Source organism: Saccostrea cucullata, unplaced genomic scaffold (genome assembly GCF_032062105.1).
Source record: "Saccostrea cucullata isolate Sc308-1 unplaced genomic scaffold, CSIRO_AGI_Scuc_v1 ctg257, whole genome shotgun sequence".
Taxonomy (NCBI): Eukaryota; Metazoa; Mollusca; class Bivalvia; order Ostreida; family Ostreidae; genus Saccostrea; species Saccostrea cuccullata.
In genome coordinates, this window is record NW_026933663.1 from 330807 (window position 1) to 402895 (window position 72089).

The 72089-nt window shown below is 33.1% G+C and overlaps 3 protein-coding genes, 2 long non-coding RNA genes and 1 pseudogene across 5 annotated transcripts in view; 5 read left to right on the plus strand and 1 right to left on the minus strand.

Annotated features, from left to right (window-relative positions):
* Positions 1 to 989, plus strand: part of LOC134238840 (uncharacterized) — a 3056-nt gene extending 2067 nt beyond the window's left edge. The window contains exon 6 of the mRNA XM_062720953.1: positions 56 to 989. Within this exon, the coding sequence (XP_062576937.1) occupies positions 56 to 967 (912 nt within the window). The 3' untranslated portion in view covers positions 968 to 989. The remainder of the gene's footprint in view (positions 1 to 55) is intronic.
* Positions 990 to 1233: 244 nt separating this feature from the next.
* LOC134238819 (uncharacterized) lies at positions 1234 to 3288 on the minus strand. Its single transcript, XM_062720929.1, has 3 exons — positions 2842 to 3288; positions 2455 to 2698; positions 1234 to 2053 (listed from the first exon to the last, which is right to left on the minus strand). The coding sequence occupies exons 1-3, from the start codon at positions 3155 to 3157 to the stop codon at positions 1234 to 1236; spliced, it is 1380 nt and encodes a 459-aa protein (XP_062576913.1). The 5' UTR covers positions 3158 to 3288.
* An 11329-nt stretch (positions 3289 to 14617) lies between these two features.
* LOC134238820 (E3 ubiquitin-protein ligase MIB2-like) lies at positions 14618 to 43851 on the plus strand. The gene is made up of 6 exons (XM_062720930.1): positions 14618 to 14621; positions 14728 to 14940; positions 15659 to 15839; positions 19461 to 19558; positions 40147 to 40327; positions 43734 to 43851. The coding sequence occupies exons 1-6, from the start codon at positions 14618 to 14620 to the stop codon at positions 43849 to 43851; spliced, it is 795 nt and encodes a 264-aa protein (XP_062576914.1).
* Positions 43852 to 48235: 4384 nt separating this feature from the next.
* On the plus strand, positions 48236 to 55982 carry LOC134238841 (uncharacterized). The gene is made up of 6 exons (XR_009986101.1): positions 48236 to 48352; positions 48916 to 48986; positions 52728 to 52830; positions 52960 to 53206; positions 55600 to 55706; positions 55933 to 55982. It is a non-coding gene; the product is annotated as an uncharacterized LOC134238841 (long non-coding RNA).
* LOC134238821 (uncharacterized) lies at positions 49638 to 52278 on the plus strand (annotated as a pseudogene).
* Positions 55983 to 56716: 734 nt separating the features above from the next.
* Positions 56717 to 59849, plus strand: LOC134238842 (uncharacterized). Its single transcript, XR_009986102.1, has 4 exons — positions 56717 to 57026; positions 58487 to 58589; positions 59180 to 59256; positions 59751 to 59849. It is a non-coding gene; the product is annotated as an uncharacterized LOC134238842 (long non-coding RNA).
* The last annotated feature ends 12240 nt before the right edge of the window (positions 59850 to 72089 follow it).

Here is a 72089-nt window from a genome sequence, read left to right on the forward strand (position 1 = left end):
GTCATGGTGTCATTTTCACATCAATGAATCTTGATCCTTTTCATTTTTTTTACAGCCACAATTTCCATTAACAGTGGATATATTGGGAGCCTGTGTCAATGTGAACAGCACAATAAATGAAAAAGGCTTATTAAATTTCCAACTAGAAATTAACAATACCAAATACATATTTCGACTAACACCAGAGCAAGTTAAAAGAGGAGAGACAATAACTCTTTCGGTGTCAAATAATGAAATTCCAGTCACAATTTCACAAGCAGAACCCAAAGATGAAGACGCCGATGGTTTACAAAATTATGTCATGCAATTTCTCCAGTGGTATTTCATAATTTTAACATTAAAAGATGCCATCAAAGAGGGAGATTCTTGTAGAACAAACATAACTCTGAAATTCTGTATACCAATATTTTTCAGTCATTCAGTGTACTCCAAGTATTTGGAGGAGTGTATTGATTATATTCTAAAAACAGAGATAATGTTGTCAGAAAAGATGGCAATGAAAGTTAGATATGGTTCATTTGTAAATCTTAGTGGACGTGGAGGTGAAAACAAAGCAGCAGATTTGCAGAAAGAGAACGAAGTTATGGTATTAAAAGAGTTAATACGGGGGCTAGGCTCCAATAAAACTGAAAAAGCCATCGTTACAATTACAAAGGCAGCACCAGTCATACAAGATGTTGTATGTAATTTTGATAGAATGCTTGGTCTTCGCGATAAAAAGACACATCACAAGAAGCGTTCATTTCAGGATGATGTAAAATGTATTCTCAAAGAACTTCTTACTTTGAAAATTTGGGAAAAAACAAATGGAAGACAATTAGAGAACTTTCCAAAAATAGCAATGTCCCCTTTTGCTGTGGATACAATCCATTTCAAGGATGTAGTAATGAAAAAAGTACAAAGACTAAAACGAGGAATAGTTATCCCTTCACCAGCAACAAGTGATGATGAAAGTGACACAGAATGATAATCAATATAATGATATCAGATATAGTTATTTCATTGTTTTCTGTTTTTTTATTTTCATTTTCTCAATTTTCAAAGAGTATTAGCCAGTTCAAAAGTCCAAAAGAAATTAATTTAATGTAAATGTTTCATAACACGTAATTAACACTCTGTCAGGCATCTTTTTGAAAGAATTCAGGGGTTCAAATTCTACCAGTAATGTCCATCATGTAGATTAAGACAGATCGAGCCAATGAATTAACATGCAAATATGAAAATTCAAAGTTTTTAAATCTTTTGAACAAGTGTTTTACAATTTGAGCAGCAATTAAGCTTATCTCCTGAATACACTGGACTCTCAAATCCAAAGTAATTTACAAGCATGAGTCTTAAACAACCTTGATTTGTACAGTATTTTCGCATATCTTCTGTCATTCCTTTTCTATTTTTTGCAATGTCACTTTGGTTGTAAAACATTGTAGCTGTGGCTGCTTGTCCTAGTCGTCCAGCTCTTCCAATTTCCTGGAGGTATTTTTCCATTGTTGTGGGGGGTCTACTGTGGATGATCCGCTCAACACTAGGTGCATTAACACCCATTCCAAGAGCAACTGTTGCAAAAACCAAACGCAGTTTAGGGTTTAGTTTAGTAAGCTCTTGAATTATAATTTTTATCATGGATTCTGGATAGTCCTTATGATATTGCGCAAATATTCTATTTTGAGGAATTTTTTCCCCTTCGTAGCCTAAGTCCTGAAGTTTGTAGACAGTATATTGGAAAAAATACCCGAGAGCTTCAAGATTATCTACATACATAATTGTTACAGGAAAAGAAAGTCTTTTTTCTCCTAATTCAGTGACAAGAGGTTCGATCAAGTCATCAAACTTTTCATATTTTTTTGTGTTTGGAAGCCTGGTTCTTGTCTCCAAAAAGATATTTGGACGGTCTACATTTTCAGAAATTACAACAGGATTTTTAAAGTTCATTTGTTTTGTAAGGGTTTTAACAGATCCTGGTGTTGCTGTTGCAGTCAGTAGTAAATGCAGAGCATTTTCAAAAACACATATCAAGTCCCCAAGCTTCATAAAGGCAGGACGAAACCCTTCTCCCCTACAAAAAAATAATAATATTAAATGAAGATAATGGATCCATGCAGGATTTTTATTAAATAGTGCTTAGTAACTTATAAAGAGTTCTATCTTGGTTCAGTTTCGACTATGTGGGGCCACTAGGCAATCTGCCCACTTTGCACCAGCCTAGATTTATTCAAATGCCTAGGGAGGGAATCGAACCCTCATACATATTCGAACAACAAGAGATAAGTATACTACTTAAGAGTTTAGATAGACAATACTATGCAGAAAATATGTTATGAGTCTTTAACATCTCAATTCTTACATTTGTTTAAAGTTATTCATATGTACCACACATGTAACAAGAAAATTTAAATAAAACAAATCTTGTATGGAACAATATTTTTACAATTTACTGTGAACAATCCAAAAATTTACCATTCAGAAATCATGTGGACCTCGTCAATCACTACTGCACATACTGTATCCTGATAAACCTTTGATCTTAAAACTTTTGCGAATCTAGTTTTCATCAGGGCTTCTGGATGGGAATAAATTAGATTAAACTCCCCTGCCTGTAATTGTTGGAATGGTACATCACATTCAATAGTGCATTGTTGACTAGTACCTTCATCGCCTGAATTTTCATCATTTGTTTCCTCAAATGTAATGCCATGTGTACCTAATATGTATAAAGTTGAGGTGTTATTTATATAAGTTCATGTGAAAAATTAAATCAATAATTCATTTCTTTATCTGATCAGCTTGTACTGGGCAATAGATGCATTAAATTTTTCAATATTTATACTTGACTTAAAAACACACCTGTGATGCTCACACTACATGCATTTATTCCTGACTTTCTCAGAGCGAGCACTTGATCCTGCATTAGAGATGTCAATGGACAAACAACAATCACGGTCATTGGCTTGTCTTTCTGGCGCATGCACTGGGCAAACCACGGTAAAATCTGAAAAATTACACTCTTTCCGTAACCTGTTGGCAGAACGGATATGCAGTCTTTTACTTCATACAAAGCTTTCAGCGTCTGCAGTTGTTTTTCTTTCAATTCGAAACTCTTCTCGCGTAATATGGGGCAATTGTGTATTGCAAATTGTAAACATTCGTCAAAGGACGCCATTTTAAAACAACTTTATTTTGTAGCGTCAGTTTTTCCTAATGAGTAAACCAGCGACCGCATTACAAAAGCCCGGCGTAGCGGGATATCAAATTAGATCATACAGCCGAGGTTTGATGTAGGGTACCGTAGTCAGCCGAGGTGAGCCGAATGACGTCAAAGAAGCAATGTTGTTCAAAATGTCAAGCTTCATCTATTGGAGTCGTCAAAATACGTCCGTCGTCGTCACTTCTGGCCAAACAGGAAGTGGTCGGAAAACGCGTTTTTGCCGTTTTTGACAAGTTTTTTGGTAACATATGTCTCTGGGAGCATAAAAAGTAGTTTTTCCGTCCGTCGTCGTCACTTCCGGTCAAACCGGAAGTAGCAAAAAATGGCTTATTTTGAAGGTTTTGATTCAAAATTGAAATTATAAAGTCACTGGAGACTACTAAGCTTATTGCTTTCTTTTGTTCCGTCACTTCCGGCATTTCCGGTCAAAACCGGACGGAAGACCTACTCGTTGCTTTGCAATGAGCTTTGCTCTAGTTAAGGTCTTCCGTCTTCAGCGGAAGACCTTACTGTTATTCTTAGGTTTCTTTTACACTATTTTTATTATTATTAAGGTCTTCCGTCTTCAGCGGAAGACCTTACTGTTATTCCACTATTTTTATTAGGGTCTTCCGTCTTCAGCGGAAGACCCTTCTATTATTCTATTGTTTCTTTTTCACTTTTATTATTATTCTTGCCTTTTCTTCTTACAATTTTTGTGCAGAAGATTTCTCAGAGATGGCTCGACCGATTTACTTGAAATTTTCAGAGAAGATGTATCTTTATCTAAACCTTATACTTTTTTTTCATTTTTTTGAAATTCACTTCCGGTCGGAAGTTAACGCCCTTTGATCGAAATTTATAGCACCTCCTTGTCTGTGATGGAACTCAAAAACAACTCAAGCTAGAAAGCTGAAATTTTCAGGGATGATAGAGGACATGTTGCCATGTTGCACCTGGGTCAGGATATTTTCCGCAAGTGCCTAGTATGGAAGCTGGGTTGGGGTCAAAATTTAGGACACGATTCATGACTGATTTTTTGCGACATTTTGCATCATATCTTTTAAAGTGTAATTATTTTGTTAAAACATATTGCGCAATATTTGTGTAGAATGACAAGATCTTTAAAATGAAATCAAGAAAAAGTGCTGACTCATCACATTAGGGGCCAAAAGGGGCTAAAAGTTTTTTTTTTCGATAACTCTTTAACATTCAATATTTTGTTATACATTACTGAAACAAAAATGTTTGTCTCAACATTTTACAACTATATATTATGATTTTAATGTCGTATAATAATGATTAGGGGCCAAAAGGGGCCAGAATGCTAAATCTTTGACGCTTTATATCTCGAAAGTGAGAAATATTTTGACAAGTAATATTGAACAAAAGATGTTCAAAATCATGTTCTGAACAATATGCAACCTTTCATTTTTCGCTAAAAGTCCCCAGTAGGGAGTTGAAGGGTTGGCCCCTAAATATTTCTTTTGCAAATAACTCGAAAACAAAAAAGAATCTCTGAATAGTTATTGAACAAAAAGTTTTCAAAATCCTAAGAGCTTCAAGATGAAATCAAGAAAAAGGGGCTGGGCACTCAAATTAGGGGCCAAAAGGGGCTTAAAGTCTTTTTTGATAACTCTTTAACAGTCAATATTTTGTTATACATTACTGAAGCAGAAATGTTTATCTCAACAATCTACCACTGTATATTATGATTTTAATGTCGTATAATACATGCTTAGGGGCCACAAGGGGCCAGAATGCTAAATCTTTGACGCTTTATATCTCGAAAGTGAGAAATATTTTGACAAGTAATATTGAACAAAAGATGTTCAAAATCATGTTCTGAACAATATGCAACCTTTCATTTTTCGCTTAAAGTCCCCATTAGGGAGTTGAAAGGATGGCCCCTAAATATTTCTTTTGCAAATAACTCGAAAACGAAAAAGAATCTCTGAATAGTTATTGAACCAAAAGTGTTCAAAATCCTAGGAACTTCAAGATGAAATCAAGAAAAAGGGGCTGGGCACTCAAATTAGGGGCCAAAAGGGGCTTAATGTCTTTTTTGATAACTCTTTAACAGTCAATATTTTGTTATACATTACTGAAGCAAAAATGTGTATCTCAACAATCTTCCACTGTATATTATGATTTTAATGTCGTATAATACATGATTAGGGGCCAAAAGGGGCCAGAATGCTAAATCTTTGACGCTTTATATCTCGAAAGTGAGAAATATTTTGAAAAGTAATATTGAACAAAAGATGTTCAAAATCATGTTCTGAACAATATGCAATCTTTTATTTTTCGCTAAACGTCCCTATTAAGGAGTTGAAGGGCTGGCCCCTAACTATTTCTTATGTGAATAACCAAAAAAACGAAAAAAAATCTCTGAATAGTTGTTGAACAAAAAGTCATCAAAATCATGAGAGCTTTCAGATGATATGAAGGAAAAAGGGCTGATCCCTATTGTTGGGGCTTTGAGGGGCCAAAAGTTGATTTTTTGAAAGTCTTTAATGTTCAATGTCTTTTTACAGATTATGGAAAATGATTATTTTAGAATGAAAATCTCAATCAAAATCTTATCTCATCTTATCAAGAATCGGACGGAAGACCCACTCGTTGCTCGCAACGAGATCGTATCTAGTTATTATTATTATTATTATTATTGTTTTTTTTCTTACCGATTTTGTGCACGCGAGTTCTCGAAAACGGCTCTCTCGATTTTCATGAAACTTTCAGGACTGATAGAGCATGAAAAAATCTAGATATATTTTTTTTTGTTTTGATGACGTCACTTCCGGTTTTGAGATTTCCGCGTTTTAGTGATTTTCAGAGGGTCATTTTGTCCGGCAGATTTTTGAAAAACCACTCAACACAGAAGCATGAAATTTTCAGTGATACTAGAGCAACCTTTGGAGAAGTGAATTTCGTATATCACAACCACCGGGAGTACGAAGTGCCGACGCTCGCTATGGCCCGAAAATAGTCCTATCAAGAATTTCAAAATTTTTAACACCTTTTCTACGATAACTTTTTACCTAGATATATTTTGTTAAAACATAAAGAACAAAAAAAAGTATAGAATTCCAAGATCTTTCAAATGATACCTCGAAAAAAGGGCTGGCCCCTTCAATTAGGGGCCGAGAGGGGCCGAAAGTTTTTCCTTTATATCTCAAAAAGTATTTAGAATTTGTAATACGTCAAAGAAGCAAAGTTGTTCAAAATGTCAAGCTTAATCTATTAGAGTCGTCAAAATACGTCCGGTGTCGTCACTTCTGGCCAAACCGGAAGTGGTCGGAAAACGCGTTTTTTTGCCGTTCTTGACAAGTTTTTGAGTTACATATGTGTTTGGGAGTATAAAAAGTACTTTTTCCGTCCGTCGTCGTCACTTCCGGTCAAACCGGAAGTAGCAAAAATGGCTTATTTTGAAGGTTTTGATGCAAGATTGAAATTATAAAGTCACTGGAGACAACTAAGCTCATTGCTTTCTTTTGTTCCGTCACTTCCGGCACTTCTGGTCAAAACCGGACGGAAGACCTACTCGTTGCTTTGCAACGAGCTTTGCTCTAGTTATTATTATTATTATTGTTTTTTTTCTTACCGATTTTGTGCACGCGAGTTCTCGAAAACAGCTCGCTCGATTTTCATGAAACTTTCAGGACTGATAGAGCATGAAAAAATCTAGACATATATTTTTTTGTTTTGATGACGTCATTTCCGGTTTTGAGATTTTCGCGTTTTAGTGATTTTCAGAGGGTCACTTTGTCCGGCAGTTTTTTGAAAAACCACTCAACACAGAAGCATAAAATTTTCAGTGATGCTAGAGCAACCTTTGGAGAAGTGAATTTCGTATATCACAACCACGGGAAGTACGAAGTGCCGACGCTCGCTATGGCCCGAAAATAGTCCTATCAAGAATTTCAAAATTTTTAACACCTTATCAACGATAACTTTTTACCTAGAAATATTTTGTTAAAACATGTAGAACAAAAAAAGTATAGAATTCCAAGGTCTTTCAAACGAGACATCGAAAAAAGGGCTGGCCCTTAAAATTAGGGGCCGAGAGGGGCCGAATGTTTTTCCTATATATCTAAAAAAGTATATAGAATATGTAATACGTCAAAGAAGCAAAGTTGTTCAAAATGTCAAGCTTAATCTAATGAAGTCGTCAAAATACGTCCGTCGTCGTCACTTCCGGCCAAACCGGAAGTGGTCGGAAAACGCGATTTTTTGCCATTATTGACAAGTTTTTGGGTTACATATGTCTCTGGGAGCATAAAAAGTAGTATTTCCGTCCGTCGTCGTCACTTCCAGTCAAACCGGAAGTAGCAAAAAATGGCTTATTTTGAAGGTTTTGATGCTAAATTGAAATTATAAAGTCACTGGAGACTACTTAGCTCAATGCCTTCTTTTGTTCCGTCACTTCCGGCACTTCTGGTCAAAACCGGACGGAAGACCTACTCGTTGCTTTGCAACGAGCTTTGCTCTAGTCTTATTATTATTATTCTTACCGATTGTGTGCAGGCGATTTCTCGTTAATGCGTCGATGGATTTTCATGAAACTTTCAGCATTGATGACAAATGATATGAACTTAAGGCGTTTTTTTTTAATTTGATGACGTCACTTCCGGTTCGGAGTTTTTTGCGAGTTTTAGAGGGTCATTTTGTCCAGCAGTTTTCTCAAAAAGCACTAAACTCAGAAGCATGAAATTTTCAGTGCTGATAGAGCAACCTTTGGAGATGTGTATTTGGTATATCTCAACCACTGGAAGTACGAAACGAAGACTCTCGCTATGGCCCGAAAATAGTCCTATCAAGTATTTCCAAATTTTTAATACCTTTTCTACAATAACTTTTTACCTAGAAATATTTTGTTAAAGCATGTTGAACAAAAGAAGTGTAGAATTTAAAGATCTTTCAAATGATATCTCGAAAAAAGGACTGGCCCCTAAAATTAAGGGCCTAGAGGGGCCAAAAGTTTTTCCTATATATCTCAATATGTGTTGAAAATTTGTAATACGTCAAAGAATCAAAGTTGTTCAAAATGTCAAGCTTAATCTATCGGTGTCGTCAAAATACGTCCGGCGTCGTCACTTCCGGCCAAACCGGAAGTAGTCAAAGACGCGTATTTTTGCCGTTCTTGTTAAGTTTTTGGGTAATATATGTCTATGGGAGCATAAAAATAAATTTTCCGTACGTCGTCGTCACTTCCGGTTAAACTGGAAGTAGCAAAAATTTGTTTATTTTCGCATTAATAAACATAGCTTTAGAGGATTCAAACCATTTTTAGGCGTTATTTCTCATTTTTGTTAAAAAAGAAAGTTACTTCTGGTCAAACAGGACGGAAGACCTACTCGTTGCTTTGCAACGAGCTTTGCTCTAGTTATTTTTCATCTTCTTCTTCTTCTTCCTGGGTACTTTTTTGTCCAGGAGTGATCTTGTAAACTAAACATCCGACTAAGGTAAAACCTTTTTAGGGTCAGTAGACATGTGATGTAGATTTCCGGAATCAAGGTCATTTTGCGCGCACATGCTTGCAAGAGCGTGCACGTGCAACACGTTAAATGGCCAATATAATGTATATTAAGTTATCTTTTCTATTTTTTGATGAAATGCTTTGAAACTCATTATGAAAGGATATATTAGAAGGGTAGAAATGACGACATGGTCAAATTAGCAAGATCTTACGCGCATGCACGTGCGCTTCGCTCTGATTGGCTGAAACTAAAGTCTCAATATATTTCTTGTTTTTTGATAAAATCCTTTGAAATTTTGAACATAGTCATACATTATGAAGATTTACAGCATGATATATAAGAATTATCATAAAAGCATGTGCATGCACGTGTGCTGCAATCTGATTGGCTGAAACTTTAAATGCCGATAACTTTCTTGGTTCTCAACAAAACGGGATGAAATTTAGAATATGGATAGGTATAATAGATTACTACATTATGCTACTATCAAAATTGAATGCAAGGACACATGCATGCACGTGCACGCGCACAACATATGCAAAATGACCAATATATTTGAAAAACGGTAACATATTTTTTATGATTTGTCTTATTGATTCTCACGACACAAAGAAATGTTAATGGTTAAGACAACATGCCACAATCATCTTGTATGTGCTTGCACGTGCGTGCGCGTGCGTGCCCGTGCAATGAGTTAAATAACATATAGTTGCTATCATTGTAGCTTTAATAATTCTTATATGAAATCCTTTGATACTGAGCATATTCTAAAAATGTCCTACAGGAAAATGGCACAAAAAGGGATTTGGTGAGCGTTTGGGGAACATCTGTAACGGTCCCCGTTACAATTAAAACTAGTTATTACAAGTGGCATTTCTTCTTAAAATTTTAAAACCTGTGGACAAAGGTTCAATGGTTCCGATGTTTCTTGGGAGCAGTGGGCGATATTACTGATACAGTGGAAATTTGTTAATTTTTGAAAATCTTCAGCTAAATGAATAGTTATGCTGATATCTTTTACAAATATACTGGTTAAAAATTTTGGTGTGAAGATTGGATTGTGTTTGTAGTGAAAATGCATAATTTCTTTTAAAAAGGAGACATAATTTCACATTTAGATTTTCTTATTTCCTCAATTTCGAACATCAGATGAAATAAGAAGTTGAATTTATAGGGGCTAAAGGTAATCATATATCATATTCAGATATGTCAGTATCATCAAAGGGATTGAACAAAGTTTTTCCTAAAAAGAGAGGTTTGATATCATGTTGCATGCATTTAAATAATATTTTCCTTGCATGATTGTTAATATATTTTATCTTTTAAAGCTAGAAGATATCTATGAAACTGAAGGAGAAACTGAGAGTGGCTTAGTATGTATTTTTTGCAATTTTAAAAGAATTGATTAAAAGAGTAAAATAAACACAAACTGCATGTCATGACATCTTAAGATTTGAAAAGTTAGTATGTTTAAATATAGTTTTCAAAAGAAAAGATTTTCATTCACAAGACAACGTAAAGTACATATCTTTTATTTTTATACACCCGACTGAAAAGTAAGAGGGTATATAGTAATCGGTATTTCCGTCCGTCCGTCTGTCCGTTCGTTTGTTACGCTTTGGGGTACCCATCTCTTATCCGCAACTCCTCTTATACTACTGAGTGAAATTTAATGAAACTTTCACAGAATCTTTATTACATATTGCCATTGTGCACCTCTTATTTTATTTTTTTATTCGACACGTATTTTAGGTGTCCCATAGCAAAACATGGACGTTGCCATTATATGCTTACCTAAGACGTCACATAAAGAAGCTTCTGGATAACATTTGATATGACGAGTTATTCCTCTTTACACATTACCGTAAAATAATATAAAGCAAAACATGGACATTATGGGAGGCGGGGGGTATCATTTAGTGAGCTCATTGCTCACAGTACCTCTAGTTCTATATACTGATAATGTAAAATATGAAATATTGAATGATGTACTGTTATAATTGTTCTTGTGGTGGGGGGGGGGGATAAAAATGAGGAAAATAAAATATTCATTTATTCCCAATGAAAAAAAATGCTGATAAATAAAACTTACCAGTCCTGTCCCATTAACCAGGGTAAAATATGCATATTTTCATTTTTTAGGAAAAATGGTTCGAGAAACATGACAATTTCTTTGGCTCAGAATTGGACATTCATGACGAGGTAATTCGTGAGAAATCACTCTTTAGTGTGTTGGATATGCCAAGGCTACAGCAATAATTGGAAACGTTACTTAATTTGCGATAATTTGGTCCAGCCTGTTGTGCATAGATGATCTCACGTTTCCAACTGTCGTTGATGACCCTGACATAACCAACAAACTAGAAATAATTCCTTATAATTATGTTTTATTGTGAAATCAAATTGTAAATGATAAAAAATGGCGATAAGGTGTAGTATTCAATATCAAAGTTCATAAAACAATACAAAATACATACAAAAGGAACAAAGCAAACACGCAAACCAAACACGGACCTCCAAAAGATTGGAGGTGGGATCATGTACCATGGATGAGTGAGTATCCCCTGCCGACCGGTCACGTCTGCTGTGTGCTCCTTGTCATGATCAGGAAATTATCTGTCGTCAATTCAGTGTATAAATAATGGAAAGATGATATAATAATGAAAAATTGTATTTGCTGACAAGGTCATTGTGTCGACCAAAGAACTTGCATAATGATAACTTTAAACGAGACTGCTGATACTGTTGTTTCTTCAACTTGTTTGTCAATAATTCACCTCGTTTTAGAAATTGTTCATAAGGAGAGCATGCTCTTGCATATCGAATAAACTGAGATGGATAAATTCCGTATGCAGATGATGATGGTATATTGTTGGATACGTAAGGGAAGTTGACAATAGAAAAGTAAAAGTCATCATGTTAGTCATAGAGCTTGGTTGTTAGCTTAACATGAATGTCCGCGAAGAAAAAATCTGAAATGTATATGAAAGCGTTCCTGGGTTGTGTTTGCTCAGCTGCTGTATTGTGTTGTTTTATGGACTTTTGATCTTGAATACGCTTCCTTATCTCCATACGTTTCATGGAAGCATCTTGGAGTAGTTATGATTCTGAATTGTTAAAAACATGACCCCCCTGGGGGTAGGGTTTTTGGCCCCATTTGGTATTACGTTAGGGAGAATCTGAATAGATAAAGTTACACAGGTAAGTGTTAAGGTCGATCGGCCTCTTAGTTTGTTTTAGGTATTTTTTCTTCATTTTAATAACTTATTTATTTATTTTTTTGCTTGTCAACGGAATTTTGAGACTTCACTTCTTTTAGAATTTATTTGACCCCACCCCTACTAAAAATACGTGAGATTTGTGTGCTTAACTATCCCCTATATTTTTAAAAAATATATTTTACTAATAAAACTTATCAAACCTACTATGGCTAGATAATCTCTGTCCCTGTACAAATCTAAACGGAGGAATTGAAATAGATTTCTCGGTTATATTGGTTATGTCGGTAACCATGGGAACATGAATCCATCGTGATTAATGAAATAATCACCAGTTTCAGTCTGCAGACGCATATGAGCATGACTTGTCACGAAAATGTGAGATGACATCTACTGCAAAACTATTTTATGTCTATCTTGAATGTTTTTCTCAAAATCATTTTTCGTTCTTCTTGATCAAAAATCGGGTTTTAAAATGGAAAAAAGTATGCTTTAAAAAGTTTCTTTTTCTAGAGTTTTGATATATCAAAAGGCTCATTACGAGGGGCATTTCAAAAGTTCTGACAACTGTTAAATTACAAATTAACCTTTTCACTGAAATTCTTGAATGTAATATCTTTGGAAAGCTCAGAAAAATATACACATATTGTAATGTCACTTTATAATTTTTGTGACCTAGTAACTCCGAAAATGACATTTTAATATAGATTGTTAAGCATACAGAAAAGTCCCGTTTTTATCCCCGAGATGATCGTAAAAGTGCTGCAAAAGACGTATTTGAAAAAAAAGTATTCTAAATAAAATTTTAATTTGCAAAAAGGTAAAAATATTAAAAATATTATGTAAAAATTGCAAGTACCCATAAACAGCCATGTGACAAAACAAAATGCTGTCCTATAACACATAATAAAATTCTCCTAGCATATTGGTTGTACCTCTAAAACCGAACAAACTAAAATCAAAACCGAATTCGAAATTACATATAATGTATCTAATGCATGAGACATATTAAGCTTTTAGAAGCCTTAACCTTCTTGCAGGGTTTTAACTCATCGGCAAAGGATAGTCAGTCCTTCATAACGCTCGATCCCACATCAGGTGTTTGCTCTTTTCTTGAATTCTATGGACTGAATTGACTTTTTAGTTTGAATTTGATCGTAATCTTAATACATGTATCTCATCTTATTGTTCATCATGCACATGTATTGAAATTATGTATGTTTTTTATAGATTCGTGAAAGTTCCCAACATGTTCCTTCACATATTTACCCCGATGAGACGTTTTTCGGAGTACCAATCCAAAGCATTTACGAAGGGGGTATTAAACATATTTCCTCTTAGATAATTTTCATTAAAGGATATATCTATACACTCGGGATAGATATTGATAAAAAAAATATCTTAAATCTTGACTTTTATATAATTAAAGCCAAATTATATAACTCAGAAAATAACTCAAAACATTCTGTCTTCTTAAACAACGAAAATGCAATGCTCAATTTTGAAGAAAAAAAAACAGCCCTCACCTTAACAAAAAATACAATAGTTAACTATAGTTTACTAATGTTAACTAAAGTTATAATTTTGACACTTTGAAAACTTTGTTTTACTATAGTGATAACATTGACACCTTGAAAAACTTTGACGAAAACTTTGACACTTTGAAAAATTTTGACGAAAACTTTGACACTTTGAAAAACTTTGGCGAAAACTTTGACAAACTTTGGCAAAAAAAATGACACTTTGAAAAACTTTGACGAAAACTATGACACTTTGAAAAACTTTGGCGAAAATTTTGACACTTTGAAAAAAAAATGACGAAAACTTTGGCGAAAACTTTGACACTTTGAAAAAACTTTAGCGAAAACTTTGACACTCTGAAAAACTTTGATGAAAACTTTGACACTTTGAAAAAACTTTGGCGAAAACTTTGACACTCTAAAAAATTTTGATTTCCTATAGTTAACTATAGTAAATCACAATTAACTATAGTAAACTATAGTAAGTTATAGTGTTAACTATAGTTAAATATAATAAAAAATTGTAAAGTATAGTTAACTATGCTTTTGTTGTTAGGACAGACATATTTCCATCCACTTCTTTGACGAAATAAATATATCATCAACGGATCATTTTATACAGTGATCTCTATACTACAAAAGAAACAAAGATTAGATTATACTTCAAATTCTTCGTAAACAGTTCTGAAATCTAAAAGAGATGGAAATATATTCCAAAAATTATATAAAATATTAAATAAGAGCACACAAGTTTAATGCTGGAAAAAAGTTCTTCAGATTCAGTATTGTGTCTGAAAGAGTTTTGATCTTTTTTTTCTTTTTCTACTTTTTAATCAGTACTCTACAAAAATAAAATGCATGATATTTTTTGCCATAATAAATTGGATTTATTAAGCATTTATTACTAAAACCCCCTACTTTAGCAATTAGCTGATACACAAACATTACAAACATGCAAACCGTATATGCATTTTGACATATTAAGCAATGTCCTTGGCCTTTCAACCGTGAAAAAAATACATTGTAATCTATACAAGAAGGACTCTAGATCTGTAAGATAAAATTCTTTAATCTTGTCGTTATATAAGCTGAAAAAAATATATTGTTCTTCATAGGTACAGATAATTGCAAAAACTGTACAAAAGTTACCTATATTTAAATATTTATTACTTGAAACATAGGTTGTGTCTTCATAAAACTTTTTTTTACCTTAAAAGCATGTGTATGTTCTCTTTTTTGGTATTATATATCAGAGGAGTAAAATTAGAGCTGAAATACTAGTCTTTCAGAATGTATTATGATAAATCTAATATGAAATCTACTTTAAGATAAAGTCAAGGTTGGACAGCGAGTTGTACGAGGAAAGGATTGGCCTAAAAATAATGAAGATGACGGTGGCATTGGGAATGTTGGTACTGTGTGCAGTATTAAGAATGACGAGGAAGTTCAGGTACAATGGGACAGTCAAGATGAAGTACACCAATACAAAACTGGGAAAGATGGCATATACGAGCTTCGCCTGTTCGATAATGCACAATCAGGTAACGTATTTCTAATTGATTTATAACAGAAAAATTATTTAAATAAGAATTCAAACATAAAAAGAGACTTTGATGTGTTATTACCAGGCCCCTAGAAGTAAGAAAATATAGAAAATTTATAATCCTATTACAATATTTATAAATTATTGCAATGAGTACCTTAGTCGACAGTTATCAAACATTTGTGATCATTTAAATGCTCCGATAAGATGATAAAAACTAAATGTTCGCCCTTTTGTGAGTCGGATTTTCAAGGGGTGCATATTCCTCCGTACTTCTGTTCAATCATCAAGTTTTTCAGCGTTCTCTGTTTCAAATTTTTTGGTCTTAATAACGAAAAAGACACAAGTGAGATGAGAAAAAAATGCAAAATTATATCCAGTTGTTAAACATTTATTTCCATGAACTCATCCGATAACATACATGTGTTCATGATAAAAAGAAATTGATAGGGGATGCCTACTTCTCACTAGCATCTCACCAAACTCCGAATTCTTTTATGTCGATTTCAGGATTGATTACTCTTCGTCATCTTAACATTTTATGGATAAAATTTTTCTTGTTCTGAAAATTCTTACTGGACACAACAAAGGAACACTTATTTAAAGGGTACAGTTTTTTTCCCATATCCTATACATAACGTATTATTTACGGCAAAGGTTTTTCAAAAATGTATATTTTTGGAAATTTCAATATACTTTTATTTTTTTTTTATAAGGTGCAATTCATAGATATTATACCTGCAAATCATGTGATACGTTTCCCATACAAGGAATAAAGTGGAGATGCCTAGAATGTAATGACATCGATTTATGTACATTATGTTACATGTCTAAAAAAGGAAACAAAGAATGTAAAAATCATTCTTTTCAAAGACTATTGGACGATGATTCGTTGGGGTAAATATTCATTTCTTTTCTAATGTTTGTAGGAATTAGAGTAGTTATAGTCCTTATAATTGATAAATTATTCTCTTTATCATATTTTTTTTATCAAAGTGAACTTGTACTAAAACACAGGGATTACAACATCTCTTTCATATGGGATAGTTATCTGAATATTTACTATAAAGGATGACTAACAACATATAAATGTTTGTTTGTTTGATGTTTTGCATCCATCTTAAGAATATTTAACTCTAAAGAAAACGCCGATATTTGTTATGGAGGTCTGTAAATTTTTACCCGTATCCAGCACTAGCTGTTCTATCGTCATTGTACTTCATATTTGAAGTTATTTTTCAATAACACTATTATCACCTGCTTATGGTTTTTTTTGTCTCTCAATTTATTCTTTAATCAAGAGCTTGTTCGAATAATTTTTAAAATGAAGCATACTACTTACTGATAATTTGATATTTTAGGGAATTGATGAACCTGGTTTAGACTATTGTTAATTTTTTTCAACCTTTCGCCAGTCCAGAAAATTTAGATGAAATTAAGCATATTGATATATTTGCCTGCAAAGAGTTTCAGGTCAGTTGTCTCCTAAAAAAAATTATTGGTCTATGATGCTGCAATATGCTTGGATTTAACGGCATGTGATCTCCACTCTTTCCACATACCTACATATTGCGTTTTCGACAAACATAAAAAAATTGGAATAGAAATTATAGTTGTGTGCAAAATGTTAACAAGAACGTATCAAGTAATGTTTATTATTTATATAGGGTACAAAACAACATCAATAATATAGATTTCTGAGCACATTGTTTTACATCTTAAGATTGAATGACACTGTAGTACATCGTAATATTTAGAATGGAATATTACCTAATGGGTCTTTGTGTTTTTCATTCTAAAGACCAGACCAAAGACTCAAAATGTTTCTCAAAGAAGACTAGGATAAGGCTGCCCTTAAAATATCCAACTTTTCAAACTGTAGTAGCTTCTAACTTCCCAGATATGACGTCCATACACTGCATACTTGATGTGACATGACGGGAAAAGTGTCATAATATTTTACATGGCATGTAGATTTCTTTTGGGGCGATATTGTTTTTATCAAATGGTAGGAATTTTTATAAGCTCGTATCTGCTGTTATTATGTTGAACATTTGAAATTTAAATATCCCTAATTCCCTCGCTTGCATGATATGCACATAATCCAACAATAGCAAAAAAAAAATGTTTGAATTGAACGAGCGGTCTATTGGCTGACCGTAGACAGAATTAGAATGTATAATACGTGTTTATATTGGACTGATACCAGAGATAAACAAAGACAAGTTAAAGATATTTTGTTTGAATCTAAAATGGAAGTATGTAGTTTAACTTAATTTTGCTGGGAGTTTGTGTTTATTTTAGTCATTTTTGTATAAAACACGATAAAGAAAAGAAAATAACACTTTCATGTTGGTAAGTAGAACTTCCCGTTTTTGCTTCCCATTATGTACATTGTATGAAATTTCAACATTACTTAAGAGTGATTAAAACTTTGAAGATTTTTTTTTAAAACCTGACCCCCCCCCCCTCCAAAAGAAAAATATAAAAGACATTAATTTAAATGTAAAAGTTGTCTCTTATGCCGATAATTAAGCAATATTTTTAAACATCTATTTAATTTTAATTTCATGCAGATGAATCGTGAGTATTACTAATTGGAGAAAAAATTGATATACTATAAAATAAAATTTGTGTCATTTAGAATCAAAATATTTGCTTCAACTACTTAAGTCAACATGTTTTTCCCTAATGTTAAATGTATGTAAGACATTTTAATTAATTACTTTGTATATTCAAATTGAGGAGACAAAAAAACCCAGTCCCATCTAAATGTACCCAAGATCAACTACCTTAAAAGAATTAAGTAATCAAAGTGCTGAAAAAAAAAATTAGTGTACACAGTTCATAAGTTGTTAATTTTTTTTTTTTAAATAAAAACTTTGATCCACTATGGTGAAAACATTGGAACTTTGATTTAATATGGTGTAGACTTTGGAATTTTGATTTACTAGAGTAAAACTTTTGAAATTTGATTTACTTTAGTAAAATATAGCTATATAACTATATATTACTATGGTATTTTGTTTTGTTAAGGGTGATTTGTAATATCCAAAATCGCAGATCAGAGCCTATATTCTGTTATCAAGGAATCAAAAAGGATTTTCAAGCAAAGATAACATTGACAGCTTCTTTTTTAAAATAAAAATAAAAATAAATTTACTTATCTTACCATTGGTCATTTGCAAAATATTTTGTTAGAAACGTTCTAATTGTTCACACAAGTATCTTGATGTTGACACCAAAAGTTTCTGATTGGGGATATGTACATGGCTTTTGGGGACAAAATTTTCAAACAATATAATGGAATTCCCATAGGTATCAATTGTATCCGATTATTATCAGACCAATTTGTATATTCATATTAAGCAGAATGTGTGCTAAATCTTATGCTTGAAAAGAGGAAAACACTTGCTGTGGCCTTCAACTCCACATATGTCGACGTCCAATATCGATAGATCGACGACATATTGTCATTTTATGTTTTTATTTTCAATTCTTATGTTAAAACGGTATCTCCCAGTGCGCTTTAGATAAAAGATACCAAAGAATCTGACATTTGTTTCATATCTTGATATTTTACAATAAAAAGATATTTAACACCCAAACACTGTGGTCAACGTGATGACATTACTTTTACAATCGTCAACGTTTTCACTTATGCAGCAATATACCTTCATTTACTTTAAACGGATATTACACATCTCAGTTGATTTGATACGCAAGAGCATGCTCTACGTATGAATTATTTCCAAAATGAGGTAAACTATTGACAAATAAGGTGATGAAACATTTGACAAAGTGTAACAAGGCGGGTGTGACCGGTTGGCCGAGGAATCTAACTCCTTCATGGTACCTTGTCCCATCTCTGATGTTTGGAGCTTTGTGTTTGCTCTGCTCCTATTTTGAGGTGTTTTATGGATTTCAGATCATGAAAACTGTTCGTTATATCCGTATGTTTGATACCAATGTGTGCATTCTATTGTTTATGTACATACTATTTGTCATGTATATGCGATAAATAAATTTTATATTATTATACTTCTGTTAAAATGTTTCCTATTTAAAGTAAAGAATGTAAAATAGCTATCTTTGATAGTCCACGCATAGCAAAGATATACCCCTGGGTATAGTTTTTGCTATCCACCCTCGGAAAATTTTCATCCAATTTTTGCAACCAAGTTTGATGTCCAGCGATAAGTCTATTGACTGATGATGTCAAAATGACTTCAGTAGCATTGTTACGTCATCATAATGTCAGATTATTCATGTAGTGTTATCTTACTAAAAAAAAAAAAAAATCAAATCTCAAAAACTGTATTATACATCAGTATAATAAAACATTTACCCACTGGTTGTGAGTGGAATAGCTCTTTTATCGAACCCTTGGCAGGAACTATTCCCCTCGGGCAAGCCCTCGGGGAATAGTTCCCTGCTGCAGGTTTGATAAAAGAGCTATCCTACTCACAACCAGTGGATAAGTGTATACTGTTTCTACTTTTTTTTTCTTTTTTTAAGCTTTGATGTGGGACCTCGAAGAAATCTGGATTACATTGCTGCATATGGAATATTTCCTGAAAAAGAAGTCAGATACAGAGAATATCCCAAGAAAAAAGGTATGACTATTTTTCCCCTGCATCACAAGAAAGTGTTAATTCGCCGAATGCTGATCTGTGTGCTGCCTTAACATACCTTCGTATGTTTTGCAAACGCTGTGCCATGTAAGATGTGACGTGCGGGATATCGTGTATAGTTGTGTATTTTCCTTTGCAATATTCACCCAAGGATGCCTACGAAATCCGAATAGCCTTATTTCTGAAAAGATAAAAAAAAACATTTAACTAGTTATAACGATATAATATCTCGTTATAATCAGTTAGTCTCTCGTTTTAACGAGTAAATTATCATGTTATATCGAGTTAGTATCTCATTATAACGAGTTAGTAATCTCGTTACACTGAGTTATTTTTCTCGTTATATCGAGTTAATTATCTTGTTTTAACGAGTTAGTTATCTCGTCATAAAGAGTTAGTTTTCTTATTTTAAGGAGTTAGCTTTCTCGTTATATTGAGTTAGCTTTCTCGTTATATCGAGCTAATTATCTTGTTATAACGAATTAGTTATCACATCATAACGAGTTAGTTTTCTTGTTATTATACAGTTAAAGTATATCATTGAGGGAGTTAGCAAGATTCCAGTTTCCCAAGACAAGGACTATTTCCCGAGGCGTAGGCGATACAAATTGAAATTGTAAAGATCGCCTTTTAAAAAGAAATATTCACTTATAGATTAACTTATCATTATTAATCGCAAATACCAAATTAAAAGACAGTTATTCCATAATTCTAATGCAATCATTCTATTTTATTGTTTACATCTTATTTTCTTGCATTTTGTTATATGAAATACGTCACGAAGCATTGTGTTTTTGTGTCGTTCTTTTATGACGTCAAAATGAAAATATATAACCGCGAATTAGCATGACTAGCTTTTGACCGAGGGATTACGTGTAGCTCAAAAATCTAACGCACGGCGATTAGTCGATCCACAGCGTTTTCTAGGGAATTGTTCAGATCTTATCACTAAATGAACTATTCGATGTTTAATTTCTTTTAAACTGAATTGGAAGTTTGGCTATTAAACTTCGTAGAAAAAAAGTTACATCAACGATAACACCACTGGGCCCCCATACTACGAACACTGCGTCCCTCTAGTTCCAGTCATGGACTCACAGGTCTCCCACTGTATAACACTAAAATTCACTCCCCTCTATACTGCCATAACTGTCACCAATTCCACTACACACACGCTGTCTGTTTGCACCACGATCTACGTCGTCAACTTGTTTTGGCCCCCGTCTCGACCAATGACTTAAATGCCCTCCTGAGATCCTAAAAACCACTTCAGCCCTGGGTTTATACTCATAACCCCTCCGCACTGAAACAATAATTTCTTAATCTAAAACTCATACACAACTCAAACTGCAAACTGCATTAAATGCAGACATTACATCCGTAACCTTACTACTAAACCCGAAAAATATTTACAAAAGTAAATAGCCTACCGGCTGGAAAAAGAAATGCACATGAAGAAAATTACCGACTTCCTGGCTACCCGTGTACCAGACCAACTTCTGGAATTCGCCATGAAACGTACGCGTCGACCTAACGACAAAAGACGTAGCCACACTCTTGACAAACAGCCACGACTCTCCCTGACCAAACCTGTTATACAAAAGATAGCTTTATTTCGAACACTCTCAACTACGGAACCAAATTCGGGATATAATTAGTCTATTTACACACAAAAAAAGATATAAAAATTGCAGGAAAAAAAACTTAATTCAACTTCATCACACAAAATTACACAAATACATGCACTGTTCAAATTGTAAGGTTAATATAAAGTACATTTATTTACAATAATGTATCACAACCTCAAAGAAATATTGTATATGAATACTTTCTTCCCTTCACGAGCTTCGTGTTTTAGATGCAACTTGACGTATGATTTAAAACTAGCTTTTCTAGCTATAGTTTTCATTTGCAAAGGAATAGATTTCCAGTTTAAACTTTTTATGTTCCGACCCTGGGTACATGATAATTTAAAATCGATGCTTTCCTAAAAGCATTGTAAAACTGGAACAGTTCTTATATAGATAATTTAGTGCATGTTCTGATTGATATCGAAGACATGGTTAAGACTTAACTATTTATTACAATCTGAAAAAAAATTGTGTTTATTTTATCTAGAATATCTCAATCGATCCTAGCTCTAGGCTTATGATTAAAAAAAAACCTTTTTGTTTTATTTTGAATAACTTTAAGGTTTTTCCCAAAGATTTGGACCTTTTCTGTCCATACATATGAACAGTAATCAAAGAACATAATAAATATACATACGAAACTCTTTGAACTTGAATAAAATGCACCGAAAATAGCACAAGTTACTTCATTTTTTACGATTACTCAACTAAATAACCTTTTCTTCTTTCCTAATCTGCTTAGAAGGTAATTACCATATTTTTTAAAAAAAAATATCCATTTGACCATTTGACATGTTCCAATTCAGGAAGAGTGTGAAACAAATCGATCTATTTCAATCCCATTAAAAATTTGTCATTGAGCAATATTAAAGTCAACAATTCAAATTTCAAGTTACTTTTTTCGAGTGTAATTTAATTTAAAAAACCGTACATTTTTATGGAATATTTTATAATACAAGAATTAAATCAGATAATTTCACTTTCATTGATGCACATAAAAGGGGAGAAAACTCGTAAACATCGTGACCAGGTACCGATAATGTATGGATGAATAAATAGCGACTTATAGCTGAATACGATTCGTAAAAGGTATATATGTGTTCGCCATTTTTGTTCTCAATTCTCGCTACTCTGCAGACACGTATATAAAAGGTTGAACTTTGTCAATGTTCATTGTAATCAGTCGACACCGGAGTAGACGGACGTATGCTGTACATGACTTGGTAGCGAGAAAAATGACGTACTATGTCGTCTTATGCAGGAAAGCAAGATACCAAATAGATTTACAATGATAGTTGTACAGGTCAGTGCAGTATACAAACAACACTGATACGCATAGCTGCAATAAAATGTAAACAACGGTTATGCAAGATAACCAGCACGAACACGGGTCGCCATTCCACGACGATTAACATGACAATAAAGCAGTCAGGTGTAACGAATGCGACGAGTATACCCTAGTGTTGATGTATCGTAGATAACGATATCGAAAATGGCGTATGCCTATTTACGAGTCGTGTTCACCTTCAACTCTTTTATCAGATTTTCACTTAATAGGAGGAGAATGATGACACATAAGATGGTAAAGCTTTGATAAGGCGCATATTGTGAAATTAACTCAAATATGCGGTGTACTATTTAGTGCGAAATTTTCCAAATGAAATTAGCTCAACTGACTTGAAAGTTGCGTTTTTCTGACTACCTCTTTGCCGTCGACCGTCCGCCTGTCTGTTCGTCTGTGATCTTTTTAACTCATTTAGTTTCTTCTCAAGGATCATTTTGCGGAGTTTAACTAAAAAAGTGTAAAGCATTCGTGGGTAACGGGCTGTTAAAAGATTATCGAAGAATCTTTAACTCTTAAAACATTGCTGTGACGTCAAGCCTTTGTTCTTGCAGTCTAAAAATTTACCTGTAGCCGTCCGATAATAAAAATTACCAGTCTGATAATATATTATCGGACGGCAATGATACAAAATCGGACGGTATTTAAAAAACAAAAAGAAGAGTAAAATTAAAATTTAATATGTCCAGAAACCCCCAATAAAAATGTTAGGAAAAAAATTCAGGGAAACCAAACGCAAGGGAATTAAGTTGATCACAATACAAAATAGCAAATCCATGAAAAGAAATCCGAGTTTAAACCTTCCACAACATTAATTTTCACTCTTTAAAAGAGTTTTTGATTCAGCACTTTGAATAAGCGAATTTAAATCCATTTTTGAAAAAAAATTCTGCAATCTCCTTTCATGTTTGTTCCCTGACGGCCACACTTTCAAAACCTGAGAATTTCCAGTTTCTAAGCTAAAAAATCAGCTACGGTAAAAATCTGCATTTGACTTGCCATGGTGATGGTTAAAATATCACCCAAAATTATATCAGTATCAATGTTAATTTATGCACATCATAAATAAAAATGTTCCCCCTAAAAATCTTTCACCACCGTACCCCTGTCCTGCTAAACGAAACGACTGCCATTGAATGAATGAAATTAATGAAACAAGAGTTCACTCACTTTTTTTACCGTTCACTCATTTCTTTTATCTACTTATCAGACGGGTAGAAACAATGGATGCCTAAACTCCCATTGTGTTATTATCGGACTCCTCCAGGTAACTTCTGGACATTTAAATGGCAATGTTTTAAGTAAGATATATGCCTCATGCTATTCTATATGTAAAATTATTAGACAGTTTTCGGCCCTAACGGGCCTCAAACAGTCTGATAATTTTACATATAGAACAGTATTCGGCATATATCCATTACTTAACTTTTAAATTAGTGTTTTAAATTAGGTTATGACATTATCCCTCAACGTGTTGATAATAATAATAATAATAATAATATTTTATTTAAAGAGGGTGAATCAATTAGTGCGAGCACTATTCTTCCTTGAGGCCCTCTATAAAAATACAAATATAATACACAATGATAAATAGTACATTCAACAATGTTATATGTAGTATTGTATACAACATGAACACTTGTTTGACTCATAGACGAAAGAAGTGATTTTAATTTGTATATTGTTTTAGCTCACCTGAGCCGAAGGCTCAAGTGAGCTTTTCTGATCATATTTTCCCGTTGTCCCTCCATCCGTCTGTAAACAATTCACATTTCCGACATTTTTTCAAGAACCACTGGGCCAATTTCGACCAAACTTAATACAAAGCATCCTTGGGTAATGAGAAAATTAAATTGTCAAATTGTAGGGCAAAGTCCCCTCACAAGGAGAGATAATCAAGAAAAGAAAAAAATAGGGTCGGGTCATAAAAAATTTCTTCTCAAGAACCACTAGACCAGAAAAGCTGAAACTTAATATGTGAAAGCATCCTTGGGTAGTGTAGATTCTAAATTGTTCAAACATGGCCCCCGGGTGTATGGCGAGGTCACAATAGGGAAACAAAGTTTATATGAGGTAAATCTTTAAAAATCTTCGCAGGTAGGTTAAGGTTACATCCAAATATTCTACTTGCCTATATGATATGACGTCATAGTAAGCTATATGACGTAAAGTTTAGAGATAACAATTTCTTATAATCGATATCTAAGATTGAGTTGAGGTCGTAAAAAAATATGAAAATATGTAGGGGCATAAAATAAACGGAATTTTGTCGTTTCTGGGTCTCTGTGGTTATCCCAGGGGTTAAATACCAAACCCGTGACGTCATAACTGTTGATCATGCAGTAGCACAGTGAAAGTGAAACGTAACGAGAATCCATGTAAACAAGCACAAGAAATCGGAGTTTAAAAGCATTTAGAATGAATATCATGTGTGATTCATGTGGGAATAAAGCTTATGAATGAGGTATGGTAATATACGTCCACAATTTCTTCGTAAAATTAAAGCAGGGAGGGTGTTAACTTGCCGATCAGCCTTTCCTTCGTCGTTCGTAACAAATAAGATGCAAAAGTTCAACCTACACCGCATACTTTGAAACTTAATTTTTGTTTCTATCTAAAGTTCTTATTCTTTTGTTCTTTGAAAGTGCTGCTAGAATCGTATGGTTTACGGGAATTAATGCATTTTTTTCGATGTTATGAACGAAATGTAAAAAATTTTGGAAAGGTTTCGTCCGAAATTGTTGAATAATTATTTCTGTGATAGGAGAGTAGGATTTTAGCAGCACTTTTCATGGTACAGAGATGTTTTTGCATAACTATGACTACAAATTGAAATTAATTATCCCCGGGGTAGTGTTAAACTTTTCACTTTCTCATTAAGGCATTTTTTTCTAATTATAAACGTCACGTGGTGACGTCGTGGTGAAGTGCTTCATGTAGTATAAGTCCCACTGAAGTCTATAGAATGCATAATTATGACAAAAGTTTTATCCTTGACTTTTCCGATTTATTAGTGTTACATAATTATAAAAAAGTGTTAATTCGCCGATTTCTGGTCCATGTGCTGCCTTAACATACCCGCGTTCTTCTCAAGAACCACTGTGCCAGAAAACGCTAAATTAATGTGGAAAAATCTTTGGGTAGTGTAGATTCTAAATTGATCAATTCATGACCCTCGGGGGAAGAGCGGGGCTACAATAGGGAATCCAATTTTTATATAGAAATATATTGGAAAAAAAATTAAAAATCCTCTTCTCAAGAACCACTGGTCCAGAAAAGCTTAAGCTTATGTGGAAGGATCCTAGAATACTGTAGATTCTAAATTGTCCAAATGATGACCCCATGTGGTAGGGAGGGCCATAATAGGGAATCCACGTTTTAAATTGAAATATATATGGAATAATCTTTGAAAATCTTCTGCTCAAGAACCTTAGGGTCAGAAAAGCTGAAACTTATGTACAAGTACCTTGGGGCAGTGTAGATTCTAAATTGTTCAAATATTGACCCCTGGGGGTTAGGGTGTGGTCACTGTTCGTATTACAAACGGGTGGAATCCTACAAAGAACATCATGGCCACAGTTTCTCAGGTGAGCGATGTTGTCCATGGGCCTCTTGTTTTTCTGTAAATCTATCTTTCAAATACAATTAAAACAATTCTCTTTTTGAATACAGGGAAAGTTGTAAGATTCGTAGGAAAGACAGAGGTGAATCTTTATAGATGTGATGCAATAGTTAACTGGAAGAATGCAGAGGGTAGAAATAACAAAACTGTGCGATATCTAGTTGGAAGAGATGGAAAAGCTGAGCTTTTATGCGAGACATCTGCGAGTGACGTTTTTATTTACAACGACCATCTTCCACATTTAACAAAAGGTAATTTTTGACAAGATTAATTATAAATTTTATTATTGTTATTATTGCTATTCTTAATTTGCTTTCACCATATATTCATATTTTATTGGTTAGAAAATGTGACAATTGGTCTTCGAGTTGTGAAAAATTCCTGTGAAAACGAATCAAAATCCGAGCTAGGAACAATAGTTTCTTTTGGGGTATGTATAAACTGTCAATATAACTATCTCAAAATTTTAATAATAATAACGATGACAAAAACCGATAAAAATTATGTCAGCAAAAATAGTAGATTGATACTTTAAATGAACCCTAATAAAAAATAATTGCAGATCACTAATGTATAGAAAATCAAAAACAAGGGACCATAGGCCACACGGCTCAACTGAGTATCCTTAAGCATGCTAGTCTTCACAAGATTCACAAGATTCTACTATGTAAAACTTTGATTCTTTATAATGGCCCCATCCTTACTCCATGGGCGTTGATTTGAAAAACTTATAATTTCTAATACCCCAGATTGATTCAAATAAGTGAAAGCCTTTCTGTCCCAGTGATCTTGAGATAAAGAATATTTAAGATGATTCCTGTTTATTTCTACGTAAAACTTCCATTCCATACAAGTTTTGTTGAGATTGAACCAGTGGTCCTCAAAAAGAAGTTGGAAATGTAAAAAGTTTAAAGACACACGGACGGAAAACGGGTACACAGAGAAAAGTTTACTAATTTGAGCTTTCAGCTCATATGAGCTAAAAATAAAATAAATCTTTATGAAATTCATGATTGAAACAATTTATGTTAATGAATGATTTATAAATGTTGCACATCGTCTGTTGTGGGGATTTCCCCTCTGCCAACGATGTGAGTATAAGGCTTACATAATGAATTGCAATAAATGACAATTTTTTTCTTTAAAGAGAAGTAATGTACACGTTCTTGTTTGATGTGGGTGGTAAGGCAAGCAGACATAAATATATCTTATATCAATAAAAGTGAGAAATTTATTCACTTTAGTAAATGGCAATTAACTACAGTTAACTAAAAGCACTTTTTGTTGGGGTATATTTAATGAAATTCTAAGAGTATCTTTTTTCTAATCAATTACTCTTTTTATTTTATTTATTTATTTTTTATTTCTTTTTGTAAATAATAAAACTACACGAACCATGAAATCATGCGTCTCAAGGTGTTACATTAACATGTTTTTTTTCCATCATGTATCTCATTAATACGCTCTACGTTGAACTTAAGGTAGATCGCAAGTTTACTGCTTAGAAATTTAAAAATTATTACGAGAAAACATATCCTGAAATTTTGATAAAATGTTCTTTTGAATTTACAGCGTATTATCTGCGATTTTTATGAAATTTTCCTTGAACGTAGTTTTGATTCTATCTTACTTTAAACACGGTAAAGTTTTAAGTACTTTTTTGTGATTTTAATTACTTTTCAAATATACGCAGGAACATGCTTTTTACAATTACTAAAACGCTGTAAATTACTGACATCAGCGAAACAGAGAATTGCTACAAAATGTTTTCTTTAATTGTTTCTTTCTACAGACATTTACCTAAATGTATCCTTATTATGATAAAAAACTCTTTATACCGAATTTTTGACATCCGTCGACCAAAAGAGAATCCTTATGATTTTGTTTTATTTTCTTAACGGTGTAAAACGGTTTTTTGTCCACCTAAATGCCTATTAAGTGACTAGTTTTGGAGTCCAGGTCTTCTAACAATCTTTTGTAATTGTTATTGGAACAAATTGCCTTATTGGCAGACCTAATATATCTCAATTGACTTGATATGCAAGAGCATACTGTACGTATGAACCATTTTTAAATGAGGTAAACTATTGACAAAAAAGTGGATGAAACAAGAATATCAGCAATCTGTTTAAAAATACAATTTCGTAAATCCTATGATGAATACAATGACCTTGTCAGTAAACACAATTTATCATCGAGTCAAATGCTGACAAACATTTTTCATACTTATTGTTAGTCCATTATTTTTACATTGAAATATTTCCAATCTTAATTTTATCTATTGATTTCCTATGTTTTGATTGGATAAAAAGCGTTTAAGAAAAAGTTGACCCCTCGATAATTTTTTTCAGTCAGAACTACTTTTTAGATCAAGCTTCTACGCTATCGTATAAACAACGAAACAGTTATTTCGTGGTCTGTTTTAGCTAACTTATGAACACTTAAACTTCAAATTTAATTCAGTAAAACAAAACTGGTGATAAACAGGACTGACCAGCTGACAGACGTCATGAAAATGTTTTTGCCATTGTCCGTTCACGGGTGTGAATTTTATGGAACCCGAATTTTAGAAATCGTTGAAATAATTATTCTCGACGTTCATAATATGAAGCATATCAACTCAGTTTGTATCGTTGTGACAGGGCAACTTTTGCTCTTGAGCGTTGTCGTTAATGTCAACATGACCATGGTCAAGGGCGAACTATTCTGAAGTAAACTCGTTATGACGATATTTGACATTCGATAAGTTTTTATAAGTTTATTTATTGATTATTTTGACAATTTAAGTTGAACTCTATCGAAATTCATCTCGATAACGTTTCTTTGCGGTATATTGTATGATTCCTACGCTGTACAGAAAAAAACAAATTGTAAGGAGGCTACATATATATTTTTAAATGTTGTTATAAGAATGAAGCGTTTTTTGAAAGCTCATAAATGTGTATATTCCTGACAGTTTACTCACAAACTTCGCACTTTTATTTAGTTTGTGAGTAAAATGTCAAGCGTTAACACATAGAGAAATTCTTCAAAAAGAAAGTTTAATCCTCTATTGACGACAAATATTCCCAATATATCCCCTATCATGACAAAAAGCACACGGTGGGTGTCGATGGTCAGCAGGGAATGCTCACTCCTCCATGGCACCTGATCCCATGTTTTGGAGGTCCTTGTTTGCTCTGCTCCTATTGTGTATTGTTTTATTGACTTCTGGTCTTATATAATGTTCATTATTTGAACATTATTCATTTCATTATAGGAAATACAGGGTTTTGTCTTTAACTTGGTATATGCTTGAATGCAAGACAAATATTTCTTCCTATTCGTACTTATAAACTCCGAAATTATCATTCTTATATATCGTATTCAATAGCGCACTCTATAGACCTCTCCTGCCTCCTCCTCGAAAAAAGTTCCGCTTAGTGAAGTAATAGCGATATCAAAGTTTAAAACATGTTATCCTTATTTCTATAATCCAATACTCTCTCAAACTCTAATGTATCTTATACCCCCGCTTGAAAAGCTGGTGGGTATATAATAATCTGTATGTCCGTCCGTCCTTCTGTTACGCACTGGGGTATACATCTCTTATCTACAACTACTCTCATACCACTGATTGAAATTTAATGAGACGTTTTCATAATTTTTATTAATTAATGCCATTGTGCACCTCATCTTTTTTTACATTTCGACCCGGCACATATTTTCGCAGTATAGTTAAGGCAAAATTTTCTATAAAAACTCATGGAATCCGATACATTTAATGTTTAACCTTTTTATTTTTTAGCAAGACACGCTAGTTAAAATAGCTATTTGTTATCTTGAAGAGTTTGTCCATCGCTTTTCACATCGGTTTTTTTTAACATCATATGACCCTCTAAAGTCACGTGGGCTCCAATTTTAGGTCATAAAATGAGATGTCAAACTAAACCATAAAGTGTAAGGGCAAGGCAAACAAAAAAATAACTGCACAATGATTTAGGTTGTCCCTGTGTATCTATACTGTTTTATTCAGCTAAAACAGACAGAAGTGTATGAAAAAATGGAAAATTATTCTAATCTCATCGGAAATTATAAATTAACTAAAGGATTACAAAGAAATGAGCATCACTTTTTGAAAACCACACAAAAAAATAAATAATTTAAAAAAAAAACTTTTTAAAGCGTCGCCTTACCGTTGCACTTTTTGATTTAAAATTGAAATCTTGGAAGAGTCAAATGAATATAATTATAGTCTTCAAACGCATCAGCATGGGAGATAACTCTTTAGTATTTGATATACAATTATAGCCTTTTGATGAGGTCAATCCCTCGATATATAGACCTTAGAGAAAGCATATCAACCGAGCACGAAGTGCGAGGTCGATATTTTTTCTCTAAGGTCTATATATCGAGGGATTGTACCGAACTCAAAGGCTATAATTGTTTTATTATTTTTTATTAGTTAATAAGAAATGTCTTAAAATCCTTCTTTATGATACTCAGTACCTTTTCTCATACAAGGCGTTGTTATGTCATAACATTATGACGCCACAGTAATGAAAACCAGCTGCAGTATCTGTTTTTAGAAACATCCAGTCTATAAAGAATATTGTGACGTCAGCACTATTGTTGCTTCACAGAAGAACGTTTCCAATTTTAGAAACAGCAGGTTTATAAATTTTTAAAATAGAAACATCCAGTCTGTAACACTTTTTATACTTGATCATGTGATCCAGTTTGAGCCAATCAGATAGTTGAAACAACAAAGAAAAATAATAATATAGTTTGTTTACCTCATAAACTTTAAATAAATATACATGGACTCTTTTTTAACGAATGAAAACGGTATGCATAAAAAATTCTTAACATGTCTTTCTATTTTGTGTATTCGTTCTCTATACATTTTGTCATTTAAGGGGATGAAGGACCTTTAGCTGAAAAAATACCTGTCATTTAATTTTTTTCATATTTTGTATATATCTTATTTAGTATGTCCTACATACTATAAAGCAGACATATCAATAGGTTTCTAAACTTATTTCTGAGATATTGAGTGACAAATACCATACCCCACAGTGTCTGAGCGGAGTTTTTATTCTCCGTGTTTCTGGGTCCATTACTCGGTCGATAATTGAAATTTTTCACCATAGATAAAAAATATACCATCGGAAATGTGTCTTTTAAAATATTTTAGAGTATGAATAGGGTTAAAAATTCGAAAAAGCAAGATTCTTTTGTAACACCACATCTGGAGACGGAAATTTACGACTTTTTTTGGACAACTTAAACCATAAAAAAATTAATTTGCAAAAAATCCTATCATTCAATATTTGAAAATTTACGTCGAAGTTCAAGGTCGTCATTGTATTGATTAACTGTAAAAATATCGATTGGTGAAGCTGAGCTCAATATTGCACGGGGCAAAGTTAAACGAGTCATGATCATGAGAAAAACGTGTCATGCTTACATTTCTCGAGTACGGGAAAACCCAACTATGACGTCACACATTCCTGAAATAAGCGAGATAAGACAAACCCACAGAACTTTTCCGTCAACAACCATGTAAAAATATTTTTTGCGTTCTGAAATTTACAAAATACCCTACCATGTACATATTATGGCCCGTTTTTATGATTCTATACTACCCGTTTTTACCGTGTATGATCTTACTGAACTAAGAGATCCACTATGACGTCAAAGACGCACTGGACGCGCAGAGTAGGGAAACGGCAGAGTGGATTAATCTATTCCGTAATTTGATAATATTTGCAAGAAATTTTGAATGTTTTCAGATATTTTTATACTAGATGGTGAACGCAAACAAACAGTCAAAAAAATTATACAAGTACTGTGGTTTCAATCTCGTTTTGTACATATTTTATCAGAGCTTATGACGTAAATCAACTGAATCACGTGACCATACATCCTTCATCCCCTGAATGTATGCTAAAAGACTTTGAAACCTCCCTCATTTCCTCAAAAATGTGTATATACACACAATCAAAGGTCTAAATATTGCCGCTATATTGATGTAGAACACAAATTGTTACTTTAAGTATAGCCTTCATCAAAAATTATTAAGATGTTTATACCCATCTCTCACTACTGTTCGCATAGGCGTCGGAACCGGGTTTGGGGTCAGGGGTGGGGGGGGGGGTGGGGGCTGAGGGGGGGGTATGGGCTTAGCCTTCCTATTTTTTGCAAATTATATGCATAATGTAGGCATTTGAAATTGGAACTTTCCTTTTTCTGTTGGTTTAGCCCCCTCTTTTCAATAAGCCCCCTTTCAATTTGCTTCTGACGCCAATGGTACACACTTTTGTTAATTAATTTTTTTTCTGCATACGAGATTCAACAATTGCTTTCAATTAGACCACCTAATGTTAAGGGATTTAAACTAAGTTATAAGTATTAGGAACTAATTGAGGGGAATTTGAGTATACTCCTGTATTTGATAAGGGGACAACAATTGTATTTTGAGGGGGCTGGGGGGGGGGGCTGGCAGATCTTAGAAATACATACTTGCAGACCACTGATCACCCCCTCCCAGGAATCAGTTTTTGTTTTTTTTTCTTTTATCCTTTGGCTTGTTAGACAATATTCCATGAAGGGGAAATAAATAAGTAATCTGTCCTTCATCTTATTGATCGGAAATAAATATTAATGTGCCCTTCATTGACATGAGAATGAAAAACTCTGACTTGGAATAACTTGCCACCTCCCCCCCCCCCCCCCCCCCTTCCCTCAGAATCAAATGGTAGTCCCTTATCCTATTTTGAATCAATAAGGGGGATCGTTAGTCCCCTATTTTTGGTACAACATTATATTATTAAAAAACAAATGAACACAATGTACATGCTGGAAATAAGATCTTGATGGAGATTAGATATAAAAACAGGCATTGAAACATTTAACATAGAATACATGTATATATTTTCAATCCTACTGTTAGTTTTGTTTTCAAAACAATTCAATAATCTTGCCAGGAATATTGTATGGTTTATAGCTAATATTGAGCATACCATTTTTCCTTAAATGATGGATTAACTTGCTGCCGGAATGAATTCATTGGTCCAATTTTTTGGGAATAGCTAGGCCTACAACACAATATATTTGTAGTAATATGAGATTACAAAATATACACTGTATTATTTATTCATTCATTCTTTAAGCCTGAAACTCTTGACAACTACAATGATAAAAATATTATATAAATATTTTTAATGTACATGTAATCTAAACAAAAAAAAATCGTTTTTTTTTCATTAATTTAGAAATTCTAGAAAATTACAACCATTATCTGAAGTGGAGGTTTTATGCTTTCAACATAATGATACTGACATTTTTTTATTGTGTAGCATGTTTGTATGTCAAAAGACATCAATTCATGTTTAGGCCCAGTGAATCATTGAATGAAAAAATGAAAACATCTCATTTAATTTACTTTAAATTTGTGTTACTGATGACCTCCATTAATACATATATTGTCTCAAAGAAAATGAGCTAATTGACAAGAACTCAGTATTTATTTTGTGCAATTAAAATTTCAATAATTCTAAAAAGTGTGCAAATCAGCATTGGGGGGGGGGGGGGTTACACAAAAGGCACTGCTTTACAGTTTTTCACTGACTGTGATTATACATCTAAATGAACATGCCCACTCGGGTTTTTTTCTTTGATATTAGCAAAAGCATGTCCTCATATTGTAGATCTACACATGTACCTACATGCACATACATACCTGGCCTGAAATTACAGTGATGGATTGACGGATCGTCTCAGTTTTCCATTATTTTTCGAAATGTTGTCCTCATATATAAGGGATAAACAATGTCCTGTATCATATTTTATCCCCATTTTCTTTAAGATTGCTTGGTTATTGCATTTAAATGTACTGCAAATCTCAGCTGATGTCGCCACGTTTTAAACTGATCAGGCGACCTATTGCTATCCGTTTTCGTCCGTCGTCATACGTCGTTCGTCGTTCGTGGTCCGTAAACTTTTAAACATTTTTTACTTCTACTCTGGAAATACTGAACCAATTTCAACCAAATTTGGTATACGTCATCTATGGGTGAAGGGAAACAAAACATTATGAATTTCATGGTCCTTGTCATCCCAAGGCCTGATGGGTGGGGCTAAAAACAACTAAAATCAATGGAATCTTTAGAAATATTTTTTTCTTTACTCCTGAACATCAAACAGTCAAACCATTGAAAGATTGTAATCAGCATTGAGTCACCTACCAAAATTGTGAAATTCATGGCCCCTGGGTCAGGGGTTTTTGTGTTAGCGCGGGGCTATATAGATCATAATAATATAGTAAAAGTGCATTATTTCTTTGAAAATCTTCTTCTCTCCTCCTGGGAATTATATTTACTAACTAAGAACATATTTATAATGACCAAGAGTGCCTCTTCAAAATTTTTTAATTTCATGGCCCCAGGGTCAGGAGTTCTGGTGTTCGGGCGGGGCTATATAGATCATAAGTAAAAGTGCATTATTTCTTTGAAAATCTACTTCTCTGCTCCTGGGTATTACAAAAAACTAACTAAGAGCATAGTTATGATGGCTAAGAGTGCCTCTTAAAAAATTGTGAATTTTATGGCCCCAGGATCAGAGGTTATGGTGTTAGGGCGGTATTCTATTGATTATAAAGTGAAAATGCATTACTAGTAATTCTTCAAAAATCTTCTTCTCTGTTCCTGGGTATTAAACCAATAAACTATGTACATGGTTATGATGAGGAAAGATGCCTCTTCCAAATTTTTTGAAATTCATGGCCCCTGGTCAGGGGTTTTGGTGTAAGGAGGGAATTCTTTTGATTATATAGTGAAAATCCATGAATTCTTTAAAAATCTTCTTTGCTCCCGGGTATTAAACAAACTAAGTAAGTATATAGTTATGATGAGAAAGAGCATTTCTTCCAAAATTGTGAATTTTGTAGCCCCTGGGTTGGGGGTTGTGATGTTAGTGCGAGGCTATATTACTTATATAGTGAAAATACATTGTTTCTTTAAAAATCTTCTTCTCTGCTCCCGGGTATTGGACATTTGCGGAATAGCGTACAGTGAACAACAGACTTCAGACTTCGGACTTTAAAAAAGGGGGAACATCTCAAAGTGTAGAATTTATAAATTATCTAAAGTTTACGTTGGAATTAATAATGCAATGGTATTTGATATTATGGTTATCAATATACAACATAGTTCTGTGACATTTATAAATAGGAAATGAGGAACACTTAGATTACTTTAATGTTTCCGTCAGTCTCTTTGGAATCGGAACTCGCATCAAAAATGTATTTTCCTTTTCTCTCTTATTTACATCTTCATTTAATTATTCTTTATACGAATTAAATATTTGACTTTCAAGATTTTTCAGTTTTAAAAATTGTTTTATATATGCCTGTTTTAACACACACACACCCTTCCAAAAAAGAGAAAGGGATGTGCCCTAATTTATATCGAATTTGAAATTAATAAAGAGTGATGTACATTTGACTTTGCTGGAAACATGATGCAGATTCCTGATCTAATCAATTTTCAATTCAATTACCTGGTTCAATCCATTTCAATAAGCAAGGTTTATATACAGACATAGTATCAGAACTCAAATTCTAATCTGGCTTAAAAAAATTAAGGTACAGTACGTTAATTAAAAAGCCAGTTGATCCCACCCTCCCACAAGCACACATTTTGGTACAGTACTTGCATGTATAGCTAGGCAGTGAAACTATCTTAACAGGCAAATGTATCTATACATGGAAATTACACCCTCTTCCGTACATACACGCCCCTCCCTGGCGATGGAATTTTCGAGTTTAGATTATTCTTCTTTTTCTGTTTGTCAAACATTTTTTCAGTAAAGTTGTAACATTTTTTTTTATCTTTGAGAGACAGCTTTTATTAATTGTTATTAAACTTGGTTTCTAAATTGTCAACTGTATTTAAAATAGGCTAATTTAGTATAACAGTAAAATATCAAATTTAAGTTTTGACAAAATTTGTGTTTTCTACTCCGTTCATTTTCCAACGACAAATGGTCCAGCAAATGGGAATTGAAAGGTATAATGCAAGTAATATATGACCCAAATTTGTGCATGTATTATATTGATCGGAAGTTGTACCTTAAGTTGGTAGATTAGAAACAAATTAAAAGTAAAGTTGAAATATAACGTCTGTACAATTCATTTTCGGAGATTGTTGTTGTTTGTAGTTCATATTTGATACTTTTCAAAATAATAATGCATACTAAATTATGAGTTATTTCGAGACAGTTCGATGTTCACAAATTAATTTCTTTGCAAACTTTCTAATTAGACCAATCAAAATACAATTTTCAAAATTCTTCGATTTAAATTTTTCATAGCTATCAGAGGCCTATACATTTTCAGATGATTTGTTATAAATTCATATTTTTTAGTTTTTTTAAACTGCTCCCTTAGAAAAGTCCGCCTTTAAATGTCTGAAGTCCGAAGTCCGCTGTTTGCTGTACGCTATTTCGCAAATGTCCATTAAACCAATGAACTATGTACATGTACACAGTTATATTGAGGAAGAAAGCCTCTTCCAAAACTGTGTATTTCATGGCCCATGGGTCAGGGGTTCTGGTGTTAGGGTGGGGCTCTAATGATTATATATAGTGAAAATGCATGAATTCTTTGAAATTCTTTTCCATTGCTCCTAGGTATTATGCAATGATCTTAGTACATATATTTATGATGAAGAAAGGTGCAACTAGCAAAATGATTCATTTCATGTTCTCTGGGTCAGGGGTATCAGGAGATGGGGGGTTAACGTTACATAGTCTGACGATAAATAAATGCTTTGAAATCTGCTCTGTGATATTAATCAACCATTTATGATGAAATAAAATTTATGATTAAATTTCCAAAATTTTGAAATATGTGGCCCCAGTGGTTCCTGTGGAGTGGGGTGCACGACTGGTTTTTAAAGTGAAAATGCATTTTCTCTTTCTTACTCTGATCTAACTTTGGGTATTAAGTAACTAGAGTAAGCATTGTAAGTGTATAATTATGATAAGCAACGGTGCCTCTTTCAAAATTGTGAATTTCATGGCATCTGGTTTAAAACACGAACCAAATTAAATTTTTTGAAAGTTGTTTCATGATACTCAGGTGACCTATAAGGCCCGGGGACCTCTAGTTAGATGTAAACAACATTTCGTGTCATCGAGTGCAAGTGCTTGGCTGAAGCCAAATGCAGCGAAATGGCACATTAAAAAGAGAATTATTTTAAAGACATGCTATTTTATTTACGAGAAAATCACTAACTATTTTCTATTTAAACATGAAAATATTGCCGTTTATTACAAATTCTTGCAGATATCAGAAAAAAATCATTTTGAGCTCTTTTTCCTTGTATGGATCAATCAGGGCGGAGCAACTGTCATGACGCCAGACCTCATTATGACCCCATTGCCATATTTTTTCATGTGTTGCCTTAACTGTACTGCGTTTTCTTTTTATTGAGGGGAGGGGATTGAGTCCTTAAGCAAATATCGCCTGACTTTTCAGATCAAATGATGCAAAAATCTTTTTGGAGAAAAAAGTTCTTTTTATACATTACAGATTTCTTTGCTGTTGTTTTGCTAAAAATGTTCGTGCAAAATCATATTTCTATAACTTAAATACTTATTTTTCAATTCGAGTCAGATTTAAATTCAATTTAGAAGTCCCTATTTCCTCTACTTTTCTTTAGTATCATGTGAATTGAATTTTGAGCCGGAAAACTGATTGTTATCTTTATACATGTCATTCCTCTTACATGTATAAAGAAAAGACAAAAAGTAAATTTCACAACTATATTCCGGAATAAAGATTGAAAAATCCCTTTCTACCGATTTTGCATAGTAAAATGAATTTGGCATTGTGGTAAGATTTTTTCCGGGGAAAGAGGTAAACGATTTGGAAAAATATCAGACATTCATTTACATTATTTTATTTTTCAGGCTTTGTATTGATTTTCATACATTTTATAATATTTCACTCTGGTTTTTGATTGATTTCCATTTGCACTTTATGACAGAAAATGAGAGATAAAAAAGAAGGCAATGTTTCCGTAAGATGGGACTGTAAAACCGAAGACGAAATCATTCCATTAGAAGAATTGAAAATATTTGACAACGCTCCAATAGGTAAACAATTTATGCATGGTTTTCAAGGACATAAACATGACAGTTATGATACTATATCTAAATTTTGAATATGGTCGGGCGACTTTTTGTGCTTGTCTGCTCATGTCGTCATGATGAAAGAATGTCAGTACATCATTATCTACTAAACTATTTGAGTAATTGCTATGTCATCAAAGAAACATCTTATCCCAAATAATGAAGGCTATACATGATTTTAATTGTTGATACAATGGGGGATATCGGGGGAGGGGATGGGTTAGCTTAATACCCCCAAATACCTGTGTGAGTAACGATTTACAATGCTGTTATCTACAGATTTTAATCGCTACTTTGCTTTCCCTGTCTAAACACGAGAATTCATGACTCAGATTTCTGGCCAAATTATTCGAACATTCGCTGTTTATAAAGCGTAAACTGGCCCAAACCTGGTTATACTTGAATATTTTGGACATGAATTAGAGCCATACTTATAATTTAATTTTAAAATCATTAATCAATTGTGAAATTCCATTGCTTCTCTTAAGTTCTAATTTGCCGCTCAATGATACAACCGTAGTAAGTGATGGGAAGGGAGGGGATGTAGTAATTGATACATGGACCATATGATGTTTGTTTACACGTGGTAAAATTCAGTTACTGTTTGAAACTAAAGCTATATTATTTAATTTACAATTTTCCATGAATCAAGCAGACTGGTGTAAGAGGTTTGCATGGATACAGGTTATTCAGCTAATCCTTGTCGTGATACGGGAAATATTTGGCAACTCTGTCGTCAATTCATTGTGAGTGTATAAATAATGGACGCACAATTAGTATATGGAACACGTTAGTCAACATTTTACTCTAAAATGAATTGTGTTTGCTGACAAGGTCACTGTATTTTATAGAATTCAATAGAATTTACGAAGTGGAGACTTTAAACAAGGCTGCTGATATCCTTGTTTGATCACCGTATTTGTCAATAATTCACCTTGTATTAGAAACGTAGGATATGCTCTTTCGTATCGAATCAACTGAAATATATAAACTCCGTGTGCAGGAGAGGAAGGTATATTGCTGCATAAGTAAGAGAAGTTGCCGATAGAAAACTTAAAGTCATCATGTTTATCATAGAGCGTGTCTGTTAGATTACCATTGACGTCTTTACAAGTAAAATATCCAAGTATGTAACAGATTTAATTTGTCAGACTCTGTGATGTCTTTTATCTCAAGCTTACCAGGATTATATCGTGTTGACATCAGAATGGAAATTACAAATGTTAATTGACAATACGTCGACGGTACATCTAAATGTCGAGTTGAAGACCACAGCAAGTGTTTTCTTCTTCTCGCATATAAGTTTTGCACAAATTCGTCTTCATATGAATACAGAAATAGATCTGCTAACAACGGGGGACAATTGGGGGTGCAATTGGTACCCATGGGAATTCCAATAATTATTTTTTATGAAATGCTTATAAACTCAGAAAAAAATGCATGAAGATATGGTCAGAAAAATCAAGCATTTGTGTGTTATATTTTTCATATAAGAGTATAGGCCGAAAAGGTGAACGTTAAAATGATTATAATAACGCACATGCATCTGAACTGCTACAGTTCTGATAAGCTTTTGCTCAGTTTGCTATATGTGCATTGCACTTCATGTACCCCCTTACACACCGATCACGTATGTTACCATTATAGAGGAATTTTGCCTCATAAAAAATATCATAGGGAATATGGATCTCAAAACTGAGGACCCTTTTGCGAAGATCTGTAACAAAAAAAAATTCGCTTACTAAGTGAGTTTAGTGATTTTTTGTTTCAGTTTATGAATTCTTCGGTATAATTGTAGGAATAAGGCACCCAGTAACCTGTACTTCCTGCGACGATGGGGAACTGATCAAAGGAATCAGATGGAAATGCAGTGAATGTGAAAAAAATGATCTCTGTACAAAGTGTTACATGGCAGATTATGATGATTTGGAACATCCATATGAACGCAAAGAGAAACCGAATCCACATACTCAAGGACAGTATGTACTGATATTTCAAAGAAAATTTACACTTCCTCATGTGGTCTAATTAAAATAGATATCTTCTAAAAGTGCAAAAATGCTGTAATTAAAATCATCACTTGGTATTTACGTTTCCCAAAGTCAGAAGAGTTCCATTATTCTACGAATTAATGTGTTTATGGTAAAACACATCGTAGCGAAATTTAAATCTAGAGAACTATGACCAACCTTTAGGTTTTATGCATTCTTTGGACTGATGTTTCGTGCCCTACAATTTATAGTACATGCATGTCAATATATACTGAAAGGAAAAAAGAAACGCTGGGTAAACTTAAGGTGAAATAATTTTATTTTTCCTCATGTATACCAAGCAAATTTGTGTAACTATAGGAGTTATTTAATATATCACATGGCAAAATATTAGAAATTTACAATGAGATTAAAATATGAGATTCTCATCACATAACAAAAAGGACAGTCTTGTTCTTTTTGATAGGAACTTGCATGAAACTCATAAGGGAAAGAGGTTGTAAAAGCACGATCAATTTTTATTTTTTTTATTTTTTTTTTTAATATTTCGTATGCCCTTAATTTGCAGCAATAGCAGCAACGCAGCGGCGTCTCTAGATCCTTATAAGGTTTAGTATTTTAGGCAAGGTAATCTGGTTACACTCCAGGGCAAAGTTCAGCTCCGCTAGGTTGATGACATTATGTCGTTGTCTTTAGGTAGGACAAATCATCCAATTCTATTTAACCCATTTCTTAAAAAGTACTGGAGGAAAAAAGAATAATATTACAATATTGACCATAATGAATGATCCCTGTAAGAAAAATAATAAGTTTTGGCTCGTTTGCATCATATTTTGTAAAAAAAAAAAAAAAAAAATCAGAGAATCCTAAATATTTATCACTTGGGGGCTTACATTATGGAATGTGTTTACGCTATCTGAGTGCAATAAACAAGCAGTTAACAGTCTGTTGTAAAATACAGTGTGAGTTTTGTTTCATAAATAGGAGAGAGCTAATATTTGGAAAGATATATAAGGAGTCTCCATTTTTTTATGTGCCACAAAGGTCAAGGTTCTCTCAAGAGGTCAAAAGTCAAGCATTGTGACGCCATCTACTGAATCTTTTAGTTTTTTTGAAATTGAATGGCCAAAATATCTTAAACCACTGTTTCAATTTTTTTTTTTTATTTTACACATTTTATTCTAGGACCCGTTTGAATCATTCTGTAATTTTTTGTAAAAATTTAATCATACATTTTCTCTTAAGAAAACTTAAACTGTCGAATATTTACATGTGAATTTTCAATTCCAGCGCTATGTATGTTCTATTTTTACCTAATATTTTACTCAAATTTTTCAGTATCAATATGACCTACTAATTTAAAGTAACAAAAAGGTTATCTTTGTCAGTAGTATTACACAAATTTGCAATTGACCAATTGATAATTCTAAAATGAGGCTCACTCTCAAGTCAAATGTCTGATTTCACAATATACTTACAGAGCACTGAGACGCTATATTTCAAACTATGTGGGAAAAAAATGTGTGATTGAATTTCTTTCATATCATATACATAAATAGCGATTTTGTATCCTAGAAGTTTCAGAAAAATTGAAGTTGAATTCTGATGGAGTACTTCATACCTGTGTGTGTGGTGTACGGACGGGTGTTTTCTCGCTGGAAAATGTTTGTATTTTCTGGACGAAGGCAAGGAACAATAACAGAAATGAAAACTCGTCACTGTATCTCTGAGAATTTAATGCTTTATTAATTTGCAAGGTCAATTTTACCCCGATCGCTTATTCCAACCCACACCATTTCACATCCGCCACCGTAACGGTCACGTTGGATGATGTTTTCGCGGTCATATCTCTGATTTCGACGACTGCAAACTCGAACTCTGCAAAGTCGACGTTAAAAAGTTACTCATCTGTAAACAATACTTCATTCCACTGTCGTTGAATCCAGCTACGATGAGTGTTGGTTCATGCCAGACGGAATTGTCGATGACATTGAGTAAGTGGAACTGCTTTGAGAGAACTTTGAATTCGACGATTTGCTGAACCTAGCCTGTTTCTTTCACTTTTCCGCAACTTAAATTTTATTGTGAATGTAATGATTATGATATCCTAGGCTATTAATAGCAGTTTTGTGATAGTCAGATGGCAGAATAAATAGCATTTAAATGTGATTCATCTAAAGAAAGTCTTGACTAACACTGACTACATTTGGCCGGAGGTAAACACTCCGAAAAATTAATCAAATGGCGCGCGCATATCCATATGCCAGTGAGACGAACACCAGGGTAAAGTTGACCAGCACAATAATCCAAATTGTCCAATCGGTTTGTTTAAGTTTTATTGTGAATGTAATGATTATGATATCATAGTCTATTAATAGCAGTTTTGTGATAGTCAGGTGACAGAATAAATAGCATTATTTTAACGTGGCTCTTTTATGCGTCAACGTCATCGTCAGGGTTGATTAGAAACCATTCAAGGCCATGTCTGACGACGGTTAAGACGTTCTATGGGGAGAATGTACAGGCGAATGCACAACAAGCTGTTGCTGCTTTTGTCTTTACTTAGACAACATAAAAAAGGCCCCTAAGGAGCGTCCGTCAATTGATACAAGATTGCAGGACATGAATATCATCTATAAATACTAAAAATCACTGTGTAGACTTCAGTGAATAAAATGATACAAGACAATAGTTGACAAACTTGTCGACAACAAGTTGCGCGTGTTTTGTGCTCTTTAGCACTTTTCCGAATCCTTATGTGATGTAATTCAATTCACGATTGCGTAATTCTGAACATTAGTTTAGTGCATAGAAACCAAGAGTCCCATCTGACCAGTTTTCATATTTATTTTTTGTCATTCAGTTTCCCAGCGTTTCATTTTCCTTTTAGTATGTTTGATAAGATATTTCAAAATATATTTAAAATATTTCAAAATTAAAATATGAAATGGAATGCAAAACAGTGGTCACTTTAACCCTAATGGAATTTTGAAATAAACGTTTGAAATAATAAATACGTTCATGTAACAAGTCATTGTGACTGACCTTTTGAAAGGGTCGATTTCCTTCTCTTGAAAATATCCATTAGCTACATAAAAAGGGATCCCGAACTTTGTAATAAAAATAAATAAGTTAAAGTTTCACTTAATATAAATATTGATAAAGCTTACCCCCCACCCCCCTCATCTCCGTATAGGATACTCTGTTAACGGGTATTTGAACCTTATGTATCTTGCACATTCTTCAGCATATTTGATGGCTGAAACTTTGCACAGTTTCTGGCTGGAAAGTGTCACTTTGCAACAACAAAATTTTTAATGTCTGAAGTTATTTTTATTAAAAGAAATTTAAAATTTGACTTCTAGATTTTTTTTTCATTGTTTTTCTTATACAGAAACCCGACACACAATGATGTATTTAGAAGACAAAATGCCAAGAAACAGATGGCAGTGGGAATTTTGCCAGGATCTAAGGTTGTTTCTCGAAAAGGTACCGGAATATCCCTCCTTTAACACTTACGATTGAATGCAAAAGGAATAAATTTAAAGTTTTAACCTAAATTTACTCCGAATCTGTATAAAGGGCACAGGATGAAAAGCCAGGTTTCCCAAATTTGGAAACCCGATGGAAACTTATGGGAATCGTGACATCAGTAGTTTCCATATAGTTTCCATTTTATGGAAACCACATAGTGGTTTCCACATAGATTCCCGACATGGAAACAATCAACCTGTGGTTTCCCGTAAGTTTCCCAAGATAGGAAACCATGGAAACATACCCAGGTGGTTTCCACATAGATTCCCGACATGGAAACAATCAACCTGTGGTTTCCCGTAAGTTTCCCAAGATAGGAAACCATGGAAACATACCCCGGTGGTTTCCATGTAGATTCCCGATATGGAAACAATCAACCTGTGGTTTCCCGTAAGTTTCCCAAGATAGGAAACCATGTAAACATGCCTCAGTGGTTTCCATACATTTTCCCGACATGGAAGCCACCAATGTGTAGTTTTCCCCATGTTTCCCAGGCAGGGAAACTTTGAAAGTATATCTCAATGCTAACCACCTACCTTTTATTTTACAAAAAGTTAAATATTTAATTATGTTAACATATTTTTACCAATTATAGAAATATTTCAAAAGTGTTTACATGCTGTATCAAAATAATTAACTTCAAACAGTTAAAATAACTAGATATGTATTTCTATGTGATTAATTTAATATTTCAGCACCGTGAACGCAATTCAATTTTAATTTAATTTTATTGTACTGAATTATATTTGATTTAATTAAATTTTGAATTTGATTTATCACATAAGTTTTGGTAAACTCGTATAAAATGCGTGAAGTGGAATAGAAAAAAGTAAGTGCATGCAGTTATGTAGAAATCAATCATTTCCGATCCCACTTTCTTGAAGCTGTCTATGATGAATGTTCCTTTGAAAAAATGGAAGAGCTAAGTAAGGGTACATTTAATGAAATTATTTACAGAAAAGGTTTACTAAAAAGATCGATTAAAAAGTAAATAAAGAAATATGTCAAGTTACGATTACTGATTAAGGACAGGTGAAACGTTCCACGATAAAATAATTAAATTTTTTCCCCAATATTTTGCAATTGACATTGAAGAATTATTTTTACATAATTACATGTTTTCACAAGACATCAAGGTACCTTACCAGGCATTTGTGTTAGATACCAGAGGTTGGCATTTCTTATATACCGGGGTAATCCGTCAGGAAAAAAAAAATACTTCAGTTGGTTTGTCAAAATTACATTTTTAGTGTTTCAAGTTTTTAAATACAAGTTTATAGAAAGTGATAAAGATTTTGTTTTAATATGAATTAATATATTAATATAAACTGGTCAGATTAGAATCATTCATCGAATTGGCTGGGGGTTAAATATTATAATGCTAATACTTTACTATTAATAGTGAATATTGTTTGTTTCTTTTTAATTTATTAAAATATTATTTTTATTATTGGGGGTGGGTGGGTTGTTTTTCATTTTTCCCTGAGACCCCCCCCCCCCCCCCCCCCCACACACACACACAAAAATAACGCTTTTGAAAAAGTCACTATGGTCGGCCTGTGTAATTAGGGACACCTGTCCTCACGTGCCATTTCAGGTGGAGACACGTGCCGCGAAGACACCTGTCACTGTGTATTTTTTGTATATTCTGTGTGAATTGAGACGGTTTTGTACCTAAAGGGAACAATAGGCTGTTGTCGAGCATATACACACACAGACTCCGACCGAAAATCCCTTTGAATTAAGATGATGATTCGTGTTTCTTTTATCATTTAAAAAATTGTATATTCCATAAATAAAGTTATACAAGAGAACATATTTATAAAATAACCTTCATTTAAGAAGTTCAATGAAAGAACAAACTATTTAGAATTTTTATTTCAATTTTCATTACTGATTTGAAATAAAACTATCCTCTTTAGAAATTAAATAATTTTCTATAGGTATTGTCTATATTGAATAGATCTTAATTCTCGTTGTGCATAATTATATTAAATCAGAATGACGTTAATAGATCAATGTGGAAATCAAAACTGTATTTAATATTGTTGATGGGTTTTTGTGTGAAATTTGTAATCTTAACGTACCACATAGACATTTATTAGATAAATGCTTATAATATAATTCATCACATAAAACTTTTTTTCCCCTTTTTTTTGCTTAAATATGTACGCAGATCCCCGTGTAGTAAACGCCTGCACTTTTCGCAAGAAATTACAATGTAGGGTCCTAAATGCACATACATTATATTTAACAAACTTTTTTCAGCCATTTCTTTTCTCCAAAGGCCATTGCTTTAGATAAAGAAAAGTCTATAATATTTTGCATGATTTTGTTTTTCTTAAGAACAACGGCTTTTAAAATAGTACATGCTACTAAAGGCAATCTATTAAAAGAATTAATTGTATAATTAATTCATTGTATAATTGTAACAGTTGTATTTTTGTTCAGTTTTTGTTGATTTCATTCTATAAAGGTATGAAGTTTGTCAATACTTCAACAAACATTTCTTTATCTGTGTTGTGCACTACTTTATTTTTATTCGCCGACATGCTACTCTTTTTAAAAAAAAACTTGGGTGACTAATAGACTCGATCTTCAGGCCTGTAGGAAAGTAATTTCCGTTAGAGTAATAAAGTAACCGGATTTTATTTTTACTAACATACCTTACCAGATTTCTTAACGAAAAAAAAAAAACATTATAGAAATACAGGGCGGGACCAGCTAAAGCTGTATGCATAAGCACAGTCCTGCACATCAACGAGTATAGATGACTTTCGACATAATCTTTCCCATGACTTTACTTATACCAATCACGACTAAAATACTGAATTAAAATACTGTTAAATTTTCCTGCCTTTGATCATGTTGATAAGATGTTAGTTTTGTTCCGCCTAGAGATATAACTCTCCTAAGAAAAAGGTTTTCAACATTCTGATTCATTTAACAATTTTACGTGTTAAAATTATGTGGGAATTTTTTTTTTTAGCTTTTTTCCGTGTTAAAATGATGTGGGAATTTTTTTTAACTAAAGGCCAAGGAGTTTAAAGTACAATGTACATGTTGCAATTAGAGAAAAGTCGAGCAGGTCCACCAGTAATATTGATACCATACACAAAATCTAATTAAACCCCAAAAAGGAGGGAGTTCAATTAGTAATTTAACCCCCCCCCCCAAAAAAAAACACAACAATCTATTAGCAATGAACTATTAATCACCGAACTTTTCAATCATCACTATTGAAATAAAAAAAAATGTTCTTGATAATCATATTATAATTGTAACTAATTTTCATGCCTGTGGAAAGTTCACAATAAAAAAAGTGCTTTTAAAAATTTAACATCTTTTGGTGTGACATTATAAATTCATAATCATACATGTAACAGTTAAAAGAAGCGGGGAGAGGGGGTTACTTTCAGCAAGGACGGCCACTACCAACAACCAAGCCCCGAAACCCATATCCCGAAGGCAAATATATAAGTTGAGGTGTCAAGCAAGAAACAATTTTTTTCTGCTCTTGCATCATGTATTTAACCGCTTTTTTCTAAATATACAGTACTAGGCCTACAAATCATATCGGCAAAAATATTTAGGAGCCGCTCTTTTTATTCCATGAAAAGCGGAAAACTTAATTGAATTCTAATATGAGATCTCATAATCACACTTAATCATAGTGAATGAAAACAGTTTATATTTCCCATCCTGCATCGCTCTCTGGGCGCTTTATTTCATTGGTCAATTTCCCGAGGCGCCATTTTTGGAGGATCGAGAAGGACGAAGAAGAAGGTGTAAGCAGCTGGTAAATGTGAAAAGTTAAGATGATTTCACCACCCAGTGTCTTTAAGACTGTGATAAATGCAATGAACAACGATGAAGGATTAGTGTACGTATATTTTTGTTAACTTTTTACGGTAAATAGATGTAATATTTAGCAACAACAAATATTCACTATCGGAGGCAACTTTTGTTCTGACGCCATTTTGAAAAGTTGGATACCTAAGTTTTAAATTGTTAAGTGTATATATTGCAGAGAGAAGGAGAGAGAGAGAGAGAGAGAGAGAGAGAGAAGAAAAAATTGAGACAGTGATATAGCATAACTTTGATTATGAAGGCCCAAAAGGCACCGTGCATGTACATGCTGTATGTTGTAAAATGGCAACGTTTCGCTTTTTATCACGCTTATTAAAATGTATGCTCCATATATATGTTCTATCTCTCTATATAAATGAATTCTTTTCGGAATTAAAAAAAAATATATTTTTAACCCCGCTCAAATTATCCGGATGATAATAGTTACACCGAGCATGGTTTCGTAGTTAAGTTCAGACTGTAGAACATCCGGTTTGAATACATGTGTTTTCTGACTTTTCGTAGCTATTCCACCCGACGCCATCTTATCTAAATATAGTAACTAACCGGAAGGCACGAGATCCATGTTTTCACGTTTGTGATAGACGACAGTCTCATCTGAGGATTGAGGTAAGTAATTTATTGGGTCTACGTGTGATTGAAATGTCTGACATTGCAATTCAAGAATAAAGATCGTTTTGTTTAGCATTTGTATTGATAATATATTCTTGAAATGGCGATAATATTGGTAAAAGCAAAAAATTTCAAGTAAGACTATGCCTTGTCAACATATGAGAGAATTAGTATTTTTAATGAAAGTCTGTATAAAGTTTAGCTTAAGTAATATTAAGTTGCGTGGAATGATTGCTTATTACCTGTTATTTATTATTGATGTAATTAAATTATTATTATAGTTCTCACTTTTTCACATTCTTTTTTAAAAAGCTGGTGTACTGTTAAACGATCAAATACACTGTAAATAGATTATCTGCCCTTGTTATAGTTTGTTTCAGAAAAAAATCAGTGTGTACATATGATAAAAATTATATACATAAAAATTAATAATACGATGTTATAAGACATTTCAATTAAGGTCTAGCTGCTGAAACAGGTTCATCATAATATGTATTTTAATTGTGCATTTTGTGGAAATATAAGATTTACAGTCTTAATAATAATGTTTTCTATTTTAGAAGTTTAACAGCTGTTAAATGAAAAGATTTTACTAGAGTGAAATACCAACACAAAGATTATCCACATTAAGGTATGTATTCTTTAAACTTATTAATTATGTACACTGTTCAGTGTATATGTGTTGTAAAATGTAATTTTTTTTGTGCTATATTTGTATATACATGTTTGCATTACACTTCAAGCACACTTACAATTTATTTGATTTTTTCTTCAATTTATTTCATTTAATTTCTTTTTATTTGATTTTTCTTTCATTTTATTTCAATTTTTAGTTTTGTTTTCATTTTTTACTTTTATTTCAGGTACATTTTTTCTTTAATTTAATTTCTTTTTCTTTTCTTTTTTTTTTTTTTTTTTGATTTTATTTCAATTTTTAGTTTTGTTTTCATTTTTTTCTTTTATTTCCATTTCATTTTATACAGCAAATTTGTGGTAATCTCTAACATCAGTTAGGTCACTGTTTTTCACTCTAGTTCATGTTTAACTTTATTAATTATCATGGATCTGTTGTACGTAAACATCCAAGAAATTTATGACAAACATAAGTGCGGTGAAGATTACATTCTAAATATTCACAAAAGCATTTGTGGTGCTTTAGGCGTTTCTTGTTTGCAAATAAGTAAATTTGCATTGTTATGGAAGGTTAAAAAAATAGTAAAAGAAATGGAACGTCTTAAGAAATATACCAACAAAGAAAAGTATAATGCATATTGCCAAAAAAATTTGAATTACCAACTTCAAAGAAAGAAAGGAAAATCAAAGACGATACAATGCAGGAACAAAAAGAAGATGATAAAAATCAAGAATCTCCAGAATTACAAGAAAAAATTGACGAACAACAAAAAGAAATTTTACAATTAAAGAAAGAAAACGCAGCTTTAAAAGACCGCTTAAGGTCTGTAAATATGAGGAACATCAATAGAAATTTGAAAAGAAAAACAAAAAGAATTGAAATTTTAAAGGAAGAGGTGAAGGTTTTAAAACAGAAAGAAATGAATAAAAAAAATACAAAAGAGGAAAAAGGTGTCCAATGTAACACTTTTAAAACATATGTGAAAAATATTAAAAAAGAAATGGATTTTTTAATAGCAGAGAAAGAAAATAATGAAGAAAAATCTCAAGACTTTGTACAGGTAGAAAAAAATTTAGATTTTCAAGATCTGTCTAAAGGAAAACCTTTTAATTTTAAATTAAGAAATTTATATTATATTTTTAGAAGCCATAATGTTGGCATTGTACATATTGCACCTATTATTGAAGCTGTTTTAAAGTTGTTTGATATTAATGTAAAAAATTTACCGAGCAAAAGTACGGCAGCTGTGTTGAGTAGTGAAATGGGTGTTGTTGCCAGAAATCAACTAAATGAAACTCTTTTAACTTGTACAAATACAACAATGCATAGAGACGCAACGACTAAAAAAGGCAAACATTTTTATGGTGTTAAATTTAACACAGGAGAAAAGATTTTAACTGCAGGTGTCAGAGAGGTTTGTAATGGAAAGAGTGAGACATATGTCAATTGTACAAAAGAGATTATAAATGATTTATCCTCTAGCAAAAATGATGCTTCAAATATTTTAAATTCAGTTTATTGTTTTATGACAGACAGAAGCGCAACAGAACAAAAAGTAAATGATATTTTAAGCAAAGATATTTCACATACTGTTCATTCTTTTAAATGCTGCATTCATCCACTTTTACAGTTCTCAGAAGTGTGCTTTGCAGAGGCTTTTAATATTGAGAAGGAGTTAGAAGTTAATTTTAATGGGTATTCAAATTCATTGAAAGAACCTTTTATTTTGTTTCTTTTAAGAAATGTTTCAAAGTTTTTTTTACAAAGATGGTGCTGGGGATCCAAACATTTCAGACATTTTTATGAAATATCATGGAGTAGAAAAAATTCCAATTATGAATTTCAGAGGAAACAGGTTTAATGTTTCTTTTCATAATGCAGCAGGTACATTTTTTATCCATAAACTTTTATTACAATATATGTTCTCCATGAAAAGTTCATACTCTTTTTTACAGAATTTCATTGTTTTATCTCTGCAAAATAAGGTTATTTTATGTCTTTTAAGAGCTTTAGGAATTTTATGCAAATTAATTACAGAGCCTTACTTTGCAAAGGCGTCAGAAGTTGGGACAATATTAGATATGGGTTCTGTATATCAGAGACTTTTATTTGTTTTGAATATGTATTATGAAAATCCATTACTGGCTCTAAAACAAGAGTTAAGATTATTTTATGGACCACAGTTTTATGACAATGTTTCAGACTTTTTATTTGATTGTTGTTTACACAACGATCTAACCGCTGTATTTTTGAAAAGATTTTGTGGTGTTTTTAAAACAAAAGTTGAGAAAATTTTTAATGACTTTTTGTCAGGTGGTAAATATTTTAATGTAACTCGAGATATTTTAGAAGAATGTTCTTCATGCATTTCAAACAATATTTGTGTAGAAAGACTGTTTGGAAAGTTAGATTATAATTTAAAAGCAGGCCCAACAACCAATATAAATACAATTGAAAGTGTGATGATTTTTAATGACAATGATACAAAGGAATGGCTAGAGGAGAAAGATGAAAGTGAACTAAAATTAATAGTCGAAAATGCTCGGAAGGAAAACCGAAAGTTCATGGCCTTACAGAAGGAAAGAAAAGACATATTATTTCAACAACATATACAAGGTTTGAAGGAGAAAGAAGAGGAGACAAAGAAGAAGAAAGAGAGACAGACAGAGGGTATAGACAAAGCTTTAGAGGATATGAGGAAGCAAGGAATTTGGGAAAACAAGGAAATGATTGAGAATGAACTTGAAAAGTTGAAAACAAAGAAGGAGAAACTAACTGCTCTTAAAACTCAGATAAATATGTATAAAAAAGTTTTTAAAATTAGCAAAGAGCACAAACATTTATGCCAGTATTCGAGCAAGGGCAAACAATTTGATATTATACAACTGAAAAATAATTTATTACAACTCCTGAATATACGACAAACATGTGTTAATGTGATTCCTAGTGACCTTGTGGGGAAAGAAATAATACACACATGGACTAATAGTGATGGGGGGAACTCTGATTGGGAAGGACAGATTTTAAGTTATAAGGATGGAGTTTTTAAAGTAATTAGAAAAAAAAATTTCTTCCACTTGCCATTTAATATGTTTCAATCACATTAAATTTGAGATACACTTTAAAATTTCATATAATGGGTGGAGGCTAATCAGGCTATAATAAGTACATTAACTATAACATCACCTTCATCACAATATCTCAGTAAAAGGATGCTCCTGACTTACATAGAGTTTTTATGATGTACATACTTTTTTTTACTAGCATGTCACATGTCAGTAAACTCTAAATAGATCGACATACAGTGAAACATGCTTTTATAGAACATCATATAAGTAAACCAATTCATACTGAAAGCAAAGTGATTTTCATCCACTTGACTATAAATATTATACAGCCATATCTTAAGGTGCATGTTGAAATCAATGTTTTCAAATCCATATTTTTATAAAGGATTTGCAAACATAAAATACTTCTGTGCACCTTTTAACTGCATGTGTTTATTTATTTTTGTTTATGTTTTTTTTTTGGTTTAAAATTTTGTCTAATTGTTTGTGTCTGTATTGCGAAAAGTTTTAATGAATTTAAGACTTTTTAAAGAAAATACACTCATTTTTGAATAGAAATGTTAAATCTTCAATATTAGATATTTGGTATGTTTCATGGCAAAAAAAATATATTAATATAACTGAAAAGCAGGATAAGAACAGACACTTATTTTCACATTTTGCATTACAGGTGCTATACTGGAGTGATAAAGAAAGAAAACAAAGTGACGTTTATGATTTGACTGAAAGAGAGATTAACACAGACATAAAAGAGGGATTTCTATTTATCAGAGGTAATGCACTTACAAAAATTGTAAAACATTATTGTTCTACTTATATTACTGTTAAATGACATCAGTTTAATGTCAGCATTGTGAAAGTTATTATTTTCTAAATATACATATAATTATATATTTCCTCAGACACAACTAGATTTGACCACTGCTACGCAGCTTCTTAAACACCCTATCCTTCTGTGACGTCATCTGCCATCTTGCTTTCCAATATTTGTGCAGGACAAGAGGTCAAGGTAGTCACACTCAGTCAGTGTGGGACTCCGCGCTATACTGTATACCATTGTGAATACATTGACCTTAATAACCCCTGAACAAATATTGGATTTTGCAAACTGAAATTACAGTGATACAGTGACTGAAATTTCCATAGAAGGTAAATACATTTTTTATGAAGAAAATATTAACTCATTTTATATTATATATACATATCATATTTTTATTTCATTTTTTTAAATTTTCTTCTGTTCACTGTCTTTGTCTTTTATTTTTAGTTCATTTTCTTCATCTTTTATATTTAGTTTATTGTCTTTGTTTTTTGTGTGTGTCAATCTTCATTTTTGTTTTGTTTGTGTTTCATTTTGCACAGCATTTATGGTAAAAATTCAGTCAAAAATCACTTTTGTGCACATTTATATAATCCTTCCATGACGTCATCCACCATCTTGCTTTCTACCTTCCTCTGACAACTACATATCATGACTGAGTCAAAACTTTTGAAATTTTTAAATCTTCCCGCACCAGAACCATCTGGAAAAAAAAAATACCAGCCTGTTGTCCTCTCTGATAGTAAGGGAAAATGGCTCGAAAGAGCAATAACGACCAATTGTGACATTATTTGGTTTTCTAAAAGTGGCGCGAAGATTGAGGACAGTACTGAATGGCTCAAAAGAAACATAGATAACAAAATCAGGAAATATGGAAATGTGTGGCTTTATGTCTGGTTAGGTACCTGCAATTTGACCAGTAGAAACAATAAGTACATTAGTCTAAATCAAAATAGAAATGAAGTCGTAGAAAATATAGAAACAAAATTTTATGAGATAATTAACATTATGAATAAATATCCAGGCTCGAAAGTCACCATCTTAAAAGTACCACCTTATTCAATAAAAGCCTGGAATATAAAGAAAGGACACCCAAACCCACAACTTTTTGAAGAACAAGATAAGGAACTAGAAGAACAACTTTTTAAATTAAACAACAAAATAAGAGAAATAAACACTAATCTTAAAACCCATTCACCAGCATTTTCGGTAGATCTACACAAAACCTCCAAAACAAAATCAGGAACAAAGAAAACATCAAAACTCAGGAAATTTACTAACTTTTCCCTTTTGGCCGATGGAATTCATCCAGGCTCATTAATTGCCAAAGTTTGGTTGAAAAAAATCAGAGATCAATCTATTAGAGACTGCTGGGCCTGAGGAAACAGACCATGATATACAGAACCCAAGTCTAATATTTGTCCAGTTTGCAGGCAAATGACTTGGTAGGGAAAGAAATTTTGCATACAATTATTTTATCTTCAATAATGATAATTTTACACTGTTTCACAAAATTGCATGGCACTTAATAACAATTTTTTAAAGCATATCCTCTAAATAAATTTACAAGATGTCAAATGGCCATAGTGATCAGCCGAGAATAATAAAACAGTACAATACAACAATGTAAAGGATCTACCGGTATAAAAGTAAATATGTAAAAGACTTATGGGCAAAGAAGAAGATTTTCCAAGTAATAATGCATTTTTATTGTATGATTACTAGCTAAATCTCCACCCTTCCTCCAGAATCCCTGTCAATTTTAATTTTGCTAAAGGGCTCTGTAATTATTACATTAGTGCCAAAAGTTTGACTGTTGTCCAACCATAAAGAAGAAGATTATTTAAAGATTGCATTAATTCTGATGGTTTTGCTCCCATCCCATAGGCTGCGGGGAGTGGGCATGAAATTCACAATGTTTGACTGTTTGTTTCCCTTTACCCACAGATGCTATATGCCAAAATTGCTTGTCACTGGTTCAGCAGTCCCAGAAAAGAAGCTGATGATAATAAAATGTTCACACACAATGCACAATATAACACACAAAAAAGATAGAAGACTGAAGTACATATACGTACATAGATGACTTAAAAAAAGGAACTTTTATAAGTCAATTCAGAATTTAAGAAAATATCCATTGTCTAACAAGAAAAGCATATTACTCATTTATTAAAGTAAAGTCTTTGCTTTCTTTATCAAAAATACTAGGAATTGTGGAAATAAGTCAAAAAATTTCAACGACTGAAAAGGTTGAATGTAAAATAATTCATTAGAATTGTAAAAATGGATATTATTGAATTCTTTCAAGGTGTAAAAAGTCACAATATTTCATTTTCTTTCAATTTACTATTTCAACAATTTGAACATACATCAGTCAATCTTTTTTCTTCATATGATGCATTCATAACTGTCTATTGTAATTATTAATGGTAGTATGTTTATGTCTTGTGCATGTTTTAAAATGTTCATAAATTGTTTATGTTAATGTTTTTGGTGTAAGGTGTATTGCCTAAATGTTCATTTGAAATATATATAATATCTATTTAACTTAAAATATTTATAACTGTATCAGCCATACTTCTAAATTTTATATATATTTAATTACTTATTTATGGCTATAAATAAGAACATCTATGAATTATATTTTACAATGTATACTTGTTTAATAAACTAAGGAGCTGATAAGAACAGGTTTATAATCTCTAAACAAACGATATTTTAGGTTGTGTACTGGGATGATAAAGACTGGAAGAATGACTGTGAGTTTCAGCTAACAGAGAGAGATCAGAGCTGAAGATTATTTACTATTTGAGAAAAAGACTATAGAAGGTATGAAGTAAGAGTTATCTTTCATTATTAGACTTACTCCTTCAATAATGAGATTGAGTTACTGCCCTTTGGAGCCAACTTCCACTTCAGGTAGAGGTTATTTGAAGTTATTTCAATAACAATGGGAAGGATAACCAATGAAATTCTTTCTATTTATAACTAAGTTCTGCACTTTAGGACCTATTGATGATCATTATATTACCAATGATTTCTATTTAATTTTTAGGTGGAATAGCTACTTTTCGGATAGCCAACTCTTGTTTTTTGGAACTTACGACTTATGGCAAGGTATAAATTAAATATTTTTGGTTCAAAACTTTCATAAAAGCATCAATATTTTTACAAAAAGTGTCTTCAATCTCAGCTTATCCGATTATTCATGAACTGAAGGATATCCTCATCAGAACAGTAGAAATAGATTGTAGCTAGTTAGAATAATCTAACTGTGTCTCGGTACAAGCCCTCACCACAGTTAGAATACGTCCCATATACTTGCAATGTAGCAGATCGGAGCGGATCCGCTCCGAAACGATTTTGAAGAATATAAAATGATTTGCACTGGGAATAACTACCAAAATAATCAAAACAAACCTTTTTGAGAGTGCTTATGCCTCTTATCCCAAAAAATAATCCATATAAATACGAAAATCCAATTAATTAATGAAGTGGCTGTGTGTATACCAAGTTATAATGTTCAAACTTTTGCCATAACTGTATATCTGTGTGTCTGTCTGAGTGTCTGTTGTCAACTTAAACCTTCACCATAACTTTAGAACTATATGAGATAGTGGCATCATATTTAGTATGCATACTCCACTAATGAAGTGCTTTCAAATGGCAACAAGGACAATGATTATGTGATCTTGACTGAGACCTGTATGCTAAAAAAAAATTGCAATTTTGAACTTTGTTGATGTGTTTCACAAGCGCATCTTGTTTTAGCTCTACTGGTCAGAGACCAGAAGAGTTTATGCGATAGTAATGCGTCCAGCGTCCGTCCGTCTGTCTGTCTGTCTGCAAACACTACTCCTCCTTAAATTTTAGTCTGATTTCAATATAACTTGGCAAACAAGTAGACTATACATAATTCTGTGCATCAGTCTTTGATAAGTACAAACCAGTAGAGCTACAGTCTCGACAGAGACCTCTGGTTATTTTTCTTCCATCCCGGTTGTTGCTAATGCTATTACATAATTAGTTTAAATTAGAATGCAATAGTACCTGGACATAATTTATCATTTCAGAGAGAAGAAAACTGTGTGACGTTAAAAGAAACCAGTGAGATAAAATCATAGAAAATGTATGATGATTCAGGATTTGGTAAGTGGTAATTCATTCATGATTAGTATGTATATGACAATTGCCTGAAAAAAAGATTCTAAATTTTATTTAAATACTGAACTGTGGTATATCAGCTGTGAGCTATAAGAAGTTTTATGTAAAAGCTAGGGCTGAAACAATTTGCCCCCTCCATGTTAATGTGTGTATTGCTATGATTGACATACAATCAGTTCTCTAATACATACACTTCAATAAAACTTTGTCATCTTGAAACTCAATTGAAAAGAAAAAAAACTCGGAGATCTTTCGAATAAAAATGAATGAAAAAAAAGGAAATGCTTATTAACTGATTTCTTGCTGGTCAGTATTTTGATTACTGAAAGGAAGCTCTAAAAACTAAAGAGTTCTACTTTAATATCAGGTAGTTTTATGAAGTTAGAGTGATCTGCCCTTAGATTAAGATTATGAAAAATGTTATTTTACATTCAGTTAAATTATTTTTGATAGATTAAATTATTTTTAGCATTATTTAAAATTAAAAAAATAGGAAATTAGTTATTAGCTCACCTGAGCCGAAGGCTCAAGTGAGCTTTTCTGATCAAAATTTGTCCGTTGCCTGTCGTTGTTGTCGTTGTAAACTTTTCCATTTGTTTTCACATTTTCATCTTCTTCTCAAAAACCACTGGGCCAATTTCAACCAAACTTAGCACAAAGTATCCTTGGGTGAAGGGGATTCAAGTTTGTTCAAATGAAGGACCACGCCCTTTTCCAAGTTTTACATAGGCATATATAAGAAAAATCTTTAAAAATCTTCTTCTCCAGAACCACTGAGCCAGAAAAGATGAAACTCATGTGGAATCATCCTAAGGTAGTGTAGATTCAAGTTTGTTCAAATCATTACCCCTGGGGCAAGGGTGGGGCCAAAATGGCCGACTCAAGTTTTACATAGGGATATATAGATAAACCTTTTAAAATCTTCTTTTCAAGAACTTCAAAGCTATGATTAGTGATATTTATATGGAATCATCCTCAGGTTCAGGTAGTGTAGATTTTAGTTTGTTCAAATGATGAACGCCTGGGGGGGGGGGGTAAATTCAAGCCCGATGTGCTCAGGTGTGCGCTGTGGCCCCTGGGCCTCTTGTTTTCATAAATTTTTCCAATGTAAGTAAACAGCAATGATTTCTGCTTACAGTCATAGTCCATTGTCTTTGAAAATTTCTTAGGGGAAATGAGGCACATACCATATGTTCTAAATGCATAAAAAAGGCTCATTATGCATATATTTATATGAAATATGATAGATTTTTTTCTCTCCAAGGAATAATTTCTGCAAGTCACTAAGTTTTTAGAGTTTCCTTTATTTTATAGATATTCAATGAAATTATTTGAAGTATTAAATTTTGGTAAATTTTATGATACTAAAAGGTCATATGGATGAAAAAACAGCATGCGTGTATGACAATCAGGTCTTAAATATTTAATGTCTCTTAATTTTTCAGTGACATTAAAACAGGAATTGTCATCACCAACAGACGAATTTCACATTCCTAAGAGTTTTCTCCAATTGTCGGCGTATCGCTCATTTTTTCCACTTTGTCCTTTGTAAGTTACTTGTTAATATATTGTTAATCTTCAAAAATATTGGACAATTACGATCTGTATTGCCAGAGTATGGAGACAACATGAAAATCATAATGAATATGTTCATACAGATTTTATTTCTAAGATATTGTCTCTCAGCGTTGATACGGTTAAAGAGGGAAAACAGCGTGTTAAGCCGGTTGACCCCAGATCGACCCTGCGAAGGGGAATAACTTTTGTAAATGTGAAACTTCAAAGTCCTTTATGGTATATCATATAGATCTAAAACTGACTGAATATTGATCAGCCAATTCATGAACATGATGAATGGATGTAAATAATGTTGGTCAATATATGTAAAAAAAAAAAAATTAAATTACTTGTTTATTTATAGATTTGTGGTATCTCTCCAATTGAAGTTTATAAACTTGTTATTTATTTCTTAAATAAACTGAGCATACATGCAATACCGGTATAAAATTACTCATAAGATACATGGATACTTAAACCATGATAAAATCGTATGTGTCCAATGCAGCATATGATAAATCATTAACATACAAGTACATGTGTATTTATACTTTAATACATATATATTGCATTATTTTTAGGTCCTGTTCTGTGGATGCCCTCAGACAGTGTCTACCCATCACTCCATGTGACCTTGGACTAATTTTCTAGGTCAAAGGTCAGTATCAAAATGTACTGTATATCTTTATTTAAATTCGTATTCCAGAGTATATTTCTCCCCTGGTGTAATCTAGCTTTTGTCTAATGGGGTGGAGGGTCTGCAATGATCTTGACTTCAACCAATTTATAGGTTGTATATCAAAATTAATTAAAAAAATCTCTCCCTAATATTTTTGTTATTATAAAGGGTATGTTTTCTCTCAAACTAATCAAATTTAAAGCAGGGTTCGTAGTATGAGATACATGTAGTAATATATTCTCAATGACATAATAAGGCTGAAAACATTATTTATATTATGTTCTTTTTTTCACTAATCATAAAGCATTGAATATTAAAGAGATAAATTAAATGCTGAAATCATATGTATCATGGTCATGGAAAGTAATTATTGATATTGGTATATTAAAGGACATTGACTGATCTTTCAGATTTCTAAGTTATCAAGCATTATAATTCTGACATCATATAATAATTTTGTATGAATATTGCAGATCATAGGTGATGTGAAGAAAACCAGGAAACTGATGTTGAAAGAAGTACTTAATGACCCTTATGAATGGACTTGAATGTGAAAGACTGTCTATTGTTTATCTAAGATATATGAATTTATTTAATATTTTGATATCCTTGAAAAATTCAGTTACAGTTTTTGTACATCAAATGAATTATTAAATATTTAAAATGGTAATGCTTTTTTCTTTTACATGTAATAAATTTTTTTGATAGATTTTTAAAAGAATACGCATTATTTCACATTGCTTCCTTTAGAAAAGTTGGGGAATCTTGAAGTTTCCCAGTAATTTCCACAGGAATGGGACTCCAGATAATTCCACCAAGTTTCCGCCACACAGAAAGTGCTACACAAGTTCCATATAGTTTCCTGAGTCAAGGAACTTCAGGAATCATAAGGTTTCACGAGCTTCCATGTTTCCGATAAAAAAAACCCTTAAGATTCCATCAAGTTTCCATTCCACGGAAACCACTAGGCTCATATTCCATATGGTTTCCTGAGTCGAGGAAACTTAAGAATCGTGAGGTTTCCCGAGCTTCTATGTAGTTTCCCGTATAAGGAAACCTAAAGATTCCATCAAGTTTCCATTCCACGGAAACCCCCTACGCTCCGATTCCATATAGTTTCCTGAGTAAGGAAACTTTAGGAATCGTGAGGTTTCCCGAGCTTCCATGTAGTTTCCCGTATAAGGAAACCTAAAGATTCCACAAAGTTTCATTTCCATGGAAACCCCCTACGCTCCGATTCCATCAAGTTTCCTGATTCTGGAAACCAGTGGAATCTTCAGGTTTCCCATTACGGGAAACTACGTGGATGTTCGGGAAACTTCAGGTTTACAGAGGTTTCCGTGGTTCGGGATACCTTATGGAATCGGAGCGTAGGGGGTTTCCGTGTCACGGAAACCTGGCGGAATAACCTAGCATCCGCTACGGAAACCACTGGGAAACATGATGTAAACTTGAGGTTTCCATGTGGTTTCCATAAAGTTTCCCATGATGGGAAACCACTTTTTTCACCCAGTGGGGGGTCTTCATAAACGATATTTTCTGAAAAAGTTCTGAAATTATTTAATTTATTTTTTTTTTTAGTAAATCACTACAAAATACAAAAGTATTTTCATGCATGTTGTCGTTTTCTCTCTTTTCTTTTGATCTTTTTATTTTTTTTTTCATTTTTATTCTTTTTATAAGATCGTAGATGTGGTGAGGTAAAACATATATGCAATTATAAGGCAACAATTGCACGCCATGCTGTTTTACTGAAAACCGAGGAGGGGGAAATGAAGGCGAGGATTTCTGAGTTGAAAAGTGAACCGAAGCAAGGGCCTCGTTACTTTTACTACCCTGACCATCTGCCAGATCTAGGAAATGGTATGAATAACTCTTTTGTCCGATTCTGTTTTTATTTAATGTTGTTTTTTCATATACAATTATAGCCTTTTAATGAGGTCGATCCCTAGATATTTAAGGAATGAAGCTTATTTCAACTTATGTTATCCGATATAACCTAACTTGGGGCAGTTTACGCTTTATAAACCGCGAAGCGGTTTATAAAAAAGCGTAAGCTGCCCCAAGTTTTGTTATATCGGATAACATAAGTTGAAATAAGCTTCATTTCTTATAATTTAATTCCAGTGTAGACAATGAGACAATATTTACTCCGGAAAAAGACTTCAAATTGAGCATTATTTTAAAAGTAACGTCAAGCGGAGTAATACATTTTGACGTAACTCATTGTGACGTAGGCAAGTTATGTTATCCAAAATATTATATGTTCCTCTGAATGATTCAGCCAATGAAATTGCTTGAAACAAGTGAAATTAAATTATATAGACCTAACAGAAAGTGCTCGGTCCATATGCTTTCTCTTAGGTCTATATATCTAGGGATTGAACCAAATCAACATGCTACAGTTGTTTTAATTTTTTTATCAGTTAAAAAGAAATGACTAAAAATCCTTGTTTCCAATACTCAATACCTTCTCATATAGGGCATTGTTATGTCATTTGCTTTATGACGTCACAGCAGCGAAAAGCAGCTGCAGTATCAGTTTTTAAAAACATCCAGTTTATAAGACTATTGTGACTTCAGCACAATTGTTCTTCATAGAAGAACCTTTCCAATTTTAGAAACAGAAGGTTTGTAATTTTAAAAAGAAAATAGAAACATCTAGTATGTAACCTTCGGATTTAAATAAAGCTTTCGGCTCAGGTGAGCTTTTCTGACCACATTTTGTCCGGCGTCCGTCTGTCCGACTAGCTGTTCGTCTTTCTGTCTGTATGTAAATTTTTCACATTTTCGAATTCTTCTCTACAACCACAAATTTCAACAAAACTTGTTACAAAGCATCCTTGGATGAAGGGTATTCAAGTTTGTTCAAATGAAGGGCCATGCCCTATTTCAAGGGTAGATAATTCAGAAATAGTGAAATTTTGGTGGCATGTTTTAAAAATCTTCTTCTCAAGAAAAACTGTGCCAGAAAAGATAAAACTTATGGGGAAACAGCCCCCCCCCCCTACTTTATAAATTCATTTTTGTTGAAATCGGCGATAATAGCCAATAATTTTTTTTACATAGAAATATATAGGAAAATACTTTTAAAATCTTCTTTTTAAGATTAACAAAGACATGATTGATCATATTCATATGGAAGCATCTTCAGTTAGTGTAGTGTAAATTCAAGTTTGTTCAAATCATGACCCCTGGGAAGGTGGCGCCACAATGGCAGACCAAGTTTTTACCTAGAAATATATATTAAAATTCTTTAAAAATCTTTTTTTCAAGAATAAGAAAGCCATGATTAATCATATTTATATGGAAGCATCATCAGGTAGTATAGTTTCAAGGTTGTTCGAATTATGACCCCCGAATGTTGGGTGGGGCCACAATGACTGATCAAAATTTTACATAAAAATATATATATTTTGAAAAAAAATCTTCTGAAGAAAAACAAAGCCTTGATTTATCATATTATATGGAAGCATCCTCCAGTAGGGTAGATTCAAGTCTGTTCAAATCATAACCACCTGTGGTAGGGAGGGGCCACAATGGCTGACCAAATTAAAAAAAATGGAAAAATATAGGAAAATTCTTTTAAAATCTTCTTTGCAGTAATGATTGATCATATTTATATGAAGCATTCTTGGGTAGTGTAGATCCGATCAAACTATACCCTCTCCCCTGGTTGGGACTACTTTTGGGTGTAAACTTTTCAATAATAAACTAATTCCTTTTACTTAGCCAAAATGCTCCGGTGAGCGATGAGGCCCATGGGCCACTTGATCATGTAATCTACTTTGAGCCAATCAGATAATTGGCAACTATAGAAAAAAATAATTCTTGTTAATATTTAATGTTTCAGACATCTTCGGATACTTGAAACTCGATTACAACGAAAAAGAGGTATTCATTTTTTTTTTATTTTTGCTTTATTGTCCCTTCGAGAAAATAATTTAATTTAAATAAACTCAAAAAATTGAAGGGGGAAAATATAATTGGAGTAGTTTTTTTGTCCCTGTCATGGTTTTTTTGCAGTTGACTAATTCTTTAAATTGTTTTCAGTAAATATATCTAGTTCTTTTTACCAAAGGAATAACAACAGTAATCAAGATAAGCTGTTTCCTTAAATCCATTAAAATGTATAAAAAAAAAAAAAATTAAAAAAGTGTGACACAAAAAATTTGATTTACTAAAAATAATGACAGATCTGCAGAATTATATTCCATACAAACGACTATTGTTTTGGCTTTCAATTTCTACAATTTTATTCCTTATGAAACTTTTCCTGAATAAAACATAAAAATAAAGGAAAATAAAATAAAATACCTGAAAAACAGGACTGGAGACGTTCTTAAAATTAAGCTGTTTTTGTTGACAAATGACTCATACTTGACATCAAATGGAAAAATATACAATAGGGCTTAATGGCAAAAATAATTTATAATGATTTCAGTAATTAAGAAAACGAAGTTCTATTTGCGCAAAAAATAAGAAAAACACATTAAACACGATGGGGATTTTACACGAATGGATGACACTAACTTATTCCACACTTTTCTAGAGAAAACTGACAAAGGATCTGAAGTTTTTTAATTCTGGTAAATGAAAATAAATGAAATTAAATAAGAAGTGGGTACGGTATGTATAATGAGGCGGCCCTGACCCTTAATTTGATTGAAGCTTGTTAAAACATGCCCAAATGTGTCCTTTCAAAATCTTTTAATTTTTTTAAATTACCTCAAACCGTTTTTTCGTCAGAAGTCTCCAAAAGTGATGCATTTTCTTCAATACTTACAACTTTTGACGCTATAATGTCATCACGGCCTTACTGATTTTAACGTTACGTTAATTAGAATCTTTGAATTCTCTTGTCCGAAAACTGTTTACTTAATCCTGCCAAAACTCAATTTAATCAATTTGAACTTCATCATGTATCGTTCACTTGATAATTTGAAATATTTTAATAATTTTCATGACTATATAATAATTTTTAACATATGATTGTATCAGACAGGCTTCGGAATTTGATTCTTCTAGATGAAAAGAGGTGAGAACCTTAAAAGGTTGTTTCTTTAGGAACCCGAAAAAATGCGCCGGATCAAAAAGTAAAAGAGAAGGTGCATTATGGCAATATTAAATAAATAATCTATGTATTCATTAAATATCACTAAGTGATAAAAAAATATATGCGGATAAAGGACGGGTTCCCCAAAGCGTAACAGACAGACAGACGGGTGGACATATCGATTACTATTACCGTCCTGATTTTCAAGCGGGAGGTAAAAAACATGATTTTCCGTGAAGGGATCCAAGAATTTAGTAATACAATTTAGTAGTACTGTCTAACAGGCATGATTTTCTAAACATGTGGAAATAAAAATTATACTACATTGAAATATTATGTGTATGATTTACATAGTTTATCCACGTCAGCTATTGAAGTCTGTGCGTTTTGTTTTCTAAGCAATGCGCAGTCAGTTGCATTTATGTCGGCTGTAAACGATCGACCAACGGTCAAAGTCGAGCCAGAGGAGATCAACAGAAGATAGTAAAGGTTGTCTCTAGTTACCCCCCCCCCCACTTGAAAAGTTAGAGGGTATATATTTATCGGGATTTCCGTCCGTCCGTCTGTTACGCTTAATCTCTTAACCGCAACTCCTCTTATTCTACTGAGTGAAATTTAATGAAACTTTCACAGAATCTTTATTCCATATTGCCATTGTAACCCATATTTTACTTTTTTATTCGACACGTATCTTAGGTTTCCCATGGCAAAACATGAACATTGCCATTATATGTTTGCGTATGACGTCACATATAGAACCTTCTAGATAACATTTAATAGGACGAGTTATTCATCTTTACACATTACCGTAAAACAATAAATAGCAGCACAGGGTCATTATGGGAGGCAAGGGGTATCATTTAGTAAGCTCATTGCTCACAGTACCTCTAGTTGCCATTTTTTGTTTACCTATGACGTCACATAATAGAAGCTTCTGGATAACATTTGGTTGGACGAGTTATTCCTCTTTACACATTACCGTAAAACAATATATAGCAACACATCGACATTATGGGAGGCGGGGGTATCATTTAGTGAGGTCATTGCTCATAGTACCTCTAGTTTTTTCAGAGTTAGGTTTGGCATTCCCGGATAACCATTAGAAAGCGAGATTGGGTTTCTAACATATTTTTTTCTTGAAAGTTGTTTTAATGAAAAATTCTTTTAAAATAACCTCACAAACAGCTGACATGTATTACGTCATTTACGTGACTATACATTTACTATGACAAATCTGCTAAAACATAGACATAATTGATATCGACCATGCTTTAAAATAACTCCTAAATGTAAATGTTTATAGATATTTGATATATTTCAGTGACAATAATAATTTTAATTCCAATCCTGTCACACTTCCTCAGTAAACATTACCTTTCTGGGCCCTTCGCAATGTTTTACGTCATTTGTTCTTGAAGTAACGAAAAAATACTTTACATATTTTTTGGAACGAATAATCATCACAGACGGAAGTTGACAATTTGAAAATTCAGATCTGATGTGCAAATTTTTTACTAAGGCGATATTCGACTGAACACCCCTCGCCACCTTCCCAGCCCTGATAAATGTCATTTTGTTTCAATATATTTATTTCGTATGACATATTTAATGAATTATTTCATGGATAATTTGGTTGAAATTATTTTAAATCCTAACAATATTTTGTCTGATACATTCGTTTTAACACAGATAATTTTTAAAAAGCAATTTAATTTCTTAGAAATGACTTGATTAATTTCTGAAAAAGTCCTAATCAAACTTAATCCAATGATTGTACATGTATGCAGCGGAAGGAGAAAAAACGATGTCTGTTGTCAAAAAAAGGCATGATTGTGCTTGTTTTTATTTCCTAAATATACAGCGGATTCATATTATGTTAAAATTGCCTTCACTTGTCTGTATAGAGAAAAATGGCAATTACTATTGGGAATTATTACCTAACCTACTATATAAATTGTAATTAGGCATTTTGAACTGTTTCATTTTATGCTTTTTCGTGATCATGAAACAGTCGAACTGTTGACCGGGCCACAGAATGAACTGTTGCCTGGCTGAAATATCCATTATAACGTCAAAATAAATTTCCCGTACTTTACAGCTATATATAAAGTAATTCTGATATCTATATAAATATATGTTTAATTTAATATATCTTCAAAGAAGCGGCCAGGGACCCTTTTACTGAAGGTAGTGTGGGAAAAGTGTAGGACCCTTCACTCATTATAGATCTTTGCGTTAAAACTCCAACTCAGCATGTTATATTCAAACCTTCAAGACATTATACATATATAACATGGCTTCGAGGGCAGCATACCAGAATATTTGCCCCAAGGTGACAGGAAAGCCCTGGAGTGTTATGTCGCCCGATGCCGCAGGCAGAGGGCGACATAACATTCCAGGGCTTTCCTGTCACCGAGGGGCAAATATTCTGGTATTGCTGCCCGAGAATTAGGCCATGTAATATATGGTATATAACATTTTTGAGCATTGGACCCAAATCGATCATCAAACATATTTATTGAATACTATGTACACATGTATATGTACGTTGAGTATAATTCCGAAATATCTCGTCCTGTTTCATGGCAGAATGTTTTCAGTATGCTGACACTTGTGTTGATAACCTTTGTTGTATTAAAAGAATTTTTTCTCCTCAATTAAATTATCTAATTCCGCTGAATTCAAATCACACACGTTGTCTCGACTTTTTAACTTTCGCTAGACTGTTTACGTTTGCTTAGCAACTGCCTCTGTGAATTTCAAACCCGACGTAATTAATATGCGGAATGATTGCACGCGAGGGAACATAACTGTGTTCGGTAGGGCAACATAACTATTTCCGGGGACATACCTGTATCCGGCGTGATTCGGCAGTTTTTCAGGGCATATGGATAAAAATATTATATTTGTGATATAATGGGAAAACTTCTTCAAAAATGTTATATTATTATGTTGTTTACAAATAATAAATAGTTAAGGGATAAATTGATATTTTATTAATGTATTGTTTTTAAATTAATCGGCGTGAGAATTTGATTAGTCTATTGTTAAGTTTGATTACAAGAAAAAAAAAAACTTTTTGCCAATTTATTCTAAAATCTTTTGATTATTATGTCTATATCATCATATTTTAAAAGAAATTATATATTAGGTTTGGAAATAAAACACTTATTTTTTGACAACTCGGGAAACAGTCAAACTGTTGTCCTTCGATAATGGGGAAGTCCTGGGAAACTGTTGCACTCGGCCTTGTTCTTCCCCATTACCTCGGGACAACAGTTTAACTGCTCCCATCGCAATCATGAAATAAGTTTATACTGTTAATCTTTATTCAGACACAAATAAAAAGTTGATTGCTCCAAGTTTCATTTAAAACTATATAGAAATTACCGAAAACACTCACAACTGTAGCCATTAAAATTTGTCAAAATAAAATTATTTCATTGTCTAAATTCCTTATAAATTACATTTGCGGAGTCCATGAATTTAAAAACGGGAGAGGGGGTGTTTTGAGGACGGGGTGTCTGGAGCTGCTTAAAGCCCCATGGGGGTCGGGGGCACATTCCTGGTAGGGTCCGGGGAACGAACAACTACTATAACATGTGTCCCCTTTGATTTAGAAAACCAATCGTTAATTTGCAGGTATTTTAGAATACATCGGCATGGTGGTTAAACAATATTTCGGAATATCTCATACCATAAGTGTAGATCTACCTACAAGTTTGCGTTTAATGTAGTAGCAAAAAAAATTAATGAAATGCCTGTATTACAAAATACAAGCAAATTTTTAAATATGAAACAGTGGATTAGGGGATGGAGGGGGGTCAATGGTCCTGGATCCGCCTTTGAATTGCATGTTTAATTTAAATCTGTCTTAAAAGCACTGATGTCAACATTCAGCATGATAAATGTATAAACTTAATCAAAATAAAAAAAAAGCTGCATGATAATTTTCAATAAAACAGTAAAAAAAAAATATTTTCTTGATCAGTAAAGTCAATATCACGTCCAATGTGAAGGAGGCGTTCGTTTTATATTAAAGGTACATGTATAAATGTAAACTTATGTCGTTTGTACTGTTTTTCACTGTTTATATTGATTGAAAATTTATCATATTATTTTATTATTTTTTTTTATAATATGGAAGACTGAAGAATTTGGTTATTCAACATATGCCGGCTCATTGTGACGTCATGTTTGTAATGTTTTGCGTCATTAATTTACATGCCATGTCCCTTGATTAATTTTACGAAGAAAAGTTTATTTGGGTTTTCATTACATTCAGATATAGATTTAAACAATAAAGTTATGTAAAAGTAAGATAAAATAATAACACATTCAGATTCAGAAATTTCTTCAAAAGTATCGATTTTTGGGGGGAGGAAAAGTCACATCTATCTAAAAATGAAATATTTACAACTACTATTTTTCTTAAAAACGGACGTGGCTGCACTTTTGTGCAGTCATTTTTCTATCTTTCATATTAGAAACCGAAGTATCCTTGTTCTTTCAACGAAATTTCGCATACATATTCAGATGCGGCCACATCGAAATATAGACTTGAAGAGGAGCAAAACATCCAAACTAGGTGAATTCAGGAATATTTGACCGGTTTTGAATGCTATATACACAAAAGTCACGTTAGTTAAGGAAAATTGATACCAGTTTCACACCAAGGGTAACCTTAACAATAAATCGACACAGTTCAAAAAATATTATCGTGCGTTTAATTTTTGCCGATTTTACAGGGCCACCTGGTTATATATACTGTACCCAGTTCTTTGAAATTGATAATAAATTTATTCTAGAAATTGAAAATATATCTGGGGGTCTTTTTTCACTCTGAAACATTTCTACAATGGAACGTGTTTATCAAGCATTCCGTTGATATTTTGTAACTAAATATTATATTTACATACACACTGAAGAGCGGTGCAAATTCGAGTAAAGTCTTGTAATATAACTCCTAACCATCTTCTAATGTAAATTATTAAAACAGAAACTTTAGAATCGTAAAAACCTTATTTGGGTGTGCCTATAAATTCTAAAAAAAAATACAAGCTCATTAAAATAAATCATGATAATTAGGTTACGATATTTGACGCATTGTGCCAACATAAAGAAACGTGGTAATGATTGATTGATTTTGATTTTGTTAAACGTCCCTCACGAGAATATTTCACTCATATGGAGACGGCACAACTTGCCGGTAATGAGCAGCAAATCTTTTCCTATCTTCGGCACATATGGTCATTGAGCAGATAAGAATCCTTTTGTGCCAGCACCTACTGCGACACGGGACCTCTGTTTATGCGGTCTCATTCGAAGGACCGGTCTCCACGTCCCAAAGTAGGAAACAAATCTGCGACGTAGAGATCAACTCCTTACTTCGCGACTCTAGAGCAGACACTTTAGCAACTGCGTCACACGGTCGACACGTGGTAATGAAGTATTTTAGTAATATATTTTTTCTAACTTTTATTTTCATTTTGCAGCAAAGGTCAAAGAGATACATGATTTTGCTATATATTATATAAAGCAAGACAATAAGCCCTAATAAAGAGACCTTCCTTTTAAATTGAAGATGAAAGATTTGAAGGATGAAAATTGAATAGAAATCATGTCCTTTTTTTATTGTGTTGCAATTTTTTTTAATGAGTCGCACGTATAAAATATAAATCGTTTTTGTATCTGAGAGAACTTTACAATGTTGGGGCCGACACAAAAAAAACACCTCATGGAGAAAACTGCACAAAATTTTACCAAATAATAATTCAAATCGTCCAACTTTTGAACTCTATATACAATTATTTACAACCGTTCACACGAAGTCATAACGAAGTTGTTAAAGTTTTAAAATCGCCGTGAAATTGCAAGAAAATTTCACAAATTTCTGTAAAATATTTACAATGTGAAGATGTCACGGCGTGAAAATCTCGTGCGGCTGCCTTTGTGTCTTACGTCAGTGTGCGAGGACTATTGAAATTGGCCTGGAAGTCCTCGTGTAATTTTAATCTATCAGTTTACATTTTAATGTCTAAATCTGCAATTTTATTTCACAATGAAATAAATGGAAATATAAGGAATCACTGTCTAGTTTTGAGCGTATGCCAGGGACATCAACAATAGTGGGAAACATGGAATAATTTAAGCATAACCCTGGCATACTCTCAAAACTAGACAGTGATTCCTTAAACGAATTCCGTAAAAGCGCATAGAAACGCAGTGACATCTCCAAGGACATCTCTGATATGTCTCAGTGGAAGCGCAGTCTACAATTACTGCGTTCATGCCGCGATCATGTTCGTCCTCACGGCGTTCACACGGAGCTGCCACTGCGTTGTTGGGGATCTCACCGCACTGCTACGGCGATCATACTACGTTTCTACTGCGTTCTTATCAGACCGCGATCACACGGCGCGTGCTTTGTGCAGTTCATTCTACTTGTTTCCACTTTGTGTAAATCATGTAGAAAAAGGTGAGATTTTATGTGGGAATAGGTGGAATTTTGTGTAAACAAAAAATTAACTATCTTCTAAAATTTAGATATTAAGTTGCTTTCTCTTCTAAGATCTTTTTATTACTTCAAAAATCCGAAATAAATCGTATTTACTCAGGTAAATCTGAACATCTATTGTTATTTGCAAGTGGGAATAGGTGGAATTGAGATTTTTAGCTCACCTGAGCAGAAGGCTAAAGTGAGCTTTTCTGATCACATTTTGTCCGTCGTCCATCCGTCTGTCCATCTGTCTGTCTGTCCGTCCGTCTGTAAACTTTTCACATTTTAGACTTCTTCTCAAGAACCACTGGGCCAATTTTGACCAAAGTTGGTACAAAGCATCTTTTGGTAAAGGGAAATTTAAATTGTTAAAAAGAAGGGCCAAGTCCCCTCACAAGGGGAGATAATCAAGAAAAGACAAAAATAGGGTTGGGTCATCATCTCAAGAACCACTGGGACAGTAAAGCTAAAACTTACATGTATGTGGAAGCATTCTGGGGTAGTGTAGATTCTAAATTTTTCAAATCATGACCCCCAGGCGTAGGGCGGGGCCACAATAGGGAATCAAAGTTTTACATAGAAATATATAGGAAAATTCGTCAAAAATTCTCTTCTCAAGAACCACTGGGCCAGTAAAGCTGAATCTTATCTGGAAGCATTCTGGTGTAGTGTAGATTCTAAATTTTTCAAATCATGACCCCCAGGGGTAGGGCGGGGCCACAATAGGGAATCAAAGTTTTACATAGAAATATATAGGAAAATTCTTCAAAAATCTTCTTCTGAAGAACCACTTGGCCAGAAAAACTAAAACTTATGTGGAAGCATCCTGGGGTAGTGTAGATTTCAAATTGTCTAAATTATGATCAATGGGGTATGATGGGGTCACAATATGTATTACTAGGGGGAAATCTGGTAAAGAACAGAATGGCCAAAGCTTCTCAGGTGAGAGATGTGGCCCATGGGCCTCTTGTTAAAAAGTGGGAATAGCTAGAAGACACCCTTTTGCAAGGCCAAAGTGATCGCCGTACCCTGGCGTTCTAGGAGACCTTACGCGACCCTACTGCGGTCAGTGGAGATCTCGCCGCGTTTTCACGGCGCTGTGAAGACCTCACTGCAATCACTCCTGCCTTTTCCTTTTTTTATAGACGCCGTGCGATTGCCGTGAGGACGCAGACCCGGTGTGACAGGGTTTAACGTATTTTGTCATTTCCCATCTGCAAAATTATTGTGTTCATACATGTAGATTCTGATTGTTCA

Bases quoted from the DNA above. Each gene is read 5' to 3' on its own strand.
- LOC134238819 (XM_062720929.1), bottom strand. From the start codon at position 3,157: ATGGCGTCCTTTGACGAATGTTTACAATTTGCAATACACAATTGCCCC. The intron at 2,699-2,841 runs GTGTGTTTTTAA...TATACATATTAG, and splicing joins ATGTAGTGTGAGCATCACAG to GTACACATGGCATTACATTT. The intron at 2,054-2,454 runs GTAAATTTTTGG...ATTTTTTTGTAG, and splicing joins GTCCACATGATTTCTGAATG to GGGAGAAGGGTTTCGTCCTG.
- LOC134238820 (XM_062720930.1), top strand. The intron at 14,941-15,658 runs GTAACGTATTTC...TTTTTTTATAAG, and splicing joins GTTCGATAATGCACAATCAG to GTGCAATTCATAGATATTAT. The intron at 19,559-40,146 runs GTATGACTATTT...GTATAATTGTAG, and splicing joins AGAATATCCCAAGAAAAAAG to GAATAAGGCACCCAGTAACC.